Raw genomic sequence first — 72089 nt, 5'->3', positions numbered from 1 at the left:
GCCACTCTTAGTGTCTGGTTTCCTATGATAAGAATACAAGCCTGTAGAGGCGAGAACAGCAAAAACATCGCAGCGCAGAGATAAAGCCATGGAGATGGATTAGAGAAGAGGGTGACATTCAGCGTCTGGTTGGACATATAAAATAAGACGTTCAGTATGAAGAGCAGAACCATGATCTTGGCTGCATGGACATGAGCTTTCACATGAGGGTTACTGAAATTGGATGAGCTCTGCACTCTCTGGACATGTACAAGAAGAGAAATAAAGGTATAACCCAACGACACCAAAATAAGAGTGAAGGGTAAGACTATGATGATAGTGAATTCATTCATTATAAAGTAAATGTTCCCCTTATAGGTTTCATTAAGAGTAAAGCAGATCTTTGTGCTGTCACTCATGTCTCGAGGAAGAGACATAAGGGTAACACCAATCTGTAAACCCCCGAAAATGATGGAGATGACTAATGTTCCAACAATCAGCCATGGAATCAACGTTGGGAGCCTGGTCTTCAGATACATGACCAGACGGTGCTGGAAGGAGACAACGTTGATACAGTAGAAGCTACAGAGCCACGAGGTGAGACAAGTGCTGAAGAAGACGGAGATATTGTAAACCGAGTCAATGTAGAAGAAGCAGAGGTTGTACTCCGAATACCAGATATGCAAATTGTAAGTTGTAATATCCAAGAGAAGCTGGAAGATCTTGAGGATCGTGCTGGACAATGAAAGGGAAAAGAGAATGGAGAACTGAGGTCGGAGAAAATGTTCCTGTTTCCAGTTTTTCACAGTTGAAACTGCAATGAACATGTAGGAGAATATTCCAGAACATGAAGTGACGATGTTAAATGTCAGGAAGCCGATTCTTTCTGCCTCCATCTCACAAGGGAAATGATGGGACTGGGGGACACTAAGACCCTCCGAACTGTCCCTGATCCTTTAGCTCCTTCCTCCTGACGCCTCTTAGACGAGTCTTGTCATTATGTTGACCGTCTGGGTGATATATTTACATCACTCATTCATGTTTGCAATAATTTGCATGATTGATGTACATTTCACCATAAACCTCCGTGGAATGAAGATTTGCAACTAATGTAAATAACCACTTCTGTAATTCTTCCATCCAAGCGTCACCGCTGCTTCTCTCCTTTCTGTTTCACGCTACTACTGAAATCCTCAGACACGGCGACCTTCTTATTCTTTTCTACTGTAAGTATATTCAATGTCCTATAGGGTCATGTTTTTACTGAACCATTTAGAATCTTATGAGCTTGATAAAGTCACAATTCTGAATGTATTTATTTTTAAATAATATGTTTACGTTGCAATTTATTTGTCCTATGCAAATTAAATAATTGTAGAAATTATAGAGGCCTGTTGGGGTGGGGGGTTTACAAACTTAATTCCCATTGGATGTGGCCGACCTGTTAAGTGAGCCCCCAATGTATAGGTAAGTGTGGGTGGTGGCATGAAGAAGAGCTGAGAAGTTCTATTCTATATGCAATATTTTTGTAGAGATTTTCCTATGGTTTGTGGAAGATCCACTTTTGGGTGACCCAATATCAGGATTTCTCCATTAAGTAACTGAATTGTTCAAAAAAAATGTAAGAAATGATTAAACTGACTTATAAGACGGTGCGATGTAGGTGACACAATCACCGCATGCTGAATCATCTACTGTAGGGGTTTAGTGGACATGAACTTTTTAGATGTTTAACGTTTGATTACATGTTTTATCTTCTTTCTCTAAGGAATATATTGGGGACACCGCCACTGGCTTTGGCCTAGGAGCCACTTGTTATCATATTTTGTAAGGCCATAAAAGACATATGCCCCTCCAGTTCAGCCTATTATCCTGTAGTGTTGATCCAAAGGCAAAACCCTCATGAGGCAAAAGTCAGTTTTCCTCATCCTAGGGAAAAATTCCTGCCCGACTCCAATATGGCAATCAGAATAAATCCCGGATCAATGAGCCATCTCCAGTAATCCAGTACAAATAACTTGTAATAATATTACTCTCAAGAAGGAAATCCGGGCTCCTCCTGAACTCTTTCAGTGAATTCATCATTACAACTTTCTCTGGCAGAGAGTTCCATAGTTTCACTGCTCTTACAGTAAAGAATCCCTATTTAGCTGGAGTAGAATCCTACTTTCCTCTAGATGTAGGGGTCGCCTCCTTGTTAAAGTTCCAGTCCTGGGTATAAATAGATGATGAGAGAGATCTCTGTATAGACCTGTGATATTTTATACATAATTATTAGGTCGGTCCTCAGCCGTCTTTTATCTAAACTAAATAAACCTAATTTCAATAATCTTTCTGAGTCCAGCCAGTCCATGTATCACTTTAGTTGCTGCCTTTGAACCCACTCAAGGTCTACTATGTCTTTCTTGTGCCCAAAACTGTACACAATATTCCCTGTGCCATCTAACTAGAGATTTATAAAGTGGTAGATGTTCTCGTCATGTACATCTATGTCCCTTTTGATGCACCTCATGATCTTATTTGCCTTGGCAGCAGCTGCCTGACACTGGCTGCTACAATCAAGCTTACTGTCATCTAGTGTTCCTAAGTCCGTTTCCATGTCAGTGTTACCCAGTGTTTTCCCATTTGTTATGTGATAGTTACATGTATTCTCCCTTCCCAAGTGCATGACCTTACATTTATCAGTGTTACCCCTCATTTGTCACTTCTCAGTCTACGACTCCAACTTCTCCAGATCCATTTATAAATAATACTGTCCTCCTTTGTGTTAATGACTTTATACACTATAGGATCATCTGCAACAAAATATATTTTACTGTGAAATCCCTCTACAAGATCATTCATAAATAAATGAAACAGCATAGGGCCCAATACTGCCCCCTGTGGTGCCCACTAGTAACTGTGATCCAATCTGAGTATGTGCCGTAATAACCACCCTCTGTTTTCTATCACTTATCTATTTAGTCTTCATTGAACCTTCCTGTCCTCCATGAACCTGAAGCACTCAAAGTAGGAATTTAACTTGCATTTTATCCATCAAAATTGAGAAAAGAAACACAAGCAAATATATATATATAAAACGGCATAAATAGAGTATAAAAGTATTGATAATCTGGCATGGAGGAGGTCGTAGCTGCCCACAGAAGAGACAGCTCAGCCACATGACGCCTATTAGCTGTTACTCAGATCTTCCTAATGTTGTCCTCCATATTCCTGTGACCAACTCCTGTAGAGGCACGGACCATATTGGAACTTCCTCCCCACAATTTGACCACATTCAATATGCAATATTTTTTGGGGGGATGACAAATACCCAACTAGAGCATTGTGAATGAAGAGGTTACAGTGGTTTATTTATATGAACTAATATTAGTAATGAATTCATCAAGATCAGAGATTATCAGATTTCATATTTCATAATTTACCCCCTCCCCCCCCTAATATCTGCCGGAATTAATGGGATTTTAACAATTTTCTTGTTTTTGTTTGACTCGGCCAATACATGCACTTCAATCAGTCACATACATAATGGTCACAAATAATACACAAACACAAAAAAGGCTGAAAATAATAACACACCTTTATTGTCATAAAATATCATCAACTCCCCAAATATACAAAAGATAAAAATCCTGCCCCACTTCAAACCCCCAAAAACAGACTTCAATGTGTCCTCAGTATAAGAGTAAAGGCCAAATGTTGAGTAAAACATCATACATGCAAAAATATGTCTATAAAAGCAATAGTCACATCTAATGGCAGAACCCAACCAGGAATACGTATGGAGAGGAACACAAGACACCACAAAGTCTTCTGCTCATATGAATATACTTGAAATAGACCGATCCTTTAAGGCCATGGACATTTGTTACTTTACCCTTCATCCCTGGATAAAACTTCCACAATGGAGAACCTCGATAAGATTGCTATGCACATAAAGACATCAACAGTTCTCCTCAGATAAGTCTTCAGATAGCGACATAAGAGCCCGTCATATAGAAAATAATATAAACATCAGAAGATAATGAAGGAAATGTAGTGCTATTATTCTAATCGATAACCCCTATAAAACTCAGGCTCGGCATAGACTGAACCTCACAATGAGCAGACATAAACAAGTTAAGGAAAATGTTATATATTGTCTGGATATAGACAGTGATTAGACCGTCTGGAGATAAATAGATATGTGCCGTAAATGCAAGCTTGAGAAAGGTCCTGTCGGACTGAAACGTTGCACGGGTGATTAAAAAGCTGACATATGTTGGAAGTGCTGTCTCCTCGTCTATTCTATCTAACTGAACGGGCATTGACCAGACATGGACTAGACACTGACCAGACATTGACAAGATACGGACTAGACACTGACCAGACATGGACTAGACACTGACCAGACATTGACAAGATACGGACTAGACACTGACCAGACATGGACTAGACACTGACCAGACATTGACAAGATACGGACTAGACACTGACCAGACATTGACAAGATACGGACTAGACACTGACCAGACATGGACTAGACACTGACGAGACATTGATCAGATATGGACTAGACACTGACGAGACATTGATCAGATATGGACTAGACACTGACCAGACATTGACAAGATATGGACTAGACACTGACCAGACATGAACTAGACATTGACCAGGCATTGATCAGATATGGACTAGATATTGACCAGACTTGGACCAGAAAATACATAGACTAGACACTGACCAGATATCAACTAGTTTAAAGAGGCTCTGTCACCAGATTATAAGTGCCCTGTCTCCTACATGATGTGATCGGCGCTGTAATGTAGAGAACAACAGTGTTTTTTATTTTGAAAAACAATCATTTTTGATCAAGTTATGATTGTTTTTGACCTAGTTTTGACCTAGTTTAGATTTATGCTAATGAGTTTCTCAATGGACAACTGGGCGTGTTTTTACTTTTCACCAACTGGGTGTTGTACAGAGAAGTGTATAAGGCTGACCAATCAGTGACCAATCAGTTACTAATCAGTGACCAATCAGTGACCAATCAGTGACTAATCAGTGTCATACTCTTCTCATTGTTCCAGTCCAGCTTCTTTCACTGCACAATCACACTGTGCTGTGGATCATGCTGGGCTGGAACAATGAGAAGTGCAGGACACTGATTAGTCACTGATTGGACACTGATTAGTCACTGAATGGTCAGCCTCATACACTCCTCTGTACAACACCCAGTTGGTCAAAAGTAAAAACACGCCCAGTTGTCCATTGAGAAACTCATTAGCATAAATCTAAACTAGGTCAAAAACAATCATAACTTGCTCAAAAATGATCGTTTTTCAAAATAAAAACCACTGCTGTTCTCTACATTACAGCGCCGATCACATCATGTAGAAGATAGGCCACTTATAATCTGGTGACAGCTTCTTTATTACTAGGACCACTGTTATCTACATTACAGCACTGATCACATTATGTAGGAGACAGGCCACTTATAATGTGGTGACAGCCTCTTTATTACTAGGACCACTGTTATCTACATTACAGCGCTGATCACATTATGTAGGAGACAGGGCACTTATAATGTGGTGACAGCCTCTTTATTACTAGGACCACTGTTATCTACATTACAGCGCTGATCACATTATGTAGGAGACAGGACACTTATAATGTGGTGACAGCCTCTTCATTACTAGGACCACTGTTATCTACATTACAGCGCCGAACAGATTATGTAGGAGACAGGACACTTATAATGTGGTGACAGCCTCTTTATTACTAGGACCACTGTTATCTACATTACAGCGCCGATCACATTATGTAGGAGACAGGACACTTATAATGTGGTGACAGCCTCTTTATTACTAGGACCACTGCTATCTACATTACAGCACTGATCACATTATGTAGGAGACCGGCACTTATAATCTGGTGACAGCCTCTTTATTACTAGGACCACTGTTATCTACATTACAGCACTGATCACATTATGTAGGAGACAGGGCACTTATAATCTGGTGACAGCCTTTTTATTACTAGGACCACTGTTATCTACATTACAGCGCCGATCACATTATGTAGGAGACAGGGCACTTATAATGTGGTGACAGCCTCTTTATTACTAGGACCACTGTTATCTACATTACAGCGCCGAACACATTATGTAGGAGACAGGACACTTATAATCTGGTGACAGCCTCTTTATTACTAGGACCACTGTTATCTACATTACAGCGCCGATCACATTATGTAGGAGACAGGACACTTATAATGTGGTGACAGCCTCTTCATTACTAGGACCACAGTTATCTACATTACAGCGCCGATCACATTATGTAGGAGACAGGACACTTATAATGTGGTGACAGCCTCTTTATTACTAGGACCACTGTTATCTACATTACAGCACTGATCACATTATGTAGGAGACAGGGCACTTATAATCTGGTGACAGCCTCTTTATTACTAGGACCACTGTTATCTACATTACAGCGCCGATCACATTATGTAGGAGACAGGACACTTATAATGTGGTGACAGCCTTTTTATTACTAGGACCACTGTTATCTACATTACAGCGCTGATCACATTATGTAGGAGACAGGACACTTATAATGTGGTGACAGCCTCTTTAAAGGACTAGCTATTGGCTGCCTCTAACGGTCTATTGAAGCTCATATATGATAATTCTAGGGCTTTACTGTGACTTTTAGAGATTTTCCAGTTTTACCTAATGAACACCAGCCGCAGTCTCCAGTAGGGCACTATGCTGCATGCAACTTAAACTATTTCTCTGAGCTGCACATGTAGCTCAATAATTGACACATTAAAAATTGTCGCTGTGAAGCCAATCAGATGAGAAACGGTTCAAATTCATTATCACGTGTCACACATAAAATATTATATTCAGTAAAAATGGCAGAACCATGATCATGGTCACATGGAGGCAAGATTTCAGGAGGGACTTCTAAAGACTGCATGAGCTCTGGGCTATCTGGACATTTACAAGAAGAGAAACGAATGATGCCAAAATAAGACGATGCCCTTAGAAGTCCCATTAACTCGACAGCAGAACTCTGTGCTGTCACTTGTAGGATCTGGAGGAAGAGTCTTAAAGATCACACCGATCAGTGAACCCAAAAAAGTGACAGAGAGCCCAAGTGTCCCAAATAATCATCCATGGAAGCAATGCCTGAAGCTTGGTCTTCAGAAACATGACCAGACGGTGCTGGAAGGAGACAATGTTGATGGAGCAGAAGATACAGAGTCACGAGGGGAGACACGTGCTGAAGATGAAAGGGATGTAAATGGGACGCATGTTGAACTGGGAATAGAAGTCTTTCCAAATATAAATTGACATCTCTGAAAGAAACTGGAACCTCTCAATGATCATGTTGGAGAATCCGAGAATTAAGAGCACAAAATACCAGGATCTTAGATCGTTTTTTTCCCCTCCATTTTCTTATTGTTAAAACGGCAATTAATATTTAGGAGGTGTTTCCAGAACATGAAATGATCAGATTGAACATCTTTAAGACCATTCGTTGTGTCCTCATGTCAGGAGGTAAATTGTTCCTGTCAGTGATGTAGATCATATTCACACTATGGTCATCTTTGTCTGTCCTTGTCCATGGGCGTCTGCCATGGTTACTGTCCCAGGTGACCTGTGGCTGCTGGGTGGACATGGACCATTTTTATTCATGTTTGCAGTAATTTGCATGGTCGGTTGTACATTTCACCATTGTCCTCTGTGGATCTCTGATTTGCCTTTATAGCAGAACTCTGTGCTGTCACTTGTAGGATCTAGAGGAAGAGTCTTAAAGATCACACCGATCTGTGAACCCGGGAAAGTGTCCCGGCAACCAGCCATGGAAGCAATGCCAAGAGCTTGGTCTTTAGAAACATGACCAGACGGTGCTGGAAGGAGACAATGTCGATGCAGCAGAAGATACAGAGTCACGAGGTGAGGCAAGTGCTGAAGACGATGGAGAGATCGTAAAGGGAATTGATGTCATTGTGACACATGCGATGATTTCATGCTCCTTGACATTTCTTACACTCTTCTGAGGTTTCTGCGCTGTAGCAGTTCATGGCCGTTATCTCTGTGACAAATTTTTCCCACGCCAATAAATGTGTCAGGCTCCACCCATTTCTGTTACTTCCTTTTCACCACATAGACATCAGTTATCAGGTGCACATCGTCATGTCATATCTAATCTCCACCCATAAGATTAAGAAATTGGCAAACGGAAATTCTAACTCTATAATATATATAAAAGTAGAATATTTCCTGTGAATTTCCATGGCGGGGGTAGTGGGGGGGGGGGGGGGTCTTCATTATAGTAACATGTAATGGAAACCCTGAATATTGCTGGGCTAGATCATGATTATCATAGATAGATTGCTGCATATGGTGCTCAGGTAATGACCGAGAATGATGTTTTTATTACAAATACCCAACATGTGAATGAGCTACAGAGTATAGGCTACAAAAAAAATCATAAAAAATCCTGAAAATAACATGAAAGTCACCTGAAGCCATTGATATGAATGGAGAGGGACCGCCCATGTGTGGACACCTCTCCTCAGCACAAGGACGGCTCATCCAAGTCAATTATGGGAAAAGTCACTGAAAGCACGAAACATACAGAAAAGACAAGTCACCTGATACACAAAGAACTCTAAGCAGTAGAGATGTGATGGCCCGCCGGGGCCAAGACTCCACATGTTCCACTCATACAAGGTTACTGGTCACTATGTGCAGAGATGGACTGAATAGACAAGTATATAATGTCCACAGTCCCAAATATAATTCTGCCACCATAAATAGAGACACGCAGATATTTCCCTACCACTTCCCATATCACATTTCTTACTGAACTTCATTAACAAACCAAAGTGTTTAAAGTGTTTCTTAATTTGACGTTTCCTCTTATAAGGACTGCACCTTGTATAGTCCCAAAGGAAAAATGGATAATAAGTACGAGAAAATACCATAATGATGTCGAAGAAAAAGTGTTCAATGACAACATGAACTGGGACCAAGAAAAGCAAATATTGAGTGCCAGCAAAAACATTATCGTTGTGATAGCATTCAGATGACTTTTTATTAGGGAAAAACGAAAGTTTGATGATCTCATCCGGTAGACATGAAAAGCAAGGGAGGACAGAGTCAAGCCCAAGGAGGTCACCACCAAGATGAAGGACAAAGCAGCCCACACGATCACATTGACCCTAAGCGGATGATTCACCTCAAATGTAAGAAGATCGATGCCTCCGGACCGCGTGCTGTTAGAGGGCGAATGCTCAGTCTCTAGAACTCTTGTAAATGGAGAAGAGAGAAGAAAAGACAAAGTAACCGATATCAGAATCAGCCAAAGGACATTCCTGGAGAACTGGGACTTCATGACTTGGAAGAAGCCGCATTGGAAACTGGTGATTTTGACGCAGTAGAAAATACAGAGCCAAGATGTCATCCAATTACTACATAAACAGACAGGCGAGTAAAGGGCATAAAACACGGTAAAAAAGACGGAAGGAAAAATAAATCTGCTCAAAAAATAGTAAACAAAAGTGCCAGTGATGTGGAAGATCTCCAGGAGGGCGTTAGAGAGCCCAAGGGCCATCAAGAGGACATCTGGAAGGTTAACCCGTCCTTCACCCCTCCAGGATCTGCTGGTAAGAGTCATTATAAATAAATTGAGAGTCATCCCAAAACAGGAGACGATGATTGTCAAAATGAAAAATCCAAGGGGACCCAGATCCATCCTGGGCTCAGAAATATTCCCCACACAGAATGTGACCGTCACATGAAGGGCTTAGTCAAGTCTCCGGTCCACCGCATGACGTATACGCTAAATATCCTTCTCCTCAGCTGCTCTGAGTTCTATGCTAATGAGCAGGATTTACATAACCAATTAGAGGAACACGTTCCAACCCTCCATATTTCAATATATACAATTTAAACTCAACTGGAGTTGGACAAACTCTGATGAAAAGTCTCGTTTTAATCATTTTTCCAGTATTGTTCCAGCCGTTTTTTCGGTTTTTTTTCTGCTTTTTGGGCGCATGTTTTTTATTCTTTTAGCATTTTCCACTAGAACATTTTTTTTTAACAATTTTATTCCATTTTTCTTAAATACAAGTAGAATTAAAATGCAATCATATGACATTCATGATATACTTTTCACCCATCGGATCCGACCCCACACGCTGATCCAGACAGGGAAAGAAGAAAAATATAAAGAGAAAGACTAAATCCAAAGTTTCAATTATTTCATTTATCGACCCCTTTGGTAATTGTTTGTCATTTTCTTATATTTAATGATTTTCTTTACCAAAATAAAACCAATAAACGGGATCAGGAACGGATGTCGATGCTCAAATCCTAGAAATCATAAACATGTGAGCAATAAACACGTCCCCATAGAATTTTTCATGTCCCTGGGGCCAGACATTTGTGTCACATCTCCTATAATATATATATATACTGTACAATGTCATATTCTGGAAGAGCTGGAACATTTAACCACAATAAAAACCGAGTGCCAATACCCATGGATTTTTAGGCAACACCAGATAATCTGCAATAAGTCTGCATTTGACCGACAGCTTTTAATAAGTGCCCTTATATCCGTGACAGAGAAAATGTGTGATACCCCATTCAATGCATTTCAGGGAATTTGCATTAAACTTTGACCTGGTTCTAAAACTTTAAATATATTCTTATGGTTTCACTTTCTTTCTTTTAAAATAAACCTTGAATAACTAAATTCAGCCCCGATCACCAAGACGTGTGGATGTGATAATTGCATATTAGGCAACAAACCCCTCGTTCCCCCGGGATGCAGAGTCATTCGTTTCGTGCGCACTCTTCTTCTTCTGACCCATAGTATTCTATTTATTAATATCTTAATCGTTTTTTAAAAATCAGAATCTCTCCAGATTGGACAGGATTTAGGGAAATTGAGGCAAAATATCTATTTTTACTAAGAAAATCTTGTCGGCTCTGGAAAGAGGAAACTTAAGACAGGTATCGAGCTTAATCCCAGTCTCTCCCTGACGGATAAAGTCCCCATGCCCAGAGTTGCATCTGAAATGTCATTATCCAGAGGTCGTAATACCGATTGTTACACAATTTATACTGAAACCTGAAAGTAAACCAAATTTTTCGACAATTTAAATTTTGTAGGGAGCGAGATAAATCAAAACATCCTCTGCAAATAAAGATATTTTATCGTTACTTTCCCTAAATCCAAAATCTTCTATATTAGCGTCCTCCTTAATTATTGCCTAAGTTTCAATAAAAATAGCAAATAATAAAGGTGATGGGGGACACCCTTGTAAGTTCCCCTCAATTCCCTGTTTATACGTATACCAGCATATGGATTATAATATAACCTCTTGACCTATTTCATAATATTTTGACCAATAACAAATTTTTCCAAAACTTTCCATATAAATTCCACTCTGTCCTATCAGATGCCTTCATGGTGTCTAAAGACAGGATAGAGCGGGATCTCCCTTTACCCATTTGCATATTGGCGTATAGCCTTCGAACATTATTGGCCAGCGATATATCTGAGATAAACCTATTTTGATCCTCACCATCAATCCTATGGATCTCTGCCGCCAATCTTTGGGCTAATAAATTTAGATTGAAGTTTAATATCTGTGTTTAATAGAGGGGCAATGGCAATATCTTTCCCTGTCCCATACCTGCTCGCCTTTTTATCATTAAGGGTCTGTTCAGACGCAGCGGCAAAATACGTCTGAAATTACGGAGTTGTTTTCGCCTGAAAACAGCTCCTGATTTTCAGATGTTTTTGCAACTACTCCCGTTTTTTGCTGCGTATTTTATGGACATTATTGGAGCTGTTTTTCAATGGAGTCAATGAAAAACGGCTCCAAAAACATCCCAAAAAGTGTCCTGCATTTCTTTGTCGCGGGCATCTTTTTACGCGCCGTCTTTTGACAGTGACGAGTAAAAATACACCTCGTGGGAACAGAACATCATAAAGCCCATTGAAAGCAATGGGAAGATGTTTGGAGCCGTTTGGAGCCGTTTTTTAGGCGTAATTTGAGGCATAAAATGCCCGAATTACGTCTGAAATCACTGCGTGTGAACATACCCTGAGTGTAATGACATATTCAGACATGAATTCATGTCACGGCACCATTGGCACATTATGTTGATCCCCTATCTGCTCTATGTAATATAACACCGCTATGTTGGCATCTATTTGGATCAATGTAAGTAAATAAGGCACATTAGCCACGGTCCCAAGTCCTCACATCGCCCCCAGTCACGCCCCAACACACGTTTCCACTCCCGGCACGGTGGTCACAGATGAGATGGAGCGGAGCGTTGTGTTTCTGCTCTGACCTCACCTTCCCATAGACAGCGATGATGAAGCAGCTACTGGGAAATCCACATGTGGAAGAGACGAAGGAGTCAAATATCCCGGCGCTGTCCGTGGGGGTCATTTCATGGGGATGTGAAGCTTCTAAAGCTTCTGTAGACGTTCCGTCAGATCCCTCATTCAGATTCTGTCAGTTTTCTGTTGGCATCGTCCCTCCTGCCCTCTACCTGATCTCGCCTTCATTTTAAGCTAAAATTTGATTATTCAGATGAAGAATTCCTACGTAAAGATCATTGATTTACATAGATGGAAATGAGCTTATTATGTTCTTATAATTTCACCTGCTTGGGATTGTCCAATAAAAATGACACAAGATAAACGAAACCGTTATATCGCTAATATCTTCACAGCGGTGAGAAATGAAGACTCTGGTTACAATGCGTTCACTTTTCAATGCCCGGTTCCTAGAAAAGACGCAAAGTGACAATTTGACTTTTGCGGCATTTCACAGCAATTAGTTTGTATTAAAGTGGCCGGTAACTGGTGTCCATCACAGCGCTTGTCTCCTCCAGGTTGTGGCTCTGCAGATGTGACTTTCTGGTTCATAAACAGCCCGAGATTCTTTTTTTCTGATGCCGGCGTCTCTTAAACCCTTAAAAACACGGCCATTTTTTGATTTTCGTTTTTTACTCCCCGCATTCCAAAAGCCATAACTTTTTTATTTTTCCGGCAATAGAGCGGTGCGAGGGCTTATTTTTTGCGAGAGGAGCTGTATTTCCTATTGGTAGCATTTAAAGTACCATATAATGTACCGGGAAATAGAAAAAAAAATCTTTGCGGGCTGAAATTGGAAAAAACTGAGATTCCCCCATTGTTTTTTTACGGCCTTCACCGTGGTAAAAACGACAACTCTGTGGCTCAATACGATTACGGTGATACCAAATTTATATTGTTTTTTTATATATTTTACTACTTAAAAAAAATCATTGGTTTAAAAAAAAATTGTTTTGTTTCACCACAATCTGAGAGCCAGAACTTCTGTATTTTTCCGTGGATTGGGCGGTGGGCGCACTTATTTTTGGTGGAACGAGCTGTAGCTTTTATTGGTATCATACAAATCTTTGCTCACTTTTTATTCCATTTTTTGGAGAGCTAAGATGACCAAAAAACAGCAAGTTTGGCGGTTTAAATTTTTTATTCTTTTACGACATTCATTGTGTAAATAACATTATATTGTAATAGTTCAGACTTTTATGGATTTTGATTACTTTTTTTATTTTTTACATTACTTTAGAGGAAAATTGCTAAAAGTTTTTTTTTTTTACTTTTTTTTTTTTTTCTCTACTAAAAACTTTATTTCACTTTTTTTTGTACACATGCTATTAGTCCCTAGTAAAAAAAAAGTGAAATAAAGTTTTTAGTAGAGAAATAGTTCAAAATGGTGGCCACCATTTTACAGATTAGAAGAAGACACGAAGACAGAGAAGAATGATCACATGACCTCGCTTTCAGCAGCCTGGTGGGCTTCCCCATAATTCCTTGTAGGCAGCCCTCCTTCTAGCACAGCCAATCATGAGGGGTACAGGTGTAAGTCACAGATGACCGCCATTTGAGTCACAACCACTTTAGACAGACCAACCTGGAGTGAGACTGCTTTGTGGGGATACAGAGAGGAGAGAGAGGACGTCAGACAGAGAGTGAGAGATAGTAACACACAGAATACAGAGAGGAGAGAGAGAGGATGTCAGACAGAGAGTGAGAGGTAGTAACACACAGAATACAGAGAGGAGAGAGAGAGGACGTCCGACAGAGAGTGAGAGGTAGTAACACACAGAATACAGAGAGGAGAGAGAGAGGACGTCAGACAGAGAGTGAGAGGTAGTAACACACAGAATACAGAGAGGAGAGAGAGAGGATGTCAGACAGAGAGTGAGAGGTAGTAACACACAGAATACAGAGAGGAGAGAGAAAGGATCTCAGACAGAGAGTGAGAGGTAGTAACACACAGAATACAGAGAGGAGAGAGAGAGGATGTCAGACAGAGAGTGAGAGGTAGTAACACACTGAATACAGAGAGGAGAGAGGGAGGATGTCAGACAGAGAGTGAGACATAGTAGAATACAGATAGATAGTGGATTGGTGTCAGTGAGTGTGTTTCACAGTGAGGAGAAGAGAATAGATAGTTAGATTTACAATAATGTGATATAGAGATAGATTTTAGAGAGAGATAAGAGCCAATATTAATCCTGGTGCTGATAGCGTGCTGCTGAATGCTTATACAGAATCTCTCTCATCCACTAACAATATTGGACCTGGTGAATTTATTTTCCCACCTGTAAAATGCATTATTCATATATCAATATGAGCAACATGAAAAATCTGGCCAAAAAAAGTCAAGGATTTCAGAAGAAATGGTCTTTGATGACACTTAAGAATCTGGCAGCAAAGGAGCTTTCCGATCATCACTTAGGCCCCATGCACACGACCGTGCCCGCAATCACGGCCCGAGATTGCGGGCACGGGCGGCCGCTGACTGACAGCCGCATTTTCGGGCCGTGCTCCCATACAAAGTATGGGAGCACGGCCCGCAAAATGCGAAAGAACGGACATGTTCCATAATTCCCGGAACATTTCCACGGCACTGACACCCTTCCGTAGTGCTACGGAAAGGTGTCAGCGTTCAATGAAAGTGAATGGCTCAGTTTTTGCGGACCGCAATTGCGGTCCGCAAAAACGGAGGTTTTTTGCTGTCGTGTGCATGGGGCCTTACTATTTCTTTCCAAAGTTCTTTAAAAGGTTTAAAAAAGTCTGCTTTAGCTTGGCATTTCCCGCAATAAATATAATAGACTGTAGAGTGGGGAAAGAAACAATCAGTAAAAAACACACCCAGTATAAGGGATCCAACATCGAGAGGAACCCTAGGCCAATTTCGACTACATAAAATATGAGATATAGAATAAGGAGGGACATCATTGTCCTGGCAGCACCCTGGTGGGCCTTCAAGCTTGGACCACGATCCTCCATGTTCTGTTTCATATGATGAGCATGTGTACAAAGTGACACAATGATACGGCCAGTTGCGGCGATCACAAATATGAAAGGTACACAGCAGTTAATTAAAAGAGAAAAAAGGTTGTAAGTCACATTCATTTTATACCCAATAAATGTTAATGTCCTATTGGTCTCAAACGCGTTGGTGGAATTTAAAGCAAACACCTTTGTGATGCTCCATATCATTGGGAGACTGGAGACAATGGAGAAAACTTGAGATAAAAGTATCAGCCATGGAACCACCGTGGTGATGTTCGTCTTCATCCACGCCATACATCCATGTTTAAAGCTGATAATTTTCAGACAGAAGAATAAACACAGCGAGGCAGAAAGCCAAGAACTGGAGAAGATACTGTAGGACATGATCATGTACAAGGTATAAAATATATAATCCACCATGAGAATGCTAGAAAACAAAATGGTGCACACGATGATGGCAGCATTTATACAAGAGAAGGACAAATTCGAGAGAGCCAAGGAAACCATCAACTTGTCACTAGAGTTCAAGCTTTGCCCTCGGAGCCAGTCACGGAAATTGACAACCACAATGAAGACATTGGTCAACACCCCAGTGAAGACTTCAATCACAAGGATGATAAGGAAGGACTCCACAAATGATGGAATGTAGAAGTTGTCCAAACCCATCTTATTGGAAATATCGACGAAAGTATAAATTCCCAGACTGCACAGTCAGAGTTTCAGCATGCTTCTGATCTTCCACGGGATCTCTGCCTCATTGTCCATCATTTATAGACTATTGACCTTCTCCATAATCTACCCCATGACATCAGTGATAATTCTTTCATCCCCAGATTAAGATAAATGCAAATATTACAAAGATTTCCTTACTGTCCATATGATCTGCATTGACGTTCACAGAGCTTTAGTTTTTTCATGGTAACTCCTGCAGAGAACTTGTGTTAAGCGGTGGATTATCAGTGGTGTCCGGCAGGGTCGTCAGTTGGCAGGTGCGTAAAGACTGACAGAAACGTGACCAGGGTGACGTGCACCTGCTCCAGGGACAGTATCTGGACAATTTTAACAATTTTATATTTTATGGGAGCAGATCTTATACTATAATTAAGAGCCTTATACGTAAAACATGTAAGCGCTGTCTTCTACTACGTCGTCTTCATGGGATGAGCTGATAAAGATGTTTCCATTTGAAGTTCTCGCAATATCGATGAATCTGGTGGATCAATTCCTTCATCACTTCAGAATTTTTACACTAGAGGTTTTGGATAGGCAAAAATTATCTCCTGACTGTCGGCGTCTTTTCATGACACGAACAAGCGTGACAGACGTCAACCAAAGGGAAATATGTTATAATGTAAATCTTCATTCTAAATGTTTAGTAGCATCGACGTCACATTTTGTACATAATCTGAGATGTGCCTCATTTATCACTCCTGTCATTATTGTTACCCCCTGGTTCCTCTAGGAGAATCTGAAGAAGCGATTTCATCAGTGAAGGAGGCAATAACCCCCATTATCACCATAATTACAATAATACGCTCCTCATCGCTTTCTCTACCGCGTCACATTTTGCTTCAATGCAAATTATGTAAATGCTGATTTACAAACGGTGAGAAAACAAATCTGTCTTCTAATCTCCTGTCACAGTCGGGTCAGGCACATCATTCCGGATAAAGTGATTTTTAACCCGGTCAGGGAGTAGTCATAGTCAACATCATGACAAAATGCTTCCAAGATTACTCAAGGCCTTTATACCTTCAAAAGCCTGAAAACTGTGATAACTTCATGGACGATGAAGATCATTTCTTAGAAGCAATCACCTCTTCATTCACACTATATATTTTGCCGCAGAGGTTTTTTTTAAAGGTTTTCTTATTTTCTACTGAATGGATTCAATCTGCTTTTGGCCCCAATTACTTGACTCTCACAAGGAGGTGTAATATAGAAGTCAGGAGGAAGACTAAATCAGCTTTTTATCAAGACCCATATGTAATTCATTCCAGTGTCTAGTAGGCTTAGAGCATCCACTTGGATGAGGACGGTCTGGTACCTATCACTACTGATCTTAATGCCCCCAAATTTCATGTGTTCTTCGTTATCACCCTTAAAGGTTGTCCACTACCGGATAGCTGATGACCTTTCCACTGGATAGGTCATCAGTACATGACATGTGGGGATCCAGCACCCGAACCCCGCATTTTTAATGCCGGAAGCAGTTGGCTCCAGCAACAGAATAGCCGCTGATCTGCAGTACTGTAGTATTCAAATGAATAGGAGCAGAGCTGCAGTTCTGCAGCACGGCCGCTATGCTTTGTATGGAGCCAACTGCTTCCAGCTCCGTACATAATGGGCAATAACATCTGGTGCCCACAGGCCACCAGAACAGCTGATCGGAGCAGGATTCAGGTGATGGACACGCACAGATGATATACTGAGTTATACTTAGTTGTCCGGTAGTGAAAAACTAATACAAAAAGTGATGAAATGATGTGAGAAAACTTTAAATGAAAGTGCAACGGTCATTCTATAATTCTGCAATACATGTTAATAGATTAAACAAAACATCACAATATGTACATCACACTATACACATCCTAACTCTCCCTAACCTTACCCATCCTACCTAACCTCCACCACCTTAGCCAGCATCTCGCGTCATGTCCTCTCATAGTCCAGATGTTGGCCCCCTCCACTGCACTCAACACCCAAGCCCAGCCCCCCACCAGCCACACCCCCACACTCCTCCCAACCTATCTATTAACCCCCTTAAGTCTTTCCCTACTCTAACAACAATTTTTTACAATACACATCACCAACTTGTCCAAATACAAACCAAAATACACACCATTCCCGAAAGCACCAAGTTTGGCCATTAGGTAAACCTTTTCCCTGCCATTTCAATTATAAACAAAACATATAAAGCTTCTTGTGCTTATCTAGCCCACCACCAGATAGAGAGAGAGGGGAAAAGCCCCCCAGCAACCCCCCAGAGGCCAAAGTCCCACGTCCACTGCTACACCCTCCCTATCACTTGCCCTATCTCCTTACCCTAATCCTAGCCCTAATCCTGACCCTACTGAAAACTGGCTCTATGATGACCCTCACCTTTTCTATATTTCTAGCCCTATCACTAATTTTTTGGTGCCTCAGTGGAATGCAAACCCCCACCTCCAGTTGAGCACTGGTGACGACCCACCCCTTCCCCTCATGGAGGTCGATACATTAAGGCACCCAAGAGGAAAAGCCCCTCCAAAGGTGAGAGGTTTTGGATGCTCCCAATCTGTCGACCTCAAAGAATGCACCTTCACCAGGTCACCCATGATATTGCTAACAACCTCATCCACTAGGAGGATTTTCTTCTGGGTAGAAACTAGACATCGTGAATTCCACATAAAGTGCCTGACCACTATACTGACTAGAAACAAGGTGCAATGGTCCCTACCACCGAGGTCTCCGAACACTCCATAGGCCCACCCAGCATAGGAGAGGCTGCTTAGGCCTGGCCAACCAATGGAGGCTCCCACCCTTTTGTATACCTCTGTGTTGAAGGGGCAATGAAGCAGGAATTGCTCCATGATTTCCAGCACTCCGCCGCACTCCTCCCGGGGGCAATCCCGATCATCAGAGCTTCTGCACTTTAGATTGCCCCTCACATACAGTCTCCCATGGAAGCAACGCCAAGCCAGATCCCAAAACTTCTGGGGAATCCTCAGTGAATTTAAAAGTTTTAATCCCACCCTGAGTTAACTACTTGGGATGTCTTTGAGCGCCAGGGGCTTCTGGAAGTGGGTCATCAGAACCCTTCGGTCAAGAAATTTTCTCCCACACTCCCAGATAATCTTCAACACCAGGGTGGCATAAGCCGGAAGATGTTCATGGGGTGTGCACAGGCCTTTCACTAGTCCTCCTCTCTCCCATTCCTGGAAGAAAGGCCAAAACCACCATTATTGATACCACCATATAAGACATTGGAGGCTGAAACCCAGATTAATGTTATAAGGGGTTTTCCCACAATCAATATTTATTACCTATCCACAGGATAGGTGATACATATCTGATTGGTGGGGGTTTGTCCACTGGGACCCCCACCAATCCCGAGAATAGACTTACCTTGCCATCCCTGTGAGCACCATATGAATATAGCGATACTGCACATGTTTGGCCACCGCTTTATTTATATGTAAGGTGCTATCGTAAATAGTGCTCGGCAGCCCCATAAAAATGTATAGAGCTGTGGCCAAGCATGCACAGTACCACTCTATTCATATGGTGCTCACAGGGACGGCAAGGAAAACCTGTTCTCGGGATCAGGGGGGTCCTAGCAGTCAGACCTCTACAGATCAGATTTTTATTACCTATCCAGAACGGCCAGACCCATTTCGCAGGCACAGGGGGAGGCCGAATGACCGGGGCAATAGGAAGGGGAGGAGAAAACGAGGCTGAGGTCAGATGGCACTCTTGTTTGAGCGCCAGTCTGTGAGTAAGGAGTGTTCGAAGCAGTTGTGTGGCTGCTCACTCCTGCGACCGGCCTCTCCCGCTACCCCCGCGTGTAAGACATTTCCCCCGGCATGGCTGATATTAATCAGCTGCTAGAGCACATTCGTTCTATTGCCGGCGAGCGGGGTTCAGATTGGCTCAGGGCCCAGCTTGCCGGTCTGGTAGGCGTCATGACTGGGCCTAGTTCATCTGCGCCTTCAGCAGAGAGGCGGTTGACGGGGAGACAGCTGGGGGATCGTAGGACCACGATCCCTAAACTGTGCATCCGCGGCAGTCTGGGTGGACGCGACCGCCAGTGAGGCTGAGTCCTAATGCCGCTCCCAGGGTCCGGCGCAAGGTAAGGAGCCCCTCTAGGGACCGTGTAGGCCGGGGTCCTGGGCCCTCTCCTACAGGCCACATGCCCCAGTATAGCAGGAATCACACATCCCGGCCGGCTGGATCCAGCGGAGGCATGGGGTTCGCTCCCCTTGAGGCAGTGGACACTCCCTGGCATAGTTTTACCTGGATCTGTGGTGGGCTGGCCTGGTGATGTTCCGGACGGGCAGCCTGTCTGTTTATGTGATGGTGGTTCCAGGATTTCCCGCTGGGTACAGTCGGTGGTCATGCGGGGAAACGGTGGTGGGCGACTTCCGTTCCAGCTCGGTTGGAGGGTGGCGGGAGCTACCCACCAGGTAAGACTTCTGGATTTGTGATGAAAGATCTGGTAGACTCGGGAGAAGATGATGAGACCCATGATGGTCAACTGGATGATCCAGTTCTGCCGGCTGGTGGGATCACAGCTCCTGCACAGCCTTGTCTTTTCCTTACTTTATTCCTGCGATATTTAGGACTCCGGGCTTGGAGGTGGAGTCCCTGGGTGGGGCAGTTATGCAGTCTGGGGTTAGTAGTGTGGGGTATGACGACAGTGAAAGTGTTCACGAGCTATTGGGCAGTGTGCGGGAGTTGCTGACGCTCTATGAGTAAGTAGGTTTAGCAGATGGGCCGTCTTCGGTTACAGCATGGGCAGGATCTTTAGGGCTGGCTTTGCCATCCGGGGGGGAGCAGTCATGGTTTGTGAGACTGGAGTGGCTCTGTCTGTCCAGAGGGATAAAGACGCGGAGGTTGACTGGGGGATCGATTGAAGTCTGAGGTAAAAGAAAAGATCTGGAGGAACGAATAAGTTGAGATCTTTTCTCTTCTCCCCTTAGAAAAATTTTATTTGGATAAGCCTAAATGGGTGCAGAGTAAAAAGGAGGAGAAGAGAGGGTACCATTTTCCCTAAGTGGTTGCAAGTGTTGGCCATCTTGGCGAGTGTTATTGAAGAAAAAGCGCCTGACAATTGTTTGGGCCTTTTTTACTATATGGATGCCATAGCGGAGGCTTACAGGGTCTATGGGGTTATGACTTGGCTCAGGTACGATGAGCAATTTAGACAGTGTAAGGCGGTTCACCTGAGTATTCGGTGGGACCAGAAGGATATAGGTTTATGACTGAGGGTATTGGCCCTGGTGCATTTTGGCAGGAAGTCCTTTCCAGGGGGTGTCGGGGGGTACCAGCATGGGGCGGGGTACAGCTTGGAGGGAGTACGGGCGTTAAATCAGGTTTGTGTTGGCAGTGTAATGAAGGGCATTGTAAGTTTGGAGCGGGGTGTAAGTTCCATTCCTATTCCATTTATGGAGGTAAATCACACGGCTCATCTCAATGTTTTAAAAAGGGTAAGGGAAAAGGGGACAGCTCAAGGGGCCAAGGGGTTGACTCCGGTGAAGCTGGAAGAGATGCTACCCTATCTAAATAGGTTCCCTGATAGGACTAAGGCATTATTGTTGGAGTCAGGATTTTGGGTCAGTTTCCGTATTCCATCCCCACCACATACTGTTCCTTTTTCCCTACGTAACTTAAAGTTCGTCCACAATTACCCGTCAGTGGTGGTTGACAAGCTAGGGAAGTGGGTCTTGGTAGGGTGGCCTGCCCGTTCATTTCCCCCCCTTTGCCCGACCTGGTGGTTTCCCCCCTTGGCGTAGTTCCCAAAAAAGAGCCAAATAAATTTAGTCTTGTCCATCACTTGTCACATCCAAAAGGGGCATCGGTGAATGATAGGATTGATCGGATGCTTTGTTCGGTGGATTACACTTCCTTTGAAGCGGCGGTTGACTGGGTACGCTGTTATGCGAAGGGTGCGCCCATGGTGAAAACTGACGTGGAATCGGCGTTTTGCTTACTTCCAGTGCATCCTGAGAGTATAAGGCTGTTGGGTTGTTATTTTGTTATTGGGACGGGGCAAACTTTGCAGATAGATGCCTTCCGATGGGCTGCTCAATTTCATGTGCCTACTTTGAAGCCTTTAGTTCATTCCAGGAATGGGTGATAAGTGAGATGGCTGGTGTTGCCTCGCTCATTCATTATTTGGACGACTTCCTTTGCGTTGGTGCGACAGGGTCTCCGGTTTCAGCTAACATTTTATCAATGGTAGAATGGATGGCTAGACGATTCGGTCGGCTTCTACAGGAGAAGTTGGAGGATTTCAAGGTGTTGGTGGGCAAGATGTGCCATTTGTGGAAGGTTACGTTGCATGATCTGCGATCTCTCCAGAAGAAGCTCGGATTATGCCCATGTGAAGGTTTTTTTTGTAGGCGTTTAGTGAGATCGACGGAAGAAGTACTGGCTGCTCATCATTTTTTCTGCTTGCCACAAGAACACCGCGATGATTTGGCAGTGTGGTCTGCATTTCTTTGGCAATACAACGGTCGGTCGCTCATCATGGCTCCAGTCGTGGATAATTTTGACTGGAATTTATTCACGAATGCGTCACGGAGTGTGGGTTTTGGGGCCTATTGCGAGGGCCAGTGGTGTGCGGGTCAGTGGCCTCAGGCCTGAGTGTAGGAAGGTTTGGTGTGTAACCTTGCGGTACTAGAACTGTTTCCAATCGTAGTGGCAGTGACAATATGGGGGGAACAGTTTAGGGATAAGAAGATGCGTTTTCATTGCAGCAACATGGGGGTGGTGATGGCAACTAATAACGTATTGGCATCATCTCCTCCTGTTGTCCATTTGTTGCACCATCTAGTCCTACTATGCTTGTTGCTAAATGCTTGGGTTGCTGCTTTTCACTTCCCAGGGGTCAAAAACTCAATTGCTGATTCACTTTCTTGCTTGCAGTGGGATTGGTTCTGGCTGTTGGCCTCAGAACCGGAAGCTACAGGTCTCGTCTGTCCTCCTGACTTGTGGAATCTGGTCTATGAAGTGTGAATCAGCTGATCCGTTCTTCTTTAGCTCCGGGGACATGGATTGCTTACGAGGCAGCGTGGCGTGAATGGGTGGAATAGTTGAGTGTTTTGGACGGGGTGGATACGGATGGTGACATGTGTCGGCCGCGGGTGGCTCGGTCATGAAAGTTAATCATTTTGTGGCGGCCCTGGCTTTAGGTTGTAAATTACGAGGCCTGCTGGACGTCACAAAGGATTTTCTGGTTGGCCAGGCTCTCAGGGGGTAACAGAAGGGGCTGGTGTTGCCGGATAAGCGTCGCCCTGTGCTGTTTGCTTTATTGGAGCAGTTGGGTTTGGTAGTGGATTTTGTTTGTACTTCATGTTACGAGGCAGTTTTGTTTCAACTGGCCTTTTCATGTTTTTTTTTGGGCGCGCTTAGGATTGGGGAGTTAGTGTCCCACAGTGGATCGAGGGCAGGTGGTTTGATGGCTGAGGATGTGGTGTTGCTGTTTGAAAGAGTGGAATTCTGGATTCGGTGCTCCAAGACGGATCAGGTGGGGAGTGGTAGACGGGTGGTGTTGGGGGCGGTCCATGGTGCATTGATGTGTCCCATTCGCTCCCTTAGGACCTACCGTAGTGATAACAAAATTGTCTCTGGTATCCTATTGCGGCATGTCGATGGGGCGTTTTTGTCTCGTTATCAATTTACAGTTGTTTTTCGTAAATATTTAGATTATGTCGGACTCGACGATAAGGCTTTTGCTCCACATTCTTTCAGGATAGGACCCGTCATGGAGGCGGCCAGGTGGGGCTAGGGCCTTATGCAGTACGCCGCATTGGGAGGTGGGAATTGCAGCGTTTCCGTTCTTATGTTCGCCCCATCTCCTGCTCTAACTATGGGGTGTGAAATACCTTTTTTGTATGTGCTTTGCTACAACTTAGTGTTAGTTATTGTTTTTCACTGGGGAGATATGTTTTCTAATAATTCCGTTTTTTTTCATTCAGATTCTTCCCCTTATTTGGATATTTGGACACTCCTCTGTCCACTGGGGGGCTGTGCATGCTGATGTTCACCCGGATGGAAGGCGACTCGGTTTTCCAAGATCAGCGGCTATGTTGCACTGGCTTTGTTTCCGAGGCATGGTGTGGGGGAGGGTCTTTTCTGATTTTCACCGTTATGTGGTGTTAGACAGGGCACTGGATGTCCTTGTTTTGCATGTTGGGGGGAATGACCTTGGTGTCAGGCCTTTCTGCGAGCTGATCAGTGACATCCGGTTTGATTTACTTAGGCCTCATGCACACGAATGTAAAAACGACCATAATTACGGGCCCATAGACTTCTATTGGCCACGGGTACCTTCCTGTATGCTTAAGGGAAGGTGCCCGTGCCGTTGAAAAATATGGAACATGTCCTATTTCAGGCCATAATAACGGCATGGGCAGGCCCATAGAAATCTATGGGATTCCCGTAATTATGGGTGGCTACGTGTGTGCACGCGTAATTACGGGATTGTTGCTAGGCGACGACGTCAGGGGATAGTCACTGTCCAGGGTGCTGAAAGAGTTAACTGATCGGCAGTAACTCTTTCAGCACCTGGGACAGTGACAACCGCTGGAGTTAATAGTATTAAAAGTTAACTTACCCAGAACTCCCTGCTTCTTCCTCCAGTCCGGCCTCCCGGGATGATGTTTCATCCCATGTGACGGCTGCAGCCAATCACAGGCCAATCACAGGCTGCAGCGGTCACATGGACTGCCGCGTCATCCAGGGAGGTCAGACTGGATATCAAAAGAGGGACGCGTCACCAAGGCAACGGTACGTATGAACTTCTTTTACTTTCAATCGCTGCGGAAACTCTGCCCGAAAGGGCTGCCCCTCTCTTTCCAGCACTGATAGAGAGAAGGGGCTGCCGATTAGTGCAGAGAAAACGGGTCCGTAAATACGGGTGGAATACTGGCGACACCCGACCCGTATTTACTGGCATTGGTGGAATACGGGTTGAATATGTGTGACAAAGGACCCGTATTTACGCCAGTATTTACGTGAGGAAAAAAATAAGTTAGTGTACATGAGGCCTACGTCTGTGGTCGCTTTTTCTGTGATTGTGGTGTGGTCGGAAATTGTTCCTCGTTGGACGTGGAGGGCTGTTGGGTCTGTTGTTGGGATTAATAGGACTCGGGTGAAGGTGAATCAGGCTGTGTCATTGTGGGTTTGCGTGAAATGTTTATGTGTTCTCTAATGAAATTTGTATTTCTTGGTCATTATTATTGACTTGTTGTTGTTTATCAGTAAAATGACTGCTGTGGCCAATTCATTCATTAACTTTAAGTCTCCGCGTCTTGAAGGGATGGGGAGATTAAACAGGGAAAATGGGATTGGTTTAGAATTGTTACAGTGGTAAGAAATTGGTGCCACAGAACTGAACTCTATAATCCGTGGTCACGTGGACAGCTGATAAATAATGATTATGGGAAATCCCCTTTAACCTTCATTATCTTAACTGGGTGAAATATAATTCTGCATTTGGACGTGAACTGCAGATCAGCAAAACTTCCACAGGTCACTCTTCTCAGTCCATAATCGTTGTTGTTGTAACATGATCCTTATCTTATGCTCTTCATCTTATCACAATGGATGGAACAAAGTGTCAACCAAAGTCACCGCTGTGGTCGTCCAGTGAGCGATACTTGGACTTCTCGAGGAATTGACGCCTCTGCCAGATTCTATTCCATTCCTATTATGTCTAAAAGTCAACAGACGCAGGGTCGTAGCCCGTCGGTGATGTCTAGTAACCTCAATGTGAGAATTCTGGCCGGTGAGGGCTACAGCAGAACGACACTAGAACTGGAACTCATCTAATGTGAACTAGTCCCCAGATTCTCATGACTGGATTATATTTACTCCTCCCAGACAACAGACATTATAGAGTATATAAGAGAAACAGTCAAAACACATTGAACCGAGACAAAAGTTAGACCAAAATGTGGAAAATAATCTTTACTAATGTATCTTACTTTATTTTACACTTTTATGTCACTATTTGCCTGACATTTAGGATAGATTGTTGCGCCACCTGCGGCCTTTGGCTGCTTACCCTGTGGCCCCTATGTTATCTGTGCGGTGTACAGTATACAGCTGTGTGTTCAGTCTCTGCTGTCCGGCGTACATACTGCCCTGTGACGCTCATACACGGCCATTCATATCTCAGAGCAATGTATGTGCACGAGGCAGCAGATCATGTGGTAATAAAAGTATGAAATGTAATAATGCCGACATATTCCTTATAACGTAGAGTACGCGCTGTCCGCAGGGGCCAGTTATTTCCATTATTATACTTTACACCTCCTTACACTTACTGTCAGCTCTTTCCATGCACACTTCAGCTTTTGGTTACCAAGGACAATAAGTCCGGACTGAACCGGTGTGAAAGAGAACATGATGATAAGGGACACCCAAAATCCTAGGCTCTTCTCAACAAAAACAGGCAAATAAAAGAGCAACATCACTGCATAGAACATAGTAAAAAGGATCAATAACCGCAACATCCTGGAGATGGCACTTTTGTAGGTCCCTAGCCCCACGTTGCCTGAAGGTCCCATGTTCTTCTCCATCTTGTGTCTGTGCTGCTTAAGAACCACGGCTGTAGTTATAGTGGAGACCACAACAGTGAGTAAAGGCACAAAAGTCACAACTATGACGATATATATGAATCTGCACCTGTGGTCACTGTCCAGCATTGCCCCATATGAGGAGACTGAAGCGTTACTTGATGTTGGTTGGGGGACAATCAGAAAAAAAACAGTAAAAAACCCCAGAAAGGACACAATTTCTGCCACCAATATTACCCAGGAAACAACGGAGCTGATATTTGCCTTCACCCAAACAAAACACCTGGACTTAACATTGACAATCTTGATGAAGTAGAAGAAGCTGAGACTGGCACTAAGCCAGGAGCACGAGCTAATGCCGTACATGATGAACGAGTACAATATGTATTTAGCAGAGGTTGTTTTTGGGGTCAAGAACAAACCACTGAAGACGCTGGCAGATGTGATGATGGAATAACAGACATTCGAAATGCCCAAAGCAATCCGGATCTTATTTCCAGTCCTCATGTTTTTCTTCTTATGGAAATCTAGAAGAATGATAATTATGACATAGACGCTGCCCAGAACACCAGCACTTGTCTCAAGTATTAATACTGGGATACACACAAGAGTCATCAGTCCACTGGGGTCCATGCCCTGGAGAAGATGCGTCTCTTCTGGTCTTCAGACCTTCCACGTCACTCTTTTGTTGGATAGAATTTGTGTTTTGTTTTTCTTTTCCGCTTCCTATAAATCTATTAGAATGAATGTTGTCTGGTAGAGAGCCTCATGTCAGGTGTGTGCCGCACAGCCCCTCAGTGGACGATTAGAGACGTTGTCACTTCTCCATCCAACTGCACAAAGAATTATTGCTCTTTCTAAGCAGTAAGACCTTGGTTATATGGAAAGTCCGGATATATTGAATTACTTTAGAATTTGCATGACTAGTAAGTAATGAGCCGGGATCTCGTTACCAGTATTTTAGAAGATCGGACCCCCCTGTTAATTTTCTAGTCTTATCTTATCAGTACAATTTAGAGAATTTACCAAAATTTGTTTTGGGTCTGACTCGATTCAGTCCGAATAGATTTTCCACAAATGGCAACTCCCCTGATTGCCTTAAAAAGCTGTGACGTCTTCTCTGGTGACTTCTAGGACTGTAGCCAAAGTCTTTCAAGATCGTTAACGCCAAGAAGCATTAGTAATGTCAAAGGGACAGCAACATATATAGGTAAATTGTTGGTAGCCAGATGATAGAGGGAGAGATAACTCCAGTGCATTTAGGGTAGGCAACTGCACGGCATGATGGGAAAGCCCAGCCGAGGTCTAAAACTTTTTTAATCTGCAAAGTGGTGGGAAGCACTCACCATCGGCCACAATTTTGCCAGGAAATGTGCGCCGCAAACCCCAAAACTTTTTGTAAATTTGGACTGAATTTAATTTGTGTAGAATGAATTTGTTCATCTCTACTAATTAGCCAAAAATACAAAGGGCTCCAATAATCAATGTATCTGTGCGGTTTTTACGCATTTTACGCCAAAATAGTGTGTAATCTGCTCTATGATATATTTATTAACCATTTGCGCCCAAATTTGGAGAAATTTGCGCCATGCCCGTCAGTTTGTAAAAGTTGAGTGACGAGTGGGCGTGGCTTACTTTTCAGCCAGGATTGAGAGACATTTATGAAATGCCAACAGAACGTAGAAAAAGTGGAACAACGGCAGCCAGTGTTAAAGAGGACCTGCCGCCTCTCCTGACATGTCTGCTCTTCTAAATATTTGTACTATAGACGAAATAACAATTCTGGATAGATTTTCCTTGGAACGCTGCATTGTGATGTTCTTCTGTTATTCCTCCTAGAAATGTATGAAGAAATTGACAGCAGGGTGTTACCATTCCTCTTGTCACAGGGGCGTGTCCCTACCGTCTCATTCTGTCAGCACTGATTGGACATTGTCAGACTGTGTAGGGACACACCCCCAACTGGTAACACCCAATTGTAAATTGATTTATGAATTTCTATGAGGAATGACAGAGGAACAACACAATGTAGGGTTCTAAGAAAAGATGCTTCAGAATTGTTATTTCATGGGGGATACAATTATTTACTACAACAGACATGTCAGGAAAGAGGACAGATACTCTTTAGGCCTTATTCACACGGCCCTATATAATTTAATGTGGCCGTTCACACGGCCGTTGTTTCAACGGAGTGTGTGAAGGGTCCGTGAGAAAATTGGAAATGCCCTATTTTTCACACTTCACGCATCCCTCCATAGACTCTAATCTATGGGGGCTGTGTGATATCGCATCTCGCAGTGCAGAGCACGGATGCACCTCGGACATGAAAAATGGCCGTTTTTCACGTCCGAGATGCACAACGCCCGTGTGAATCTAGCCTTAATGGCAGTGATATATGTTGTGACCAATTTATCAAAGAGGGCAGATAGCGTCATAAATTTGTAACATTATGTCCATAAAGTAGTCTAGCTGTGACTTAGACATTGGCTGAAATTACGCAATTTCTTATAAATATCAGCCAAAGTGTCTAAAATTGTATAATATGAAATAGTAATGATTAAATAATCTATAATGGGGTTCTTCGGACAATCTGTACTTGTTAGAGGACTTCCTTGACAATAAGTTGATCACACAGAGTCCTCCTGCTGGGACCCCCAGCGATCACCTCTAATGTGTGGAGAAACCTGGCAGGAACTGTTCAGTTTTGCTGCAGTGCCACCACAGGGGATATGAAGCATTACATAGTGTCCATTCATATCAATGCATTGTGTGTAACACAAGACAGGACAGGTCCTCCAGAGACGCTCTATGTAACCGCTCTCCACTCCGACCAAGAGATGAGGATCCAGAACAGAAGACCGCTTCTAGACTATTCTACAGAGAGGCTCGTGGTACAAGTAGGAAAGGCTGAGGATCGATCCCCGACCTCAGAGATTGGATCTTGGTGATATATTTAGGGCTGGGGATGGAACCAGCAGAGGACTTCTTTATCAAGATAATCTGCCACGCGATACAAGGGACAGGGACATATAATGTATAGAAAGTCCTTTGAGGCAGGGACAGGGCCATATTGTTCTATTGGATGTGTTAGTTGCTGGACGTGAGCTCCGCACTTTGGTCATGATATTTGTATGTTTCTTGAGTTTCTTAGTTAGGTGGACTGGTGATCTGGTTGGTGGTTGATCTTTGATAAACTCAGAACTACAGATTTTCAGCCGCAGGATTCCCATTCATGACATACAGTATTGGTATTTCCCTATTAAGTACAAGGTCCAGCGGCTGGAAGAGTTCATTAGATGCTGTACATAGATGGTGATCTGGACTGAGGTCATAACCTGATCATTTCTCACCTCATCTCCTACTATGATCCCGCTATCATGTTGACTACTTACCAGTTTAGAATTATTGTTCTGTGACATACAATTCTGCTGACACTCCTGTTCTATAGAGAGTTGCAATGTATGAATGTTGGCCGTGCCGTGTGCTGACAAATCATTGCATTTCATGGAATATAAGATGCGTAGCCAGGACTTCTTCACGTGTGGCGTGCCATAAATGATGGATCCAGACTGAGCTGGAGTGAAGGAGAATATGAGTATAGTCATCACCCAATAAGAATCAGAGAATAGAGAAACGTGGCCACAAGACATAAACCTTAATACACCACCAACACTGATCCCCCTCACATCTAGAAAATGGGAATCAGTTTTGGGCTTCACAGTCTTATGTGTGGAGGAAACGCAATTCAAGCATCAATAAAGGGAAATATTCTTTACAGTAAGAGCAGTCAAACTATGGAATCCCTGACCATAATAGGTAGTAATGGCAGATACAATGACAGCATTCAAAAAAGGGCGAGATGCTTATCTAATGATAAATGGCGCAGAGGGTTATAATTAATATATCAACGAATGACACATAATCCACCAAGGAAATTCTGCAACTACCGGAGGCAACAGTCACCCAGGGGATGGATCTTCCTCTGGGTGAAGCAGCTCAGTCTGAGACGTGCAGGACGAGTGTCTATTTTCCCATCTTAGTAACTATACACCGAGGCAATGACTTTCCTTAATGACTTTAATTAATTGAATAATTAGTTATAATAAGAAGCAGTTGTGATTGACATATTCTGGAACCTTCTAACTACAGGAATATTTAATTTTATGGAAGACATTTGTGGCATAGCTCTACCTTCTGATCCTCCTACTATATGAGTACCAAGGAGTTCATGCAGCTTCTCAGTGTTTGTCATATAAGAAACTGAAGCTACTCGGTTTGACTGTAGAACAATCCTCAAGATGGAAAACCAAGTCTTCAAATGCATGAAAGCCAAGTAGACATCCGGAGCAGGCTCTTCCACAGCTTGGGGTTGCCATGAATCAAGACCACCGCCTGCACTGGGCTGAATGAGAACATAACGATCAGATAGATCCAGTTCTCCAGGGAAAGAATGGAATAGTTTGAGAAGAAACGAATAAACAAAACAATGTAAAATGTGGAATACAAGCAGAGGAGAGCCAGCATGGTCTTCACGGCGCGGTGATGAGCGGCCAGGCCGGTGTGACCAGATGTCTCCAGACGTCTTCCCATTTTACGGAGATGAAGGATGAGAGAGGCGGCAGTGGACACTGCGGTGACCATCACAATCAGGAAAGGCACAACATTCACCATGTAGATGATATTCAAATACTTTGATATTTCTTCGGTCATTCCGGCTGAGTCGTTGACATTTGAGACGTTGTGATTGTGTTCTTGAGGAGGAATAAATATCAGAACATTTACTAAACTTCCACACAAAGAGATCATTTCCACCCCAAGGATCAGCCATGGCACAACGGTCTTGATATTCAACTTGAGCTGAACAAGAAGATGAGACTTGATATGAAGAATTTTAATGAAATAGAAGAAGCAGAGGCAGGCGGTCAACCAAGAGCAAGAAGAAATGCTGTACATGGTAAAGACAAACATAATGCACAATATATAGACAGGGCTAGTGGTCGGGGACAACAGGATTCCAAGCAGAAGGTTTGTAGATGTCATGATTGTGTAACACAGGCCGGACACACACAGAGCGGCGAGGATCTTATTCCTGGGGCTGACAGAACAATATTGGAGAAAATCCAAAAAAATGTGAATTAAAATGAAGATGTTGAAGGATATTCCAGCAAACGTCTGAAGACCAACAAGCCCAACGAGACATATGACGGTCCCAACCCCCAGATCCATAGCTCCCTCTCTAACAACCAGTTTACCTTCCAATGATGAGGAGAAGTCCCTATGGTGGGCACTGGGGTCGCTTGTGCCCGATTTGTTGGGCGTTTCAGTAAATAAAGCATTCTCAGCTGCATCTAGTGACACGTTTGGATAAATGCAAATCTATTCTGCAGCATCTCCATCCATCAGTCGTGTTATTTCAGCTTCCAGGACCTGATTCTGCTGACTATGAGAGCTCTGGGCCTTTCTATTCACGTACATGAAGAGCTCCCTGAGAAGTTTATGTAGTTACCCAAACTTGGTTCATGTGGACGAAGTGGACGGTTAATATGGTTCTCAATGTGTAGACAGTAGGATGAGGTAGAGACAGAACAAGGCTGAGATTAGAGTCACGTTGACTGTGTTTTGTGTGGGTACATTGTATGTTCTGTGTTCTTCATTCTGCGATGGTACGGGTACAACATAATCGAATATGATCCCATTGTCATGATGACAACAGATCTTATATTCTTGGCAAATGCCAGTAAAGTTTATTAGTAAATGTCTCTATGATGCTCGTAAACTGTAGGTACATTAGCATGGCAGGGGGCACACCACCTAAATAATAATCAAGGTACTTGAGAAATTCTCTAGATGGCAGAATGTTTCGTCCAGTTCCTATGCAGATTTATGTGTCTCCATAGTTACAGACTACAAACAAACTCTGTGTCATGCGTCACTCCACTCCCTCTGCCCTATGTCCTCCTATTTGTAGGTTATGAAGACGAGGGAGCAGAAGGAGGGACACGTGACTACAGAGCAGTCTACACGGGGTCTTTCTTTAAGTGTGCTATAGGGAGGGCTTGGCCAGTGCTGGGGATAAAGAATAAAACACAAGCCCTGGTCAAATCCCAAACCATGGTGAGGTCTCTTGTGTCTCAGTCATCACTACCGCCGGTGATCTGAGTCTGGTCTATGTTTGGATATATGCAAAATGAAGTGATATCTTGTTCCCTCCAAGGAAGACTTCAATGTAAATGAGTTTCTACGCAGAGCTGGACGTGTGATCAGTGTGTGGGGGAAGGTTGTGTGATCAGTGTGTGGGGGAAGGTTGTGTGATCAGTGTGTGGGGGAAGGTTGTGTGATCAGTGTGTGGGGGAAGGTTGTGTGATCAGTGTGTGGGGGAAGGTTGTGTGATCAGTGTGTGGGGGAAGGTTGTGTGATCAGTGTGTGGGGGAAGGTTGTGTGATCAGTGTGTGGGGGAAGGTTGTGTGATCAGTGTGTGGGGGAAGGTTGTGTGATCAGTGTGTGGGGGAAGGTTGTGTGATCAGTGTGTGGGGGAAGGTTGTGTGATCAGTGTGTGGGGGAAGGTTGTGTGATCAGTGCGTGGGGGAAGGTTGTGTGATCAGTGCGTGGGGGAAGGTTGTGTGATCAGTGTGTGGGGGAAGGTTGTGTGATCAGTGTGTGGGGGAAGGTTGTGTGATCAGTGCGTGGGGGAAGGTTGTGTGATCAGTGTGTGGGGGAAGGTTGTGTGATCAGTGTGTGGGGGAAGGTTGTGTGATCAGTGTGTGGGGGAAGGTTGTGTGATCTGTGTGTGGGGGAAGGTTGTGTGATCAGTGTGTGGGGGAAGGTTGTGTGATCAGTGTGTGGGGGAAGGTTGTGTGATCAGTGTGTGGGGGAAGGTTGTGTGATCAGTGTGTGGGGGAAGGTTGTGTGATCAGTGTGTGGGGGAAGGTTGTGTGATCAGTGTGTTGGGGAAGGTTGTGTGATCAGTGTGTGGGGGAAGGTTGTGTGATCAGTGTGTGGGGGAAGGTTGTGTGATCAGTGTGTTGGGGAAGGTTGTGTGATCAGTGTGTGGGGGAAGGTTGTGTGATCAGTGTGTGGGGGAAGGTTGTGTGATCCTCGTAAGCTGGAACGCCTTAACAACATATCAATGTATAAAAAGTCACCGAAACATAAGAAGAACTTCTTCAAAATGTCCCCAGGAAGATAAAACTGTCACCAAATACCAACGTCTAATGATGACATGAGAAGTGATGATGGACTACAACTCCCAACTTCTCCCTCTGTCCTGTATAATAATAATAATAATAATAATAATAATAATAATAATAATCTTTATAGCGCCAACATATTACGCAGCACTTTACAATTCAAACCTGAGGAGTGAGGACGCTAATCACAAGAGCTTACAATCTATGAGGAGAGGAGTGAGGACGCTAATCACAAGAGCTTACAATCTATGAGGAGGAGAGGAGTGAGGACGCTGATCACAAGAGCTTACAATCTATGAGGAGAAGAGGAGGGAGGACGCTGATCACAAGAGCTTACAATCTATGAGGAGGAGAGGAGTGAGGACGCTGATCACAAGAGCTTACAATCTATGAGGAGAGGAGGAGTGAGGACGCTGATCACAAGAGCTTACAATCTATGAGGAGGAGAGGAGTGAGGACGCTGATCACAAGAGCTTACAATCTATGAGGAGAAGAGGAGGGAGGACGCTGATCACAAGAGCTTACAATCTATGAGGAGAGGAGGAGTGAGGACGCTAATCACAAGAGCTTACAATCTATGAGGAGGAGAGGAGTGAGGACGCTGATCACAAGAGCTTACAATCTATGAGGAGAAGAGGAGGGAGGACGCTGATCACAAGAGCTTACAATCTATGAGGAGAGGAGGAGTGAGGACGCTAATCACAAGAGCTTACAATCTATGAGGAGGAGAGGAGTGAGGACGCTGATCACAAGAGCTTACAATCTATGAGGAGGAGAGGAGTGAGGACGCTGATCACAAGAGCTTACAATCTATGAGGAGAGGAGTGAGGACGCTGATCACAAGAGCTTACAATCTATGAGGAGAGGAGTGAGGACGCTGATCACAAGAGCTTACAATCTATGAGGAGAAGAGGAGTGAGGACACTGATCACAAGAGCTTACAATCTATGAGGAGGAGAGGAGTGAGGACGCTGATCACAAGAGCGTACAATCTATGAGGAGGAGAGGAGGGAGGACGCTGATCACAAGAGCTTACAATCTATGAGGAGAGGAGTGAGGACACTGATCACAAGAGCTTACAATCTATGAGGAGAGGAGGAGTGAGGACGCTGATCACAAGAGCTTACAATCTATGAGGAGGAGAGGAGTGAGGACGCTGATCACAAGAGCTTACAATCTATGAGGAAATAAAGGAGACACAACGTGTAACAGTGTTTGTTCTGTACAATGGTCCGGCCATTTTTATACACACGGGGTGGTGACATAAAGCTGCAGGAGCCGGTCACCCGTCAGTCTCCGTGTATGACGGACATGAAATGCATTATAACTGTAGAGTGCAGGACATGACCTGTACACAATCCAACTCTAGCACCTCCATCTAATGCAGAAAAGGGTGTCCCTGACATATATACTGACCTGACATATATAGTGACCTGACATATATACTGACCTGACATATATACTGACCTGACATATATAGTGACCTGACATATATACTGACCTGGCATATATAGTGACCTGACATATATACTGACCTGACATATATAGTGACCTGACATATATACTGACCTGACATATATACTGACCTGACATATATACCGACCTGACATATATAGTGACCTGACATATATACTGACCTGCCATATATAGTGACCTGACATATATACTGACCTGACATATATACTGACCTGACATATATAGTGACCTGACATATATACTGACCTGCCATATATACTGACCTGACATATATAGTGACCTGACATATATACTGACCTGCCATATATAGTGACCTGACATATATACTGACCTGACATATATAGTGACCTGACATATATACTGACCTGACATATATACTGACCTGACATATATAGTGACCTGACATATATACTGACCTGACATATATAGTGACCTGACATATATAGTGACCTGACATATATAGTGACCTGACATATATACTGACCTGACATATATACTGACCTGACATATATAGTGACCTGACATATATACTGACCTGACATATATACTGACCTGACATATATAGTGACCTGACATATATACTGACCTGACATATATAGTGACCTGACATATATGCTGACCTGACATATATACTGACCTGACATATATAGTGACCTGACATATATAGTGACCTGACATATAAACTGACCTGACATATATAGTGACCTGACATATATAGTGACCTGATATATATACTGACCTGACATATATACTGACCTGACATATACAGTGACCTGACATATATACTGACCTGACATATATACTGACCTGACATATATAGTGACCTGACATATATACTGACCTGACATATATACTGACCTGACATATATAGTGACCTGACATATATGCTGACCTGACATATATACTGACCTGACATATATAGTGACCTGACATATATAGTGACCTGACATATATAGTGACCTGACATATAAACTGACCTGACATATATAGTGACCTGACATATATAGTGACCTGATATATATACTGACCTGACATATATACTGACCTGACATATATAGTGACCTGACATATATAGTGACCTGACATATATAGTGACCTGACATATATACTGACCTGACATATATACTGACCTGACATATATAGTGACCTGACATATATACTGGCCTGACATATATACTGACCTGACATATTTAATGACCTGACAAATATACTGACCTGACATATATATACTGACCTGACATATATATACTGACCTGGCATATATACTGACCTGACAAATATACTGTCCTGGCATATTTACTGACCTGACAAATATACTGACCTGACAAATATACTAACCTGATATATATACTGTCCTGGCATATTTACTGACCTGACAAATATACTGACCTGACAAATATACTAACCTGACATATATACTGACCTGACATATATATTGACCTGACATATATACTGACCTGACATATTTACTGAGCTGACAAATATACTGACCTGACAAATATACTCACCTGACATATTTACTGACCTGACAAATATATTGACCTGACATATTTACTGACCTGACAAATATATTGACCTGACATATTTACTGATCTGACATATATAATGATCTGTCCTATATACTGACCTGACATATTTATTACCCTAACATATATACTGACCTGACATATATACTGACCTGACATATATACTGACGTGTCATATATACTGACCTGATATATACACTGTCCTGACATTTATACTGATCTGACATATATACTGACCTGACATATATACTGACCTGACATATATATTGACCTGACATATATACTGACCTGTCATATATACTGACCTGATATATACACTGACCGGACATTTATACTGACCTGATATATATACTGACCTGACATATTTACTGACCTGACATATTTACTGACCTGACATATTTACCGACCTGACAAATATACTGACCTAACATATTTACTGATCTGACATATATACTGACCTGATGTATTTACTGGACTGACATATTTAATGACCTGACATATTTATTTTTTGGTTGGTCATCAATAAGTCCTGATGTAGAACCTACAAGTGAAGTCCATTGGTGTCCAGTATATTGTCCCATATAAGCTGTGATGTATGAGCATAGTTTCAGTATCCACTGGATGGGATGTGATAATGCATGCGAGTCCTAGATCTTCTGGACAGTGGCGGATTATCATTAGGGCGTTTCGGGCGGTCGCCCGGGGCCCAAGACTGCCAGGGGGCCCAAGGAGCCTATGACCGCCCGAACCCCCTCATGCCCAGTGGCGTCGCTAGCACCGGAGGGAGCCCCGGTGCCAGGACCGCACCTGTCAGGCGAGGGGAGCTTTGCTTCTACTTAGCAGCCGTGGTCTGTGCTGCTTTAGAAGCTCCCCCTCCAGCCCCCCTTCCCTGCTCTAAACATCTCTGCTGCTAGCTGTCGGGACATGGGGGAGGGGAGACTGTCGGCGGGCTCTGTGCTGTGAGCAGGAGAAGAGCTGCAGTGAAGACATAAAAGGTAAGTGCATGTGTGTTTAATATCCATATTCATGTGTGTTTAATGTCCATATTCATGTATGTTTAATGTCCATATTCATGTATGTTTAATGTCCATATTCATGTATGTTTAATGTCCATATTCATGTATGTTTAATGTCCATATTCATGTATGTTTAATGTCCATATTCATGTGTTTACAAGGTGTACTTTGTGTATAATGTGCATACTCGTGTATAATGTGCCTACTTAGTGTATAATGTGCATACTCGTGTGTACTTTGTGTACTATGCATACTTTGTGTATAATGTGCCTACTTTGTGTACTGTGCGTGCTTTGTGCATAATGTGCGTACTTTGTACTGTGCGTACTTTGTGCATAATGTGCGTACTTTGTGCATAATGTGCGTACTTTGTGCATAATGTGCGTACTTTGTGCATAATGTGCGTACTTTGTGCATAATGTGCCTACTTTGTGCATAATGTGCGTACTTTGTGCATAATGTGCGTACTTTGTGCATAATGTGCGTACTTTGTGCATAATGTGCCTACTTTGTGCATAATGTGCGTACTTTGTGCATAATGTGGTACTTTGTGTACTGTGCATACTTTGTGCATACTTTGTGCATAATGTGCGTACTTTGTGCATAATGTGCGTACTTTGTGCATAATGTGCGTACTTTGTGCATAATGTGCCTACTTTGTGCATAATGTGCGTACTTTGTGTACTTTGTGCATAATGTGGGTACTTTGTGCATAATGTGCGTACTTTGTGTACTTTGTGCATAATGTGCGTACTTTGTGCATAATGTGGTACTTTGTGTACTGTGCATACTTTGTGCATAATGTGCGTACTTTGTGTACTTTGTGCATAATGTGCGTACTTTGTGCATAATGTGCCTACTTTGTGCATAATGTGCGTACTTTGTGTACTTTGTGCATAATGTGCGTACTTTGTGCATAATGTGCATACTTTGTGTACTTTGTGCATAATGTGCGTACTTTGTGCATAATGTCCTTACTTTGTGCATAATGTGCGTACTTTGTGCATAATATGGTACTTTGTGTACTGTGCGTACTTTGTGCATAATGTGCCTACTTTGTGTACTTTGTGCATAATGTGGTACTTTGTGTACTTTGTGCATAATGTGCCTACTTTGTGTACTTTGTGCATAATGTGCGTACTTTGTGCATAATGTGCATAATGTGCGTACTTTGTGCATAATGTGCGTACTTTGTGCATAATTTGCGTACTTTGTGCATAATGTGGTACTTTGTGTACTGTGCGTACTTTGTGCATAATGTGCCTACTTTGTGTACTTTGTGCATAATGTGGTACTTTGTGTACTGTGCGTACTTTGTGCATAATGTGCATAATGTGCGTACTTTGTGCATAATGTGCCTACTTTGTGTACTGTGTGTACTTTGTGCATAATGTGCGTACTTTGTGCATAATGTGCGTACTTTGTGCATAATGTGCGTACTGTGTGTACTTTGTGCATAATGTGCCTACTTTGTGCATAATGTGCGTACTGTGTGTACTTTGTGCATAATGTGCCTACTTTGTGTACTAGTGTTTAGGTAGTGTTAGCAATAGTTACGGCGCGGCAGGGTGGTGGTGGAGAAGGGGGGCCCAAGTTTGGGTAACAGCCCAGGGCCCATGGTCTTCTTAATCCGCCACTGCTTCTGGAGAGAACAGAGGTCCCTGGCATATGTGCTATATGCAGCTGGAGTGCACTGTATTGTTACTGAGTAATTCTTGATAGATGACATTTCTGGATATGCAGTTTATTATACAGAAATCTCCTGGTCACTACAAAAACTACACTCCAGTCTTGTCAGAGAGCAGAGCGGAGGAGAGAACCAGGGTATCGTGTGTAATAAGAAGATGCAGGTAGTAAGTCATGTTTTTATTAGTAATATAATGCTTAGAAAATGAGTTTTGCTTTATATTTTGAAATGTTAAGGAGCAGGAAAACCCCCAAATTGTGACCCAGTGATAAAACTATGCTGGATAGACTCACTGACAGAGGCAAGCATTGTATATGTGACTACTTCTAATATTCTGAGCTCTCCTTACATGCGGAACATGAGAAGAATATCTGGAGAATGATTATTATTTCTGAGATTACTGTTCAGTGGAATGACACAAATGTGGTGTGCAATTAATTCACTTCATTTCCTCTCTCAATAATCAGACACTTTTAGAAATTGGAAAGTGCAAATTTGTTACCAATGGTGTTTATTTAAATAAAACATTGGAATTGACATAAATATAATCTTAAATAATTATCTGGAGATTAACCCTTACAAAGAACATAACATTTGCTTCTAAACGTTTTGAAGATTGGATTACCAGAGATTATGAATCAAGATTGAGATAAATGGAAATAAAATCATGATTTTTATGTAAGATGTGAAGTGTCTCCTGAGAAAAACATTCTAAGAAATAAGTTCCATGGTCACCAGGAAACTCATGTGGATAATGCCTCGGCAGGTGGACACGTTCATGCTGCCAGCAGACGCCATGTTCTTCCTCTTACTATGTAATGTAAGGGAGATGATAGTGGATGCGGTTCTAGGAATTATGATGAATAACAGCTCAGAATTATCTAAAAACCGAATATCCTTCATTGTTGACTTCATGTTCTTCATTCTAACCCAAGTGCAGATCTGAGAGCTGAGGTTTGTGATCTTCACAAAGTAGAAGAAGCAGAGGGTAGAAGAGATCCACGTGGTCAAACAGCTGCTACACTAAATTATGTGAATTGTATATTCATCCAAGGATAACCTATAAATGTTATGGCGTTACAAGTTAAGGTGCAGGAGAGGAACAAGCTAAAGACGGCCAAAGCCACGAGAACTTTACTGCTGACGCTCAACGCTTGTCCATTACTCTGCCTGGAGCTGATGATCGTTGCTCAATATCCCCAATGGTCTCAAGGAGAGGATAAGAAAACAAATTCTGCTTTCTTGTCTAGGGAAAGACATTTCCAAATACTCCTGAGAAGAGAGGATGACGATGATGTGAAATGAAGACTGGGCTTACTGCTCTCCTGGCCAGCTGCACTAGACTTTGTATAAATGTGGAGACCTGATATAATCTGATATCATTGCCCTCCCCTCAAAACTGCTCAATCATCGCCGTCGCCTGGAGATGTTCTTATGTTGTGATTTATGTAAAACGTGAAACTATAAAGTTACCTCCAGCAGAGGCGTCGGTGACATCGAGGTTCTATAAAGACCAGACATTGAATCTGTTCTCGAGCCTCGTGTTATGTCACACCCGTTACCTTCATCAATACCCGGAAAACATATTAGAAAAGACAACAAACATTCACACTGACAAATTGTTATATTCAGGTTTAAAGAAATGTATTTGACACTATCAATATTTGTATCATTGTTTCCAGTAGATGTGTCAAAGAATAGATTTCATATTTATTCATTTTTAATGATTTTCTATGTTTAAAAAAAGGAAAGTTCGTCTTCAAGTGTACTTCAATTTTTTCTTCCTTTTTTTTTCCTTATATTTCTCCGATATTCGCTGAGTTTCATGGTTAGTGGGGTGACAACTCATTGACAAATAAGAGTTTATTAATGGATATTCTGTGGCCCCATATTGGTTCCATTTCTGAATTATAACCTATAAGTATATTTGGGTCCAGAGATATAACAGTTGAGGTAGAGACCAAATCAATGAGATATCAACCACATTGTACGGTATTGAGGAAAGTGGAACTCGATTTAACCCTTAAAGTCCCCAGTGATGAAGACATTAACCATTGCAGTCTCCTCCTTCTCCAGGGGATGTCACATTGCAGTGGAAGATATTCATCCAGGCTTCCTTCAGTTTGGTGTTAGAAAAAACCAGAAGAGTTGATTGAACTGGAGAATAGAAACTTATCACCACCATAAATAACCAAAACCCAATAGTATATGGAGCAAATAGGTTAAAATAAAAAAGAAACAAGGTCACATAAAAAATTCCATAGAAGATCAGAAGTCGTATCATGTTGTGTATTGTGTTTTCATAGGCTTTAACATTGACACCAGCAGAAGATTGTGCGTGTGTTTTCTCCATCTTTTTGCTGTGCTTATTCAAGGACCAAACTGTGGCCGCTGTAGTCCCCACACTGAGGAGAAATGGAAGACAACTGCTAACGAAAGAGATGTACAAATTGTTTGGAAATATCCCATTAGATGATGACTTCATCGTGGCCAGCTGGACCAAGGAGATGTTCTTGGGAGTGTCCCCTTTTTCAAACTCTAGTAAGTTTAGTAAGGCAGTAAGAACAGATACAAGCTCAGCCATCAAGATCATCCAAGGAATAGCAGAGTTGACCTTTGTCTTCAGCCAGAGTTGGAAGCCAGACCGAAACATTTTGATCTTCAAGAAGTAGAAGACACACAAGCAGGCAGTGAGCCAGGATGAGGAGGTGATGATGAACATGGCAGAACTGTACACAGCAGGAACGATAGAGGCTTTCAGAAAAACAATGGGATTGAAGTAGAGCAGTAAAATATTTATATATATTATACAGGCATATAAGATGTTGGAGATACTCAAAGCCAAGATAATTGTATTACTGACACTTTTGTCAAGTCCTTTACTAATATAAAAGCAAATGGAAAATATAATGAAGACACTCGTGGATACTCCATAAATGGTCTCAAGACCAAGGATAACAATGAAGGTAAAAACTAACGGGTCGTTGCTGAACATGACTCAATGATTATGGAGAAGACGATGTCGGATTCCTGAACGAACAATCACTTACAATGAGGCTTCACTAGAGAAATGGAGGAAATCTGCAGTGATGAATGGAGGAAGCGCCAGGAAATAAGGACGTCCGAAGGAGGACACACAATAGACATGAAGTGTTCAGCCATGCAACGTGTAGCGCTGAGGGAGCCGGGCTGTGTGAAGGACTAAAACACCAGAAAACCTTCTCATGGCTTTTATCTGTTCATCATTGTTGGTCAGCCACGTTCATGCACTCGAGACTCATGTTAGTCGGTTGGTCACATTCATGGTCTGTGATGATTGGTTATGCCTTTTCCTGGTTTGCACTGATTGGACAGCTTAATTCATGACTAGATTACTGATCAGACCGTAGCAGGACTCATTAGAGGCTTAGAGTAAGATTATCTTAAATCATTTAGATTACTTCAAAAATGACTTTTGAGATTTAAATATATAAGTGAGGTCTACACAGTCTTCTAAGTCCAGAATTCATCGTAACATGCAAAAGTCTAAGCACTAAGACGCACGGTTTACAGCATGAGCAGCACCGTTGTGTCAGCAGACTATGTATTTGCATCCACGAGCTCCTCTAATATATCATTCAAATCAATGTGAGGCTCAATAAGTGCAATAAATAATCAGGTCCAAGGTCAATAGTGACACAACACTGCATTAGGGAGTACATGCGGCGGCACAGATGGCCCCACGACATGAGCAGGAATTAAAGCGTAAGGGATTTTTCTGTATTCAAGATGCCTAAAACATGTTAATCCGACAGTCAACATTTGCATCTAATTTCCCTGCAGCATGTCACCCTCCATGTCATTGATATGGGATAATGATCTGCTATTTAAACTCACTAATAAACAGTTTGATCTATTGACCTACCGGGCATTGGTTAAATCCATCTGTTGTCCTATGTAGACCTTTATGTTATATTATGCTTGTTATCTACCAAAAAATGAGTCTGGGGGACTTACAAGACCTTCTGTAGTTGCCATTAAGACTTTCTTCCGATGTTCCGTTGGAGCTTTCCATTGGAACGGAGGCTTGACTGACAGAAACGGAAACCATACATTTCCGTTTCTATTACCATTGATTTCAGAGGTGATGGATCCGGTGCCAAAGGTTTCCGTTTGTGTCAGTTGTGCAAGAGTTCTGCCGTTTTGACGTAATAAATAATGTAGTCTACTGTGAAACGACGGAACCCTTACACAACTGACAACATTGGCACCGGATCCGTCACCTCTGAAATCAATGGTTTCCGTTTCTGTCAGTCAAGGCTCTGTTCCAATGGAAAGCTCCAACGGAACGTCGGAACAGAGCCCTGACGCAGATGTGAATGAAGCCTTAGGCTATGTTCACACGGGGTATTTTGCAGGAGGAATATCTGCCTCAAAATTCCGTTTGGAAGTTTGAGGCAGATATTCCTCTCCCGGCACGCCGATTTTCGCTGAGTTTTTCGCGCCGTTTTTCGCCCGCGGCCATTGAGCGCCGTGGGAATAAAACAGCGCGAAATACGCTTTCTCTGCCTCCCATTGAAGTCAATGGGAGGTCAGAGGCGGAAGCGCCCGAAGATAGGGCATGTCGCTTCTTTTTCCCACGAGGCAGTTTTACTGCTCGCGGGAAAAAGACGCCGACGCCTCCCATTGAAATCAATGGGAGGCATTTTCGGGGCGTTTTTGCCGAGTTTTGCAACGCGGTTTACGCGTCAAAAAACTCAGCAAAATACCCCGTGTGAACATAGCCTATGATGTACTACTTGGGAATATAAATCAAGACGGTCTCATGAATTCTGTCTACTGAGAACAGGTCTATGGTAAAACACTAAATGAATCTCAACCCCTGAGGCAGCCACCGGCTTTAAATAGCATTGGTATGTAATAGGCATTGATTCATGGGACAACTTAGATCTGGGGGCAATTAGAACATTATTCGCAAGTTGTCCACAATTTTGATTTCTCATTTTTGATGAGTGGAACGGAAAGTTTTGGAAGGGTTCTTATCTCTGCCATAGGGGGAGGAGGTAGGGAAGTGGGGATCCCATTTCTGCCTCTTTTTTTTAAGGTTTTAAGTTCTCTGGCCCCATCTATAATGAGGAATATCTGCACTAATAATGAATAAACATCACTTCATGTTTTACTTAGACATGAAACATCTGCATGTTTCCAACAAGGTTCATTCTCTTAAGTGTCTCATCCTCAGTGGACAAAGTCATCAACGTCAACTTGTCAACTTCGTCCTTGGATATAAGATGGTACCACCACTCTCAAAGCAAATGGGAAACCTAGAATAAAAATTTAATTCTAAATCATGTCAATCTAATCCCAGGTGTCAGGGGCTTCTCATGTCTTTCATTAGTCTAGTAATTAATCTAGAACTTTCTACAGCATGGTGCCCAAAACTGGGCATGAAGCCTGGCCCTGCACTATTGGTTCATTATCAACATTTATTATAAACCACGTCCAGGGCTGAAATAGGAAGCCCAATATACGCGTCTTCTAGAAGGAGGAGAGAATAGTCAGGATCAGCTATCGGCTGCATGTGAGAGCTCTCTGGACACGTAAAGGTGTCCGTAAATGATGAAATCTGGAGATAAGGCCTCAAGTGTAGACTGAAGACAACCCAAGTAGTAACATGTAGATGTTAACGTTTCCGTTCTGTATCCAGACCATATGTTCATACATTTCTACCAAGACTCTCATGTCATCTTCCATCTAAACAAATATAAAGCCCAGAGTGCTGGACCATTGACCACCAAGTAAAGGACCCCAGTGATGAATAATGATGGTGCGTGCGGTGGTGAGGTCGTTGGTCTGAGACATAGATGGGAATGATAAGGGTAAGCATTGTCTTTCATTGTTTTTCTTTAGGTGACTGGCCGGGCTGTCAGACGACCTTTACAACTGATTTCCATACAGCTAATTTGTTTCCATGGAACTGATATGGGATTAAACAATTTGCCTTCTAGACTGAGCGCAACACAAGAGACACTCACACACACGGCATCTTTGGAAATCTCTCTCATTTTATAAATGAAGCTCAGGATTGTACAGAATTGTAATCACTAATAACTGGATCTAGAAACCGACCACGAATACAATGACATACGATTAAAATATGGGGGAGAGGGTCCGCGATACAAAGTCTGAACATATACAGTACAAGAGTTGGCAGAATTTAGTAGAAATAAACTCTCTGCTAGTCTGTTAATAAGATGCAATAAACCTCGGACACATCAATAATGGGATCCTCTCAATATGAAGAAAACACCAGCCGAGCTCGTCACACGGCAGGTAAGAAGACAAAGGGCTCAAAAATAAACTATTCCCTCCAAAACATTTTAGATAAATTCTTAAACTGCGCAGAAATCCGCAGGGGATACAGGAGAAGATGAGAACAACTATAGGATCCTCGGGGATGAAACAAGTATCAAGAAATCCCAAAAGACAGCAACAAAAAATGTCAGAGTGATAATGGATGAACGCAACGTAGATATTGGGGTGAACTCATCTCCTCGTCAGTGAAGTTACAAATGATCAGTTTTCAATGTGGGGGTCAATAGAGTCAAAGGTTTCTTGTGTTCTTGTTCTATTGAGTGATGAGAAGACTGGAAACACCGTCACAAAGTCTACACAACATATTATATTATCATTTTTCTATTCAAAATGTTGGCATCTTCTTGGACAAATATCTTTCAACTGTCTTCAATAAAGTCCTGGACTTCTTAGTGCAGAATGCAGACATCTGGCTAGTAGGGAGGTTGTGGCGGAAGCAGCGGCTGAAAGACCAAAGAGAGCTCGATTATAGTTACAGTTGGCTTGTTCCATGACGTGTGTATTGTATATGACTGAGCTGAGATGTAATACATAAGAAGCATTGCCCTGAGCTGGGGGTAAGTGGAGATCTCAAGGTATGACGTATGGACGCAACTCAGATCTACATCCCAGATATCGGCAGCCCTCGTGTTCTCTGTCCATTCAATGTGGTATGGAGTTTAACCCTCAGAACGATGATAGGTCACATGTAAATTACAATGAAATATTGATCGCCACTCATGTAAATGGACAATCTCTACGGCTGCAGGGTTATTGTTCCACTTGTTAAATAAATTGATAAATGCAGCAATATCAACACTTGTCCGTCTCTTATTGGTGATCATTTTGTGTATCCAGCCTTTAAAGTGTTTTAATGAAAATACAGTAGTCCCTGACGCTGCCGCAAATGAAAATACATAAATACTTCTTGTCCCTCTTGATCTGTTGATTTGATGCTGGTGTGATGTCATCCGCAATGACATCAAATGACTGCAGCACCCGCAATGACATCACATGACTGCAGCATCCGCAATGACATCACATGACTGCAGTATCCGCAATGACATCACATGACTGCAGCATCCACAATGACATCACATGACTGCATCCACAATGACATCACATGACTGCAGCATCCACAATGACATCACATGACTGCAGCATCCACAATGACATCACATGACTGCAGCATCCACAATGACATCACATGACAGCAGCATCCACAATGACATCACATGACAGCAGCATCCACAATGACATCACATGACTGCAGCATCCGCAATGACATCACATGACTGCAGCATCCGCAATGACATCACATGACTGCAGCATCCGCAATGACATCACATGACTGCAGCATCCGCAATGACATCACATGACTGCAGCATCCACAATGACATCACATGACAGCAGCATCCACAATGACATCACATGACAGCAGCATCCACAATGACATCACATGACTGCAGCATCCACAATGACATCACATGACCGCAGCATCCTCAATTACATCACATGACTGCAGTATCCGCAATGACATCACATGACTGTAGCAGCCACAATGACATCACATGACAGCAGCATCCACAATGACATCACATGACTGCAGCATCCACAATGACATCACATGACTGCAGCATCCGCAATGACATCACATGACTGCAGCATCCACAATGACATCACATGACTGTAGCATCCGCAATGACATCACATGACTGCAGCATCCGCAATGACATCACATGACTGCAGCATCCGCAATGACATCACATGCCCGCAGCATCCACAATGACATCACATGACTGCAGCATCCACAATGACATCACATGACTGCAGCATCCACAATGACATCACATGCCTGCAGCATCCACAATGACATCACATGACTGCAGCATCCACAATGACATCACATGACTGCAGCATCCACAATGACATCACATGACTGCAGCATCCACAATGACATCACATGACTGTAGCATCCATAATGAAATAACATTGCACGGCTATTGCAGTCACATGACATTATTCTGGAGCTCATGTTATCTAAACTATGGCGCAGACTGGGGCACAATTTAGGTAAGAATATTACAGAGTTAATATTTTCTAATTTTGGGGGCAGTTCAGGGGGGATTAAGGTTAGAAAACAGAAGTTTGATTGGTTTTGGCTTTGATTAGTCACCAAATTTATCACGAGCGTTCAACATTTTCATCACCAAAAGCCGACGTGCTGTGAGACCAGTTCTGGCATTTGTGACATTTCATTAATTTGGTGACATTTCCGGCTACATTGAGCTGCTCCAGAAACTTCACCTTTCAGCAAATTGACATTAAACCCTGCAACAATTTTGAAATTTTGGCGCATGACCCGATTATGTTGAAACCGGAGTAGGAAGTGATAGAGGCTGATACTGCGGTGATCTCGGCCTCCACGACTGTTGTATAATCCGCTGATATACACCATGGGTCGGATACATCACCTCCTCCAGCTCTTCTGTCCCTCTTCTTCTAAATGTCTGGAAAACATAAAGATAACGGGGATCTTATTACGCAGCCTCAAAGAATAATCATCAGGAAACCAGAACTCAGATGTTTAATGACAAATATCTCACCAAATATCTTGTAAAACAGCAGAGGAGCTCAGCGACCTAGAAGAAGAAAATCCAACAGATCCCCTATCAGTGTCCCCCACGTACCAGTCATTCAGGTGGAGATTTCCAGCGGGTGCGATATCATTCACGGTCAATAATTAGGGACGAGCGGATTGATTCTACACAAAACAATTTGGCCCAAACTTCCCAAAAGTTCAGATTCAGCAAAATCTAAATATTTTGTTGTTCGAGGCACACGAATCGTGGAAAAATGGCGGCCATTGGCGAGTGCTGGCCGCCATTTTACCGATTAGAAAAAGTATCACATGACCTTATGCAGACTTGACCAAAATGCACTCTGGCTATCCATCCCTGCGGCACAGCCAATCTTGAGAGGTATGACATCACTAATGCTGACTTTTCGAGGGGTTTGCCCATTTATATATCATGTTTTTGGATAAGGGGATATATGACACTCACTAATATACTGTGCCCAGAAGTTCTTCCCCGTTTTATTTCATTTTAAAGCGCCATGCCCTAATTATTCAGGACACGACCCCGTCCATAAGCGTTTCCTACTATAATGCACTGCATCTGCGCTAGTTAAAAGCTTTGTACAACACTTCTATCTGCGCCTGCGCACCAGGAAACGAGCGTGGACGCAGTGCATTATAATAGGAGCGGCTGATGGACGAGGTCATGTCACCTTTCTCTCCATCAGTGGCGCTAATAAAACGGGGCAGAAGTTGTAGGCGCAGTATAGTAGTAAGTGTTGTGTATTCCCCTTAAACATTATATATGAAGGGGTTGGATAGAGTCCTAGAAGACAGCACCTGGGATTTATGGTGAAATTATTCGGACAGAATTGAATCAGATGAACAATTTGATCGAATAGAAATTCTCTGATCCCTGCTAATAAGTCAAGAAAAGTAGAGAAGAATTTGATAATTGTTTGTGGAGCAGAGGACATGTTGAGCCTCTTTTTGGGTGGAGCGGCTATACTTGAGCTGTTATTTGGGGATTAGGGCAGAGATGTGCAGGGGATCAGGCTGTATAGGTAGTTGTGGGAATTGTACAGATTATTCACTGGTCAATTAGCGGCCGGGGTGACAAAGAGGAGGACGAGGAGAAGTAGAAGAGACAAGCAGCAAAGTTCAGGATGAAATGGAGGGCAACAAGTCTGTATAATATTGGGCCGCAGAGGACGGAGTTACAGGAGTCTGAATATGATGGAATAAGTAACAGTCTGCACGTAACATCATCACAGATAATAAATATAATGGGACTTACATTGTTACAGGCCCAACCAATCATAGATAACTGGAAAGAGAAATACGGTCAGAGATCAACACAAGTTCTGAGCTTTGTTCTGGTACTGCATATATGTACTGAGCTTTGTTCTGGTGCTGTATATATATATGTATTGAGCTTTGTTCTGCTGCTGTATATATGTACTAATCTTGGTTCTGGTGCTGTATATATGTACTGAGCTTGGTTCTGGTGCTTTATATATGTACTGAGCTTTGTTCTGGGGCTGTATATATGTACTGAGCTTTGTTCTGGTGGTGTATATATGTACTGAGCTTAGTTCTGGTACTGTATATATGTACTGAGCTTAGTTCTGATGCTGTATATATGTACTGAGCTTAGTTCTGGTGCTGTATATATGTACTGAGCTTAGTTCTGATGCTGTATATGTGTACTGAGCTTTTTTCTGGTGCTGTATATGTGTACTGAGCTCTGTTCTGGTGCTGCATTTATGTACTGAGCTTTGTTCTGGTGCTGTATTTATGTACTGAGCTCTGTTCTGGTGCTGCATTTATGTACTGAGCTTGTTCTGGTGCTGTATTTATGTACTGAGCTCTGTTCTGGTGCTGCATTTATGTACTGAGCTTTGTTCTGGTGCTGTATATATGTACTGAGTTTGGTTTTGGTGTATTTATGTACTGAGCTTTGCTCTGGTGCTGTATATATGTATTGAGCTTTGTTCTGGTGCTGTAAATATGTACTGAGCTTTGTTCTGGTGCTGTATTTATGTACTGAGCTTGGTTCTGGTGCTGTATATATGTACTGAGCTTTGTTCTGGTATTGTATATATGAACTGTGCTTGTTCTGGTGCTGTATATATGTATTGAGCTTTGTTCTGGTGCTGTATATATGTACTGAGCTTTGTTCTGATGCTGTATATATGTACTGAGCTTGGTTCTGGTGCTGTATATATGTATGAGCTTGGTTATTGAGCTGTATATAAGTCAGAGCTTGGTTCTGGATCTGCAATTATATAGGATATATTTATAATAATAAAATTTCAGGGCAGAGGGAATTGTTTTAAATTCATTGTATATTTAATGGGAACTTGTCAGGCAGTTTTAACCCCTTGAACCGCCACCATGCGGTAATACAAGACCTGACAATATTTCCAGACATTCCCCGGTATGTTGTTTTCAGATGCAGAAAAATCTATAAAATCGTCTTTTAAAACGGCACACACTATATGCTAATTACTCATTAAAGGGTCATGGGGCGGTGCCGCTATCCTGAAGAGTCACATAGTCCTGCCTCCAAACCTATCTTTCCATGCTTGATTGACATCCCCCAGCTGATATATATCACTTTCACGGATGTACCATTGCTTTGTACAACTTGGGCACAGACCGTGCAACGAGGTGTACTCTGCCTGGCTGCACCGCGCATGCCTGTACAAGGCAATAACGTGTCCACAAGAGTTGGAGGAGGCTGCTAGTGATGTAGAACAGCCAGGGGGATGTCGATCAAGATCTGAGAGGCGCCATTTAAATCTTTGCCTCAGGCAGCAGAAAATCTAGAATCGGCCCTGCACACAGCACTGATCGCGCTGGTCGTGCTTCCAACTGTATCTGCGACCTAGGGATGCAGATACAGTTCAGTTCAATGCTGTGCCGCTTAGGTAGGCGCAAAGTAGTGACGTCATTGCACCTGTCTGCGCTGAGTCACTTACAGCACAGTGCAGAGGATGAGATGGACCCTCACCTATCGTGGAAACAGGGATAGGCAAATAATTATGTTATTATTTTTCCATTATACTGGGTATGGGAGGTGGGCTGATATGGTAGCTGCTGAGGGAGCGTTATGCTGTATGGGTTGCATTATACTGTATAGGACAGCTATGAGGGGCACTAAACTGCATGGAGGGGCATTATACTGTATGGGACATCTATGGGGGCATTATACTAAATGGGGTATTATACTTTATGGGGGCATTATACTGTATGTGGCAGCTGTGGAGGGCATTATACTGTATGGGACAGCTATGGGGGCATTATATTGTATGGGGGCAGCTATGAGGGGCATTATACTGTATGGGGGGCATTATAATGTATGGGACAGCTATGGGAGTATTATATTGCATGGGGGCATTATATTGTATGGGGGCAGCTATGAGGGGCATTATACTGTATGGGGGGCATTATAATGTATGGGACAGCTATGGGAGTATTATATTGTATGGGGGCATTATATTGTATAGAGCAGCTATGGGTGGCAATATACTGTGGGGGCAGCTATGGGGACATTATACTGTGGGGGCAGCTATGGGGGCATTATACTGTGAGGGGGCAGCTATGAAGGCCTTATGCTCTGTGGGGGCAGCTATGGTGGGCATTATAGTATGTAGTGGAATTATACTGTGGGGGCAGCTATGGGGAGGCATTATATTGTGGGGGCAGCCATAGGTGGCAACATACTATGGGGCAGCTATGGGGGCATTATACTGTGGGGGCAGCTATGGGGGCATTATTCTGTGCGGGGGAAACTATGGAGAGCATTATACTGTATGAGGCGGCTATGGGGGGCATTGTACTATGTAGTGAAATTATATCGGGGGGCAGCTATAGGTGGCAATATACTATGGTGGGCAGCTATGAAGGGCATTATACTGTGTGGAGGCAGCTATGGGGGCATTATACTGTGTGGGGGCAGCTATGGGGACATTATACTGTGTGGGGGCAGCTATGGGGACATTATACTATGTGGGGGCAGCTATGGGGCATTATACTGTGTGGAGGCAGCTATGGGGGCATTATACTGTGTGGAGGCAGCTATGGGGACATTATACTGTGGGGGCAGCTATGGGGGCATTATACTGTGTGGAGGCAGTTATGGGGGCATTATACTGTGTGGAGGCAGCTATGGGGACATTATACTGTGTGGAGGCAGCTATGGGGGCATTATACTGTGTGGAGGCAGCTATAGGTGGCAATATACTATGGTGGGCAGCTATGAAGGGCATTATACTGTGTGGGGGCAGCTATGGGGGCATTATACTGTGTGGGGGCAGCTATGGGGGCATTATACTGTGTGGGGGAAACTATGGGGGACATTATATTGTGGGGGCAGCTATGGGGGGCATTATACTTTGTGGGGGCAGCTATGGCGACATTATACTGTGGGGGCAGCTATGGGGGCATTATATTGTGTGGGGGGGCAGCTATGGGGGCATTATACTGTGGGTGCAGCTATGGGGACATTATACTGTTGGGGCAGCTATGGGGACATTATACTGTGGGGGCAGCTATGGGGGCATTATACTGTGAGGGGGCAGCTATGAAGGCCTTATGCTCTGTGGGGGCAGCTATGGTGGGCATTATAGTATGTAGTGGAATTATACTGTGGGGGCAGCTATGGGGAGGCATTATATTGTGGGGGCAGCCATAGGTGGCAACATACTATGGGGCAGCTATGGGGGCATTATACTGTGGGGGCAGCTATGGGGGCATTATTCTGTGCGGGGGAAACTATGGAGAGCATTATACTGTATGAGGCGGCTATGGGGGGCATTGTACTATGTAGTGAAATTATATCGGGGGGCAGCTATAGGTGGCAATATACTATGGTGGGCAGCTATGAAGGGCATTATACTGTGTGGAGGCAGCTATGGGGGCATTATACTGTGTGGGGGCAGCTATGGGGACATTATACTGTGTGGGGGCAGCTATGGGGACATTATACTATGTGGGGGCAGCTATGGGGCATTATACTGTGTGGAGGCAGCTATGGGGGCATTATACTGTGTGGAGGCAGCTATGGGGACATTATACTGTGGGGGCAGCTATGGGGGCATTATACTGTGTGGAGGCAGTTATGGGGGCATTATACTGTGTGGAGGCAGCTATGGGGACATTATACTGTGTGGAGGCAGCTATGGGGGCATTATACTGTGTGGAGGCAGCTATAGGTGGCAATATACTATGGTGGGCAGCTATGAAGGGCATTATACTGTGTGGGGGCAGCTATGGGGGCATTATACTGTGTGGGGGCAGCTATGGGGGCATTATACTGTGTGGGGGAAACTATGGGGGACATTATATTGTGGGGGCAGCTATGGGGGGCATTATACTTTGTGGGGGCAGCTATGGCGACATTATACTGTGGGGGCAGCTATGGGGGCATTATATTGTGTGGGGGGGCAGCTATGGGGGCATTATACTGTGGGTGCAGCTATGGGGACATTATACTGTTGGGGCAGCTATGGGGGCATTATACTGTGTGGGGGGGCAGCTATGGTGGCATTATACTGTGTGGGCAGCTATGGCAGCATTATACTGTGGTGGGCTGCTATGGCAGCATTATACTGTGGTGGGCTGCTATGGGGGCATTATACTGCGGGGGCAGATATTGGGAGCATTATACTGTGGGGGAATTCATGGGGTCTGTCGGGCAAGGCGGCTGAGCATAGGCATGTGCAGGGGTCTAGTGGTGTTGGGAAGAGGTAAGGGGTCCCAAGCTGAATTCTTGCACCAGGACCCATGAGCCTTTAGCAATGCCAAATCTGTAGGTGGCTTTACAAGCTGCTACTCAGAGGTTGAGAATAAAGAACAGAACAGCTGTCACCTGCAGCCTCTCCATTCTCCTCCCTCTGCCTTCCTGGCTTGTTTCAGCTTTATGTCTGCTCATTTCCCTGTCTACACGTCTGTTTGTACCCCCTAAGAATGTTTGTATCCTAAAAGTTTCCCTGTGAAGCCTATAGAGGTGCATATTTGTGTGACAATGGATTCTAGTGACAATGTTTTTTTCGTATTTGTTGCATTTTTACCAGATAACACCAGCAATTCACTGCACTCCATGACTCTGTAAGAGAGAAGAACAAGTCAATGAAGACCCCACGACTTGTTTCTCTGGGGCTTACACTGGAACCTTCTCATTATGGTGTTACAGTAGAGCCCCATCTGTCCACAATCTCTCGTGCGTGGGAATCAGCGCTGTTACTTACGGGCAGAGATGAGGGCTCGGATCTGCTGAAGCTTCTTGTCCAGTAGCTGCGGCTGCCTCTTATCGTTGCTGGTGACCAGTACCAAGTCATGGGAGTATTTCATGATATCAGGCTGGTGTTGCAGAATGCGGCGTTTCTCCTCAGAGTCGCCCATCTCCAGGTCATCCACAATCACAATAACTTTTTCCCTGCCTTAAAATTAAAGCTCAGATTAAAGCCACAGGGTCAGAGCAAACGGTTCAGTGGTTTTACAGCTCAACTCATTACTATACAGACAGGTCCAACCATTGGGACTAACAACCATTACAGAGATCTCGAGCCCCCGTAGATCATCTAACATTGTCACTGATGATAATCACAGGGTTAATTTTACAGGAAGATGCCCCATTGATCACAGCTGGCCAGCGCTACAGTGTGACAGTAAATACAATTATGGCCTTGACCAGACTCTACCTTTAGAATTAAACATGAACTTCAGCTGCTCATCGTAGAGGGAGTCCGTCACGTTGGTGATGTTGATTCTTCCGCGGTTCTTTGTGTGATACAGAATGGTGAAGTCACATTGTTGGACGACTTCTCTGAAGACATTCTCCTCTCTGTTTGATATGTATATGGCCCTGGAATTCTTCACAACATTTCTAAACATGGAGGAATTCAAGGCCCTCAATAGCCACTCATATTCTTCAGAAGCCGAGCGAGAGAAAATCCCAACAACACGACGGGAGGAAAAGGGCCAACAAATCTGTCCAGTGAAATACAATATTAATAACAACAACCAAAATAACTATAATAATAATAATAATAATAATGACAATAATAATAATAACAACCCTAATGACCAATAAGAAGTGCCTCATCCTTACCAGAGAGAACATACATTTTATCACCATCCCCAAAAGAGCACATGGGAATAAGATTAATGAGATCTGAGGAGAGAAGACCACAGCAATGATGAGTAAAACTGGCCATAAGCTTCAGGTGACAGGGGACACAGACAGGACCACACAGCTTACCAGGCTGGTGAAGCAGGACATGATGAAGTGTCCAGTGTCCTATAGAAAGAGGAAAAAAATAACCTGAGGCTCAGAATTAACCCTCTTATTAGAGATCATCATTCTAGAACTTCTCTAGAGCTGCCCCTGCGTGTTATGTGGAGATGTAAGAGAATCATATCAGAATGTTATTAATGTAGACGAAGCTGTCTCACTACAGAGAGAAATATTCCTGTGCTTGCCTGGATTTCCTCCTACATGCAGGGAGGAACCACTGGAGAAGTAAGAAACCACTGGGCAACGCTGGAGAAGTGAGGAACAACTGGACAACACTGGAGAAGTCAGAAACCACTGGGCAATGCTGGAGAAGGGAGGAATCACTGGACAACACTGGAGAAGTCAGAAACCACTGGGCAATGCTGGAGAAGTGAGGAATCACTGGACAACACTGGAGAAGTCAGAAACCACTGGGCAATGCTGGAGAAGGGAGGAATCACTGGACAACACTGGAGAAGTCAGAAACCACTGGGCAATGCTGGAGAAGTGAGGAATCACTGGACAACACTGGAGAAGTAAGAAACCACTGGGCAATGCTGGAGAAGTGAGGAATCACTGGACAACAATAGGGAACTGAGGAACTACTGGACAAAGCTAGAGAAGTGAAGAACGACTGGACATCATTGGAGAAGTGAGGAACAACTGGACAATACTGGAGAAGTGAGAAACTACTGGACAACACTGGAGAAGTGAGAAACCACTGGGCAACGCTGGAGAAGTGAGGAACCACTGGACAACACTGGAGAAGTGAGGAACCACTAGGCAATGCTGGAGAAGTGAGGAACCACTGGACAATGCTGGAGAAGTGAGGAACCACTAGGCAATGCTGGAGAAGTGATGAATCACTAGACAACACTGGAAAAGTGATGAACTACTGGACAACACTGGAGAAGTGAGGAACCACTAGGCAATGCTGGAGAAGTGAGGAACCACTGGGCAATGCTGGAGAAGTGAGGAATCACTAGACAACACTGGAAAAGTGATGAACTACTGGACAACACTGGAGAAGTGAGGAACCACTAGGCAATGCTGGAAAAGTGAGGACTCACTGGACAACACTGAAGAAGTGAGGAACCACTGGGCAATGCTGGAGAAGTGAAAAATGACTGGACAATACTGGAGAAGTGAGAAACCACTGGGTAACGCTGGAGAAGTGAGGAACCACTGGACAACACTGGAGAAGTGAGGAACTACTAGGCAATGCTGGAGAAGTGAGGAACCACTAGGCAATGCTGGAGAAGTGAGGAATCACTAGACAACACTGGAAAAGTGATGAACTACTGGACAACACTGGAGAAGTGAGGAACCACTAGGCAATGCTGGAGAAGTGAGGAACCACTGGACAATGCTGGAGAAGTGAGGAACCACTAGGCAATGCTGGAGAAGTGAGGAATCACTAGACAACACTGGAAAAGTGATGAACTACTGGACAACACTGGAGAAGTGAGGAACCACTAGGCAATGCTGGAGAAGTGAGGAACCACTGGGCAATGCTGGAGAAGTGAGGAATCACTAGACAACACTGGAAAAGTGATGAACTACTGGACAACACTGGAGAAGTGAGGAACCACTAGGCAATGCTGGAAAAGTGAGGACTCACTGGACAACACTGAAGAAGTGAGAAACCACTGGGCAATGCTGGAGAAGTGAAAAACGACTGGACAATACTGGAGAAGTGAGAAACCACTGGGCAACGCTGGAGAAGTGATAAACCACTGGGCAACGCTGGAGAAGTGAGAAACCACTGGACAACACTGGAGAAGTGAGAAACCACTGGGCAACGCTGGAGAAGTGATAAACCACTGGGCAACGCTGGAGAAGTGAGGAACCACTGGACAACACTGGAGAAGTGAGGAACCACTAGGCAACGCTGGAGAAGTGAGGAACCACTAGAAAACACTGGAGAAGTGAGGAACCACTAGGCAACGCTGGAGAAGTGAGGAACCACTGGACAACACTGGAGAAGTGAGGAACCACTAGGCAACGCTGGAGAAGTGAGGAACCACTGGACAATGCTGGAGAAGTGAGGAATCACTAGACAACACTGGAGAAGTGAGGAATCACTGGACAACACTTAAGAAGTGAGGAACTACGGGACAACGCTAGAGAAGTGAGGAATGACTGGACAACACTGGAGAAGTGAGGAAACACTGAGCAACACTGGGAGAAGTGAGAAACCACTGGACAACGCTGGAGGTGAGGAACCACTGGACAACACTGGTGAAGTGAGAAACCACTGGGCAATGGTGGAGAAATGAGAAATCACTGTACAACACGGGAGAAGTGAGGAACTACTGGACAATGCTAGAAAAGTGAGGAATAACTAGACATCATTGGAGAAGTGAGGAACCCCTGGAAAACACTGGAGAAGTGAGGAACCACTGGGCAATGCTGGAGAAGTGAACAACCATTGGACAACACAGGAGAAGTGAGGAATCACTGGGCAACGCCGGAGAAGTGAGGAATCACTGGACAACACTGGAGAAGTAAGAAACCACTGGACAACACTGGAGAAGTGAGGAATCACCGGACAATACTGGGGAACTGAGGAACTACTGGACAACCTTAGAGAAGTGAGGAGCCACTGGACAACAATGGAGAAGTGAGGAACCACTGGATAACGCTGGAGAAGTGAGGAACCACTGGACAACACTGAAGAAGTGAGAAACTACTGGACAATGCTAGAAAAGTGAGGAACCACTGGGCAGCGCTGGAGAAGTGAGGAACCACTGAACATCACTGAAGAAGTAAGAAACAACTGGTCAACACTGCAGAAGTGAGGAACCACTGGACAATGCTAGAGAAGTAAGAAACTACTGGACAATGCTAGAGAAGTAAGAAACTACTGGTCAACACTAGAGAAGTGAGGTACCACTGGACATCTGGGATGAAACATTAACACTTTCACCAGCCTAAACCACGAGAATTACTATTAACTCTTCACTAAACTAGACCACCAGGAATGTTATCTTTATCCCCTTCAATGCCCTGGGCCACCAGGAGATTTATTATTAACCTTTCACCAACCTAGACCCCAATAAAGGTTGCTCTTATCTTCTTTATTGACCTAGACCACCAGGAGAATTGCTAATAACCTCCACTATCCTAGACCATCTGGAATGTTACCCTTATCTTTTTCACTGACGTGGACCACCAGGAGAATTATTATTAACCCACCCTTTACTACCCTAGACCATGAGAAATGTTACCCTTATCCCCCTTCATTGCCCTAGACCACCAGGAGGATTATTATTAACCCTTCACCAACCACGTCACCAGGAATGTTACCCTTATCCTCTTTGCTGCCCTTGACACCCAGGAGAATTGATACTACCCCTTTACCACCTTAGACCACAAGAAATGTTACCTCAATCCCATTTACTATTTTAGACCAATGGAGAAAGTACTATTAACCCTTCGCAATCCTAGATCACCAGGATAATCATTATTATTAACACTTCACCATCTTAGATCAACACAGAATTAGTAATAACCCATTATTACCCTACACAACTAGTGTAATTATCATTAAGCCTTCACCATCCCAGAACTACAGAGAGGAAATGTATTAACCTTTACACCACCACAGATTACCATGGACGTTTCATTTAGCCCCTAAAACACCCCAGATCACTAGAAATAGTTAAAATGAACGTTTAAGACATTTTGCAGCATACATTTCATCGTACCAACACTTTTATTATTCTTAGGTCCATATTTTTTCCTAGTCACCTCCCTACTTGGCTTGCTAACCCCAGTTCTCACTAAATTCCCACAAACACCTGCTTTATCCTACTCCCTATGCGCTGTATCTAACCCCGCTTGTGTATCCCTACCCTCCCTCCCGCCAGATCCTAGTTTAAGCCCTAATACACAGGACCATGTGTGCCGCCTGAGTCCCATCCGTGATCCTTGAAAAGATAGGACATGTTTCATGTTTCCACGGATGGGAGAGTCTGGTCCGTTTTCACGCATTCGATTCACCCACTAAAGTTAATGGGTCATTGAAAACCGCTCGGATGCCGTGAAAAATGACCCGAGTGACACTCGGATGTGGGCAAGAGGGCTAAAAGCCCTTCCAGCCGTCTAACCATTCTTTCCCAGCACAGCTTCCCATTCCCCATTTAGGTGCAGCCCCTCCCTACCTTCAGGACCGACGTTAGTGGGGTCAAACTGAACAATTGCTAAGGGCTCCAAACTCCAAGGAGGCCCCCTGGGGATCCAGGTCACCTTTCAACTGTATCCATACCCTCAGGACACGGATACCGTTACAACCTATGGCAGAGCAGGGATCTATAGGCGTCCTGCCCTGTCATCCTCTAGGCCACAGGCCGCTTTACAATAGAGCAAAATCGTGCAGTTTGCTCTGGAGCACTGATTTCACAGGCCACTTCTTGAGAACAGGGTAAGGTGTGTTTCGACCTGCAGGTTTGTGGACCCACTCTGCTACTCCACCAGTTTATTGTTGCTCAGGCACCAGGTGGATAGTGGAGGTGCCTTAAATAGTCCTGGGGCAACAGTGATTGGATAGGGGAATCTTGAATTCCTGAATACTGGCCCTTTAAGAGGAGGCCGGAGCACGCCAGCGCGCACTAGGGACGTTGCGGCCACAAGTAGAGGAAAACACTGACACCGGTGGCCTGGGAGAAAGGCAGAACCAGGTCGCTGGAGGAGGTACGAGACCAGGTGGCGGGGACGGCCGGCAGGAGTGGAACCCGTTAACGGTGTTACAAGGTGAGTAAAGGTTGTATTATTATCTGGGAAAAAAGTAAACACTACTGGCAATTAAGGGGCACTTGTGACTGTTAGGGGGCACTCGTGTCTATTAGGGGGCACTATTGGAAATTAGAGGGCACTATTAGCAGTTAGCTGCACTCATGGCTATAAGGGGGCACTTGTGAGTATTTGGGGGCACTATTGGTAATTAGGGACACTACTGGCTATTAGGGGGCAAGAGTTGCTATTGGGTTCACTTGTGGCTGTTAGGGAGCACCCATGGCTTTAAGGAGGCACTACTAGTTATTAAGGGGCACTACTGGCCAGGGGCGTAACTAGGAAAGACTGGGCCCCATAGCAAACTTTTGACTGGGGCCCCCCCTCCCCTGGGTGTCACACAACCCCCCCCCTTGTAGATAGTGCCTTTTTTACAGCCCCCTCTGTAGATAACGCCACACAGTGCTCCTCTGTAGATAACGCCATACAGTCCCCCCCTGTAGATAACGCCACACAGTCCCCCCTGTAGATAACGCCACGCAGTCCTCTTCTGTAGATAAAGCCACACAGTCCCCCTGTAGACTGTATGGCGTTATGTACAGGGGGGACTGTATGGCGTTATGTACAGGGGGGACTGTATGGCGTTATCTACAGGGGGGGCTGTATGGCGTTATCTACAGGGGGACTGTATGGCGTTATCTACAGGGGGGGCTGTGTGGCGTTATCTACAGGGGGGACTGTGTGGCCTTATCTACAGGGGGGCTGTATGGCGTTATCTACAGGGGGACTGTATGGCGTTATCTACAGGGGGGCTGTATGGCGTTATCTACAGGGGGGTCTGTATGGTGTTATCTACAGGGGGGGCTGTATGACGTTATCTACAGGGGGGACTGTATGGCGTTATCTACAGGGGGGACTGTATGGCATTATCTACAGGGGGACTGTATGGTGTTATCTACAGGGGGGGCTGTATGGTGTTATCTACAGGGGGGGCTGTATGGCGTTATCTACAAGGGGGGGGCTGTATGGTGTTATCTACAGGGGGGCTGTATGGCATTATCTACAGGGGGGGCTGTATGGTGTTATCTACAGGGGGGGCTGTATGGTGTTATCTACAGGGGGGGCTGTATGGTGTTATCTACAGGGGGGACTGTATGGCATTATCTACAGGGGGACTGTATGGCGTTATCTACAGGGGGCTGTATGGTGTTATCTACAGGGGGGGCTGTATGGCGTTATCTACAGGGGGGACTGTATGGCGTTACCTACAGGGGGCTGTAAGGCGTTATCTACAGGGGGCTGTATGGTGTTATCTACAGGGGGTCTGTATGGCATTGTGAAGGATGATTTATTTGCTTATATTCTCTGTATGAAATTACATTGTGAATTATCAAGCAGGAGGCCGAATTACTAAGATATGTATTATGTGAAAGTGATGATAATGTTTAAATGATTTAGTTTCATGCAGCAGCGTCTTGTCTGGAGTTCCCACCTTGGTTCTTTTGTAGTGAATAAGAAAGACATTGTTCCTTTAATACAAGTAATGTTGATTTCGTATGTTTTATCTTTGACCTTGGTTCCCATGCGAAGATGGACAGGGAGTGAGATGGGAGTGAGATGGGGGGATGGCAAGTATGCGTGAGGGAAGGTCTCCCCCCCATCTCCACGAGGACATTCTGTCCAAAAGAGAGATAAGAAACCTGTAAACATAATGTCTGAAGAATTATAATGATGTATTTTATTGTATGCTTTTTACTGAATAACAAATATTGTTACATTGTCTCGGATTGGTTTACCTCAAGCCTACACCCCTTCTGAATTTCAGTTTAACAGTTTGAGTTTGGTAATAAATCCTTCAGATGAGAATTTTGAACATTTCAGCGTGACTGTGTGTTTTCTTCTCGTCTCTCGATATATATCGGTGAAATATCCTAATTAGGATTCTGACTAATGGAGTCTGGCCTTGAGAGTCTGTTGGGACTCGTATAAATTTCAGTCTAATATATTTTGAGTGATGGATTTCCACGACAGCATTATCTACAGGGGGGCTGTATGGCGTTATCTACAGGGGGCTGTATGGTGTTATCTACAGGGGGGGCTGTATGGCGTTATCTACAGGGGGGCTGTATGGCGTTATCTACAGAGGGGGCTTTCAGTCCCCCGTTCTCCCTATCAATGCCAGCGATCACACATGTATCCCCTGTCCTGTGTATATCCTGTGTATGTCCTGTGGAGATCCTGTGGAGAGAGGATACATGTCTTTTGTTTAATGGCAGAGCGGGGAGATACCTCCCTGCTCTGCCGTAGTGTTCAGTGGCGTCCTGCTGTAGCAGCTATAGCGGCTGCTATCGGAGCCTGCGGCCATGGTGGGGGCCCGTGCCAGCGGGCGACACGGGCCCCCTCATGCCGCGGGCCCGTTGCAGTCGCTACGGCTGCTACGGCGGTAGTTACGCCACTACTGGCTGTTGGGCAGCACAATGGGCTATAAGGGAGCAGAGTTGGCTAATAGGAGGCAAAATCGGCAATTAGGCGGCACAATTAGCTGTTAGGGGCAGTACTGTTAGGGGGCCCTATTGGCTATTAAGGAGCACTACTGATTGTTAGGGGGCACTCGTGGCTATAAGGGGCCACTCGTGGCTGTTAGAAGCACTCGTGGCTGTAAGGGGCATTTTTGTCTGTAAGGGGCACTGCTGGTTATTAGAAGGCACAATTGGCTATTAGACGGAATAAAAGTCTGTTAGGAAACACTACCGGTGGTTGTAATGACCGTGGTCGCTGGCCGCAAACTCCTCTCATCCTGCCGACGCCTTCCTCTCCAGAGATGCCAGCACATGCGGCCGTCCTCTCCCGCAGTGACCACTAGGGTGCGCGCGCGAGCTCAGTCCCGGCTTTAAAGAGCCAGAGTACACACAAGTGTAAGATTGAACTGATCGCTCCCATATTACGCTGGACTATAAGAAGGGCCCTGCCCCTTCCTTCATTACCTGAGCGTTGTTGTGTTTTCCCGTGTCAGTCTAGCAAATGGTCCTTTAGTGTTTTCAAGTTCCCAGTGTTCCCGTACCTGCTACCTGTATCCTGTATCTCAGGCTACCTTGTTCCTGTGCCTTAAAGAGTTGAAGTCGTGTTGTACCACCGGTCTGTCTGCTGTGTTACACCACGCCTGGTGTCTGCCGCCAAGGTCCCATCTGAGCCTAGTCATCGCTACTGTCTGAACCACCACAGGTACCCTTGCTTGAACTATAGACTTTACTTGGTACTCTGTATTGGCCAGATACTATCCCGCAACGGCGGTACGGCCCAGTGGGTCCACATACCCACAGATCGTGACAGCGGTTAGAGGCACTACTGACTTTTAGGAGGCACTGTTGTCTATCAGGGGGCACTACGAACTGTTAGGTGTACGACTCGCTATTAGGGGCACTACTGGTAATTTGGAGGCACTATTCACTATGAGGGGAACTACTGTCTGTTAGTGGCACTACTGGTAATTAGTGGCACTATTGACAATAAAGGCACTGCTGGATGTTTGGGGCACTGCTGGCTGTTAGGGGACACTATTCCCTATAAGGGGGCTCAAAGGTTGGCAATAATACTATGTGGGGTCACAAAGAGTGTTGTTATTAAGGTCTTTGGGAAGAAAGAGGTTTTTATTAATAATAATACCCCCTTTGTGCCCCAACATAGTCAATATAATGCCCTTTGTGCCCTCCACAAAATAAAAAGGCCCACCTTTAATATTTTCTAGTGTTCACAAAGTGGGCATTACTTGGTAGGAGGCACAATGGTGGGCATTATTAGTGTGGGGCCTGAAAGTGGCACTATTACAATGTGTGGCCTCTGGGATTATCATTATTACTGTGTGTGGGCACTATCACCGTGTGGGGTTTGGATAGGAGCACTCTTACTTTGTGGAGCACATAGGGGGGCACTTTTACTCTGTGTAACACTGTTACCATCTGTGGCGCTGTAACCGACAGAGAAGTCAGCCCAGCTCTCCATGAACCCAAACCCTTCCTTCCTGCACCAATTTGTTAGCCCCCTTATTTAACGCCCTAATTTCCCGCTGTCAGAGACACGCAGGACCCGCTGTCACCGGACCCGTCAGTCCCTGTAAAGTCACACCTCTAACCCCGCCCTATCCCCACCCATACGCACCATAGTACATCATAGAACTGTATTAAAAAGAAGGGGGTCTCAGAGGGGGCTCCTGCACTGTGAAGCATTAATGACATGTCCAGGACACATGACATAAGATGGGACTCCCCTTTAACCCGTTAGTGACCGTCAATGCTCCTTTTCACGGCGGCCACTAGTGGGCTTTATTCCGATGCATACTCCTCTTCACGGCGCTGCATCAGAATAAGTAAATAGCGCAAGAAGCCGTTAAATCTCCCCGCTCTGGAAGCAGCCCTGCTCGAATGGGCGACATCGATATCAGTATCATTCTCGCCAGTTTAGCTCCTCAGAATCGGCGCTTAATAGCAAGCGCCGCCTCTCAGTGGTTTTGGAGAGAAGGAGGGAGCTCCCCCTCATCCCACCGGCAATAAGATCGCAGGATGTCGGTGGTTTCTATGGCAGCCGGGCGGCCTAATCAATCCCCCAGGTCTGCCACTAGTTATGCCTGCCAGAGGCCTAGCAGATGCCTGTCCGTTTTACATGGACAGGCATAATACACTGTGTTATAAATGTGATCGGAGAATCGCAGTGAAGTCCGCTGGTGGGACTAGTAAAAAAGTAAAAACAAAAGTTTAATAAAAATAATTTAAAAAAAATATGGTTATCCCCTTACAAAATACTTTATTATTAAAAAAAGTAGTAACCAAGTTACACAAATTTTGGATCCCCGCGCCCGTAACGACCCCGACTATAGAGCTATGACATTATTTAACCCGCACGGTGAACGCCGTAAAAAAATAAAAATAAAAGCAATCCAAAAATTGCTGTTTTCTGTGAATCCAGCCTTAAAAAAATGTGAGAAAAAGTGATCAAAAAGTCCCATTTACTCCAAAATTGTACCAATAAAAACTACAAGTCGTCCCGCAAAAAAAATAAATAAAAAAAAAAGCCCTCAAACAACCGCATCGGTAGAAAAATAAAAAGGTTACGGCTCTTGAAAAATGGAGACACAAAAACAAATCATTTTGAAAAAAAAAGTGTTTTTACTGTAAAAGAAGTAAAACATACAAAATCTATACAAGTTTAGTATCGTTGCAATCGCAACAACCCGCTGAATAAAGTTATTGTGTTATTTATATCACACGGTAAACGGCGTAGATTTAGGACGCAAAAAAAGTGTGGCAAAATTGCTGGTTTTTTTCTATTCCCCCCAAAAAAAGTTAATAAAAGTTAATCAGTAAATTCCATGTACCCCAAAATGCTGCTATTAAAAATGACATCTTGTCCCGCAAAAAACAAGACATTATACAACGATGTCAACATAAATATAAAAACAGTTATAGCTCTTTGAATGAGACGATGAAAAACGTAAAAAACAGCTTAGTCATTAGGGCCCAAAATAGGCCGGTCACTGAGGGGTTAAGAGGTTAAAACTGAATGAAAATACAAAAAAAAGTAAGAATGTAGATACAATGTAACAACATAACACCCGGAAAGAGCCCTCCCCCTTCCCCCCCCCCCCGCTTTATACACTGAGCTACGAGGTTCAGAAGATCAACCATCCATGTATATCTATAGCCCCCGACACAAACTGCAGCCCAACACTGGACATCCTCCTCATCCTCATCACCACCATCATCCTCATCATCACCACCATCATCCTCATCATCACCATCATCGTCCTCATTGCTGTCATTATTTTATACTCACACTGAACTTCCATTTTCTTGAGTTTTAACAATTGAGATGAAGAAAGAAAGTGAAAGTGTGAAGAACGGAAACTACGAGAGAACAAGGTTCATCCACCCACACTACTCCACCCAACATCCTCAGCATGCTCCCTATTGTTCTCTGTTATCAGATATGTCAGGCTGGGGGAGGATGACTGTAGGACAGGAGAAAACAATCTATTGCTCTCTGTTATCAGACATGTCAGACTGGGGGAGGATGACTGTAGGACAGGTGAATACAATCTATTGTTCTCTGTTATCAGACATGTCAGGCTGGGGGAGGATGACTGTAGGACAGGTGAATACAATCTATTGTTCTCTGTGATCAGACATGTCAGGCTGGGGGAGGATGACTGTAGGACAGGTGAATACAATCTATTGTTCTCTGTTATCAGACATGTCAGACTGGGGGGAGGATGACTGTAGGACAGGATAATACAATCTATTATTCTCTGTTATCAGACATGTCAGGCTGGGGGAGGATGACTGTAGGACAGGTGAATACAATCTATTATTCTCTGTTATCAGACATGTCAGGCTGGGGGAGGATGACTGTAGGACAGGTGAATCTAATCTATTGTTCTCTGTTATCAGACATGTCAGGCTGGGAGGAGGATGACTGTAGGACAGGTGAATACAATCTATTGTTCTCTGTTATCAGACATGTCAGGCTGGGGGAGGATGACTGTAGGACAGGTAAATACAATCTATTGTTCTCTGTTATCAGACATGTCAGGCTGGGGGAGGATGACTGTAGGACAGGTGAATACAATCTATTGTTCTCTGTTATCAGACATGTCAGGCTGGGAGGAGGATGACTGTAGGACAGGTGAATACAATCTATTGTTCTCTGTTATCAGACATGTCAGGCTGGGGGAGGATGACTGTAGGACAGGTGAATACAATCTATTGTTCTCTGTTATCAGACATGTCAGGCTGGAGAGGATGACTGTAGGACAGGTGAATACAATCTATTGTTCTCTGTGATCAGACATGTCAGGCTGGGGGAGGATGACTGTAGGACAGGTGAATACAATCTATTGTTCTCTGTTATCAGACATGTCAGACTGGGGGGAGGATGACTGTAGGACAGGTGAATACAATCTATTGTTCTCTGTTATCAGACATGTGAGGCTGGGGGAGGATGACTGTAGGACAGGTGAATACAATCTATTGTTCTCTGTTATCAGACATGTCAGGCTGGGGAGGATGACTGTAGGACAGGTGAATACAATGTATTGTTCTCTGTTATCAGACATGTCAGGCTGGGGAGGATGACTGTAGGACAGGTGAATACAATCTATTGTTCTCTGTTATCAGACATGTCAGGCTGGAGGAGGATGACTGTAGGACAGGAGAATACAATCTATTGTTCTCTGTTATCAGACATGTCAGGCTGGGGGAGGATGACTGTAGGACAGGTGAATACAATCTATTGTTCTCTGTTATCAGACATGTCAGGCTGGGGGAGGATGACTGTAGGACAGGTGAATACAATCTATTGTTCTCTGTTATCAGACATGTCAGGCTGGAGAGGATGACTGTAGGACAGGTGAATACAATCTATTGTTCTCTGTGATCAGACATGTCAGACTGGGGGAGGATGACTGTAGGACAGGAGAATACAATCTATAATTCTCTGTTATCAGACATGTCAGGCTGGGGGAGGATGACTGTAGGACAGGTGAACACAATCTATTATTCTCTGTTATCAGACATGTCAGGCTGGGGGAGGATGACTGTAGGACAGGTGAATACAATCTATTGTTCTCTGTTATCAGACATGTCAAGCTGGGGGAGGATGACTGTAGGACAGGTGAATACAATCTATTGTTCTCTGTTATCAGACATGGCAGGCTGGGGGAGGATGACTGTAGGACAGGTGAATACAATCTATTGTTCTCTGTTATCAGACATGGCAGGCTGGGGGAGGATGACTGTAGGACAGGTGAATACAATCTATTGTTCTCTGTTATCAGACATGTCAGGCTGGGAGAGGATGACTGTAGGACTGGAGAATACAATCTATTGTTCTCTGTTATCAGACATGTCAGGCTGGGGGAGGATGACTGTAGGACAGGTGAATACAATCTATTGTTCTCTGTTATCAGACATGTCAAGCTGGGGGAGGATGACTGTAGGACAGGAGAATACAATCTATTGCTCTCTGTTATCAGACATGTCAGACTGGGGGGAGGATGACTGTAGGACAGGTGAATACAATCTATTATTCTCTGTTATCAGACATGTCAGGCTGGGGGAGGATGACTGTAGGACAGGTGAATATAATCTATTGTTCTCTGTTATCAGACATGTCAGGCTGGGAGGAGGATGACTGTAGGACAGGTAAATACAATCTATTGTTCTCTGTTATCAGACATGTCAGGCTGGGGGAGGATGACTGTAGGACAGGTGAATACAATCTATTGTTCTCTGTTATCAGACATGGCAGGCTGGGGGAGGATGACTGTAGGACAGGTGAATACAATCTATTGTTCTCTGTTATCAGACATGTCAGGCTGGGAGAGGATGACTGTAGGACTGGAGAATACAATCTATTGTTCTCTGTTATCAGACATGTCAGGCTGGGGGAGGATGACTGTAGGACAGGTGAATACAATCTATTGTTCTCTGTTATCAGACATGTCAAGCTGGGGGAGGATGACTGTAGGACAGGAGAATACAATCTATTGCTCTCTGTTATCAGACATGTCAGACTGGGGGGAGGATGACTGTAGGACAGGTGAATACAATCTATTGTTCTCTGTTATCAGACATGTCAGGCTGGGGGAGGATGACTGTAGGACAGGTGAATACAATCTATTGTTCTCTGTTATCAGACATGTCAGGCTGGGGAGGATGACTGTAGGACAGGTGAATACAATCTATTGTTCTCTGTTATCAGACATGTCAGGCTGGGAGAGGATGACTGTAGGACAGGTGAATACAATCTATTGTTCTCTGTGATTAGACATGTCAGGCTGGGGGAGGATGACTGTAGGACAGGTGAATACAATCTATTGCTCTCTGTTATCAGACATGTCAGGCTGGGGGAGGATGACTGTAGGACAGGTGAATATAATCTATTGTTCTCTGTTATCAGACATGTCAGGCTGGGAGAGGATGACTGTAGGACAGGAGAATACAATCTATTGTTCTCTGTTATCAGACATGTCAGGCTGGGGGAGGATGACTGTAGGACAGGTGAATACAATCTATTGTTCTCTGTTATCAGACATGTCAAGCTGGGGGAGGATGACTGTAGGACAGGAGAATACAATCTATTGCTCTCTGTTATCAGACATGTCAGACTGGGGGAGGATGACTGTAGGACAGGTGAATACAATCTATTGTTCTCTGTTATCAGACATGTCAGGCTGGGGGAGGATGACTGTAGGACAGGTGAATACAATCTATTATTCTCTGTTATCAGACATGTCAGGCTGGGGAGGATGACTGTAGGACAGGTGAATACAATCTATTGTTCTCTGTTATCAGACATGTCAGGCTGGGAGAGGATGACTGTAGGACAGGTGAATACAATCTATTGTTCTCTGTGATTAGACATGTCAGGCTGGGGGAGGATTACTGTAGGACAGGTGAATACAATCTATTGCTCTCTGTTATCAGACATGTCAGGCTGGGGGAGGATGACTGTAGGACAGGTGAATACAATCTATTATTCTCTGTTATCAGACATGTCAGGCTGGGGGAGGATGACTATAGGACAGGTGAATATAATCTATTGTTCTCTGTTATCAGACATGTCAGGCTGGGGGAGGATGACTGTAGGACAGGTGAATACAATCTATTGTTCTCTGTTATCAGACATGGCAGGCTGGGGGAGGATGACTGTAGGACAGGTGAATACAATCTATTGTTCTCTGTTATCAGACATGTCAGGCTGGGAGGAGGATGACTGTCGGACAGGTGAATACAATCTATTGTTCTCTGTTATCAGACATGTCAGGCTGGGAGAGGATGACTGTAGGACTGGAGAATACAATCTATTGTTCTCTGTTATCAGACATGTCAGGCTGGGGGAGGATGACTGTAGGACAGGTGAATACAATCTATTGTTCTCTGTTATCAGACATGTCAAGCTGGGGGAGGATGACTGTAGGACAGGAGAATACAATCTATTGCTCTCTGTTATCAGACATGTCAGACTGGGGGGAGGATGACTGTAGGACAGGTGAATACAATCTATTGTTCTCTGTTATCAGACATGTCAGGTTGGGGGAGGATGACTGTAGGACAGGTGAATACAATCTATTGTTCTCTGTTATCAGACATGTCAGGCTGGGGAGGATGACTGTAGGACAGGTGAATACAATCTATTGTTCTCTGTTATCAGACATGTCAGGCTGGGAGAGGATGACTGTAGGACAGGTGAATACAATCTATTGTTCTCTGTGATTAGACATGTCAGGCTGGGGGAGGATGACTGTAGGACAGGTGAATACAATCTATTGCTCTCTGTTATCAGACATGTCAGGCTGGGGGAGGATGACTGTAGGACAGGTAAATACAATCTATTATTCTCTGTTATCAGACATGTCAGGCTGGGGGAGGATGACTGTAGGACAGGAGAATACAATCTATTGTTCTCTGTTATCAGACATGTCAGACTGGGGGGAGGATGACTGTAGGACAGGTGAATACAATCTATTGTTCTCTGTTATCAGACATGTGAGGCTGGGGGAGGATGACTGTAGGACAGGTGAATACAATCTATTGTTCTCTGTTATCAGACATGTCAGGCTGGGGAGGATGACTGTAGGACAGGTGAATACAATGTATTGTTCTCTGTTATCAGACATGTCAGGCTGGGGAGGATGACTGTAGGACAGGTGAATACAATCTATTGTTCTCTGTTATCAGACATGTCAGGCTGGAGGAGGATGACTGTAGGACAGGAGAATACAATCTATTGTTCTCTGTTATCAGACATGTCAGGCTGGGGGAGGATGACTGTAGGACAGGTGAATACAATCTATTGTTCTCTGTTATCAGACATGTCAGGCTGGGGGAGGATGACTGTAGGACAGGTGAATACAATCTATTGTTCTCTGTTATCAGACATGTCAGGCTGGAGAGGATGACTGTAGGACAGGTGAATACAATCTATTGTTCTCTGTGATCAGACATGTCAGACTGGGGGAGGATGACTGTAGGACAGGAGAATACAATCTATAATTCTCTGTTATCAGACATGTCAGGCTGGGGGAGGATGACTGTAGGACAGGTGAACACAATCTATTATTCTCTGTTATCAGACATGTCAGGCTGGGGGAGGATGACTGTAGGACAGGTGAATACAATCTATTGTTCTCTGTTATCAGACATGTCAAGCTGGGGGAGGATGACTGTAGGACAGGTGAATACAATCTATTGTTCTCTGTTATCAGACATGACAGGCTGGGGGAGGATGACTGTAGGACAGGTGAATACAATCTATTGTTCTCTGTTATCAGACATGGCAGGCTGGGGGAGGATGACTGTAGGACAGGTGAATACAATCTATTGTTCTCTGTTATCAGACATGTCAGGCTGGGAGAGGATGACTGTAGGACTGGAGAATACAATCTATTGTTCTCTGTTATCAGACATGTCAGGCTGGGGGAGGATGACTGTAGGACAGGTGAATACAATCTATTGTTCTCTGTTATCAGACATGTCAAGCTGGGGGAGGATGACTGTAGGACAGGAGAATACAATCTATTGCTCTCTGTTATCAGACATGTCAGACTGGGGGGAGGATGACTGTAGGACAGGTGAATACA

At 43.9% G+C, this 72089-nt stretch overlaps 4 protein-coding genes across 5 annotated transcripts in view; all 4 read right to left on the bottom strand.

The window, feature by feature from the left end:
• Positions 1-875, bottom strand: part of LOC142656715 (taste receptor type 2 member 16-like) — a 954-nt gene extending 79 nt beyond the window's left edge. Inside the window, exon 1 of the mRNA XM_075831642.1 lies at positions 1-875. This exon is cut by the window's left edge and continues 79 nt beyond it. Coding sequence (XP_075687757.1) covers positions 1-875 — 875 coding nt within the window.
• A 14217-nt stretch (positions 876-15092) lies between these two features.
• LOC142656713 (taste receptor type 2 member 40-like) lies at positions 15093-16019 on the bottom strand. The gene has a single exon (XM_075831641.1). The coding sequence runs from the start codon at positions 16017-16019 to the stop codon at positions 15093-15095; it is 927 nt and encodes a 308-aa protein (XP_075687756.1).
• A 14933-nt stretch (positions 16020-30952) lies between these two features.
• LOC142656712 (taste receptor type 2 member 113-like) lies at positions 30953-31864 on the bottom strand. The gene has a single exon (XM_075831640.1). It carries the CDS (start codon positions 31862-31864, stop codon positions 30953-30955), a length of 912 nt encoding a protein of 303 aa, XP_075687755.1.
• A 13692-nt stretch (positions 31865-45556) lies between these two features.
• Positions 45557-66339, bottom strand: LOC142656562 (uncharacterized). Of its 2 annotated transcripts, XM_075831492.1 has the most exons (10): positions 66284-66339; positions 55709-55747; positions 55559-55621; positions 55149-55437; positions 54696-54887; positions 54519-54553; positions 49739-49768; positions 48470-48505; positions 48338-48373; positions 45557-46327 (listed from the first exon to the last, which is right to left on the bottom strand). In XM_075831492.1, the coding sequence occupies exons 2-10, from the start codon at positions 55727-55729 to the stop codon at positions 46298-46300; spliced, it is 732 nt and encodes a 243-aa protein (XP_075687607.1). In that variant the 5' UTR covers positions 55730-55747; positions 66284-66339; the 3' UTR covers positions 45557-46297. The 2 variants fall into 2 exon arrangements, with proteins under 2 accessions (XP_075687607.1, XP_075687608.1); XM_075831493.1 differs by lacking the exon at positions 48470-48505.
• Positions 66340-72089: the final 5750 nt, after the last annotated feature.

This window comes from Rhinoderma darwinii, chromosome 6, assembly GCF_050947455.1.
Source record: "Rhinoderma darwinii isolate aRhiDar2 chromosome 6, aRhiDar2.hap1, whole genome shotgun sequence".
NCBI lineage: Eukaryota > Metazoa > Chordata > Amphibia > Anura > Rhinodermatidae > Rhinoderma > Rhinoderma darwinii.
Note: the sequence above shows the minus strand (reverse complement) of the source record. Positions and strands in the feature narration are given on the sequence as shown.

What these genes read in the sequence shown, in the direction of transcription:
- LOC142656713 (XM_075831641.1), bottom strand. Translation starts at nt 16,019, where the DNA reads ATGGGTTTGGACAACTTCTACATTCCATCATTTGTGGAGTCCTTCCTT.
- LOC142656712 (XM_075831640.1), bottom strand. Translation starts at nt 31,864, where the DNA reads ATGGATCTGGGGGTTGGGACCGTCATATGTCTCGTTGGGCTTGTTGGT.
- LOC142656562 (XM_075831492.1), bottom strand. Translation starts at nt 55,729, where the DNA reads ATGTCCTGCTTCACCAGCCTG. An exon ending in TTGGTTGGGCCTGTAACAAT is followed by an intron (nt 48,506 to 49,738) that starts GTAAGTCCCATT and finishes TTCTTCTTCTAG; the next exon opens with GTCGCTGAGCTCCTCTGCTG. An exon ending in GCTGTTTTACAAGATATTTG is followed by an intron (nt 48,374 to 48,469) that starts GTGAGATATTTG and finishes TATGTTTTCCAG; the next exon opens with ACATTTAGAAGAAGAGGGAC.